The sequence below is a fragment of the Vanellus vanellus genome, assembly GCF_965231255.1.
Source record: "Vanellus vanellus genome assembly, chromosome: 4".
Taxonomy (NCBI): domain Eukaryota; kingdom Metazoa; phylum Chordata; class Aves; order Charadriiformes; family Charadriidae; genus Vanellus; species Vanellus vanellus.
Window position 1 is genome coordinate 70,727,739 of NC_138909.1, and position 72,089 is coordinate 70,799,827.

Sequence of the window (72,089 nt, forward strand, 5' to 3'; positions counted from 1 at the left end):
TAATAATATAGAAAATTGTTCTAACTTCCTAAGTTTTCTCACTGGCTTGTCTGAGCTGCCATAGGATTTTAGCAGGTGGCAACCTCTTTGATAACACTCTGTATTCAGATCTTGTTTTCTCTTTACTCTTCGGCTTTCAAACTCTTCAGCTCCTTTTTACTGTGCTGCCCAGTCTCCTACGACTCGTTTGCCGTGATTCCTCACATCTCTTATGCAGTTTCTGCCCCCACCATCACTCTATTGTTAGGCTGCAGTTGCTGGGTCTTCCTTTCCTGCCGGTCGCCTCTGTGAAGTCCTTCCTTTTCAACTATCACTTTCAGCGTTCTCTCCTTCACTAGGAGCTTTTTTTCCTCCCTCCAGTGTCTCTTTTGCTCTTAGTGAAGTCAGTTCTTTCATCTCTGTTATCTGATCAGCTCCCCACTCGGAAAAGCCATCTCAGTTCTCACTCCTGCAAAGCCTTTTGAAGGAACGAGCTCAAAAACCAATCTTCTGTGCTCTGCTATTATGCCCACATCTCCCCCTCCAAAACTGGCTGCTCTCCTTCTCCCTGTACACTGATTTTATCTAGAGAACGTTTGTCTCTCCTTCCACTGACTGACTTGACTGATGCCCACCTCTCATGGCCCTGACTGTCCCACCTACCAGCTTCAAGGGAACGAAACCATGGTTTCACTGGCATAAACTGCTTAGATGTTTATGAAAAGGTGCTGGTAACTATCAATGACCTCTGTAGATTGCTAAACAGCAGGAGACTATTTTTCTTTAATTTGTGTCAATTTTTTTCATGATACAGAGATAAAACGAGCAACAGGTAAAACCACATTGAGATCACACCAGAAAATGGATGCTTATTTCAAGACTTGCTTTTCAGGCACAGGTGGTGTTTGCTTCAAACTAACTCAGCGTGAAAAGGCATTTTATGTGTCTCTAGAGAATTCATGTAACATGTTCCCTTAAACTCTTATGAAACAACTTAAGTCTGGAATAAAATCTGTGAGGAGTCTTAATCAGAAATAGCTGAAGAAGTTTTGCAGCAGGAAAAGTAATGCTATATCTTAGTCTAATAATTGTTTGCATCTCTGCTTGTCAAGAAGACTACTTTGTGGGTTGATGTGCTTCTGTTTAGTGTTTCTGTGGAATACGTACTATATTTAATTTATTTCTCTAAAACATCAATATTTCTATCAGCCACAACTAAACGTCAACAGTTAATTTCTAATTTCTTAATTATATATTATTATATATAGTTTCAGTAATGAACAATGTCCTGCGAGTGCAAATGGAAAATCTGAGGTACTGATAGTCAAACTTCAAAGCTATCCAAAAGTTTCAAAGATCACCCAAATTATTTTGATCTGGAAACTGTTAGAAACCTCACTGCCAAAGATCTTTCCCCTATTCTTCCATGGAACAGGACTGAAAACGCGAGTCTCTTAAGCAGATCTCTACTGCTTTTCTTAACGAAGGAAAATGATGTGTGGACACCTGGGGTGTATTTATCTTCTTTTAAGTTCACAAACCCTTAAAAAGCCTTTGCGCTGGGATTACAGCTGTCAAGAATAAGAAAATTCTGTTGCATACGTGAATGAGAGATTTTGACTTTTGGGCTTTATTCTGAGTTGAATTGGAAATGAGAAATTTGAAACCCTTCAGTAAGAAAGGATTTTTTAAGTTGATGGACAGAACTATTTCATTTCAACAACACTGTTTTCTTATTCTTTCACCTTTTTATTTTATATACAAAATGGTACAGAAGTATTTCAACTTGTAAGAGAAATTTTTTCAAAATTATATTATATGGTGAAAACATAACATTACTATCCTGCTAATGCCAGAAATTTATTCTCTATATATACTTTTAAAGTATATTTTAGCAAAATATAAATGTTTGCGAAGTATTTTGCTTCCACAGAAAACACCTTCTATAGGGGAATTTGTTAGTATTATGATTTTCTTTTTTCAACCTCAAAATTTCTCCAGATTTGAAAAGGTACTTAAATATACCTTTAGACTAGGCACAAAAGGGAGTTTAACATTAACAACAGCAGGGGCAGTCTCACTTCATTTTATTCCTTGCTAAGATAAAACTAACGTAATTCAGGAGTCTGTATATAATAAAGCGTATGACACAGCCAAATCTTAACAGCTAACCCACAGTAGGTGTTCTTCTAGGACAAAACCAGCAGTGTTGTTCAAGATGTGCTTACAAGCAAAGGGGTTTATATTCAGAGGTATGTATCTGCAGAATTATAACAGTGTCATGAGCACAGTGCCTATAAGCATTATATTTAAAAAAAAAAGCACATTAATAAATAAAATCTGAAAGATTTGAAAAATACAAGTGAGATTGCACTATTTTCCTCTCTCCAGAAATAAGATTTTGTTTTCATTTACTCAGACAAAAGCCATTAACGCTAAACTTCTTTTATTGTGTTAATTGTATCCACATTCAGAACATACTCCTTTGTAGGGAACTTGTTCTGCTAAATATGAAACAATTTTTCATTTGGTCATAAACCAAGTTGAAAGCTCAGAACACCCCTTTTCAAATTAAAACCAACTTACATTCCCAAAGTATGTCATGATGCAGTTAAATATTTGATAGAAAATGAAGCAACTGGGTGTCATAGTGTATTGTGTGGGAGATACCTACTGTTTTTTTCCATTAAAACTGAATATGTGTTTAGGTCAGGGGTCAAACATTCATTAGTTAAAACTATGAATGAATGATGAAGCATTTTTGAGTACAAAACTTAACTAGATTATTCAAGTCAAACAACATTGATTCAAAAATTTTGGAGACATTCTTTTGTTTTTAATGAGCTTGTTTAAAACAATTAAGAAGGTATCCTACTTTTTAATAAAGAAAACACTAATTTTAGGACATACACTGGCACTTTTGAATCATTTTCTCTCTGAAACACTACTTCTACAGTTTTATAGAACTGAAAAGTTACATTATTGGCTTTTTGTATTCCTGTTAGCAGCTTTTTTTTTTCTCTAAAGTACTTATGTATTTTTATATTGACTTATTAAAAAATTATTTCATTTCCTAAACTTTGACGAGTTCCAAGTTTTCAGACAGTACTGATGTCTGAATCAGGCAGAAGTGATTAGGTCATGCTGTTTTCCTTTCTACAAGCAGCTGCCATTAATTGTATTCATACCATTTCCTAATGCAATATTCAAGCAAATACTTGGCTGATGGCAAAAAGGAGAGGGAATGGTTAAACCGTGCATCCTATCCATACATAATTATAAGAAATCTTGCTGAGAAGTTGAGGAAGTCTTTAATGGAGACGACGGAAAGAGTTGCTCGGAACATAACATTTATCCAATGACACTATCGAAGCGAGATTTTACCTGCTGTGTGATAAATTTACTTTACGGAGCTGCCTGGAGTCTGAAACCTGTCTGGGTGTGAGAGCCTGGGCAGGGAGGGCCGGGGGTGGCTGGGCAGGGGCTCTGGGGACACTGTCCTCAGAGGAGGGCTGGGGCTGTGGGGAAGGACGGGGGAAGGTGCAAGGGGGAAAGGAGAAGGAAAGGTAGAAGAGGTGGGGCAAAGGCTATATCGTCTACTTCAGCCATCAGGGACAAGTCCTGGCACCTCACTTAGATGAGCTTTGCCAAGGAGCCGTGGGAACTGCAAAGGGGGAGAGCAAGGAGATCTCTTCCCTTGACTACAGCCCCCTAGGTCCCACCAGTTCTTTCTTCAGCACTCACTTTCACTCACACTTCACTTTTCTTTAGTTCAATTTCCCACCACATCAGAGGTGCTCTCCAGGATCTGAACAAGCCCATCAGGCAATTACTGACAGTGAAGAAGCCATGCCACAGGAGCCCACCCATGGCATTAACCCTGTCCCTCCCTTGTAGCACTCACTGCTTAAAAAACGCCTCAGTCAATCAGCTTTATTTCACTATATGGGTGGACAATGCGAGACAGACATAGAGGCAAACTGTTGCTTTTGCTGCTCAGAACCTACAATGACCGCAAGAAACAGCACCAGTTTATTTGTGAATGGTATTGTTTGATGTCCTTGCCCTTTGGCTAAGTTATAGCTTTGCAAAATAGCTTCATAACTTCATAAACCCACAAATTTAGCACAACAGTATATAAGCGATTTCTATAAGCATTATAGAAACTGCAGTATGAACTGCAAATACCTTACAGTGAAGACTATCAGGTCATGATAATTGGGCCGGGTTTTCTTTTCTTTCCATTTGCTTCATAGGCGCTCAGCAGTGTCTGAATGCTGTATGTGTCACAGGGACAGCAGGCAGCAGCAGGAAAACCAGGGAAGGTGTCAACTGAGGATTGATTCCCAGGTCATGAAGATCAACCCCTCTTATTCCAAGCATCTGAAAGAAATGGCCTGTGGAGCTGGACAGAGACCAAATACCATTTTTTTTTTCAGGCTGGGATCAATGCCTAACTTCGCTGGATGCTTTCAGGAACAGCAGAAAATGATGAGTAGAGTGCTTGCAAGCATCCTGAGAAATGGTACCACTTATTGACCAACTGTATTAGAAATGATGAGAAAATCGTTGGAGCTCTGTTACAATTTACGCATTCCCATGGTGGAGGGAAGGAGTGTAAGTCCTCTGTCTTCTGTAACAAAGATTTCCGAGGTAGACATGGCCTTACCTCAATAAATAAATTGTGTTATTAGAGACAACAGTATGGGGAGGTATAAGTCGTATAAACATTCCAAACCTTTGATCACAGCCACATATTGGGATGTGCTAGTTATCTGTACGGTATAGCATGGCTTTCTTGACTATCTTGGAGTAGAAGCTGCCCCAAAAGTCACAATTTTGATCTCAGCCACAAATGGTGGTTTTAGTCTCACATAAATTTGCAGTTTGCAGCCGTCTATAAAAATGCCCTCCTTGGAGCGGCGTGCTTGCGCTAGCAGGTGCGAGTCTAACTTTGCGCCTCTTTGAAAAAACTTAAACCACAACAAAAGCTTGCTCAAATGAGGAAACACAGCAGTGAGGTATCCTCACAAAAGAGTGCTATGAGAAATATAAGAAAGAACATTATTAATAAAAAAACAGGTGTCGTTCGTGTTTTTTTCCAGTCTGACACAATACCTTACCCAGAGGGAAAACCTTCTGTCACCAATAAAACTAAACACCCGTAATTTCTGTGACATGGAAATACCTCTACATACTTGTGCATCTGAGACAGTCTTTGGCATCTTTGGGTTTATTTGCAATTGTTTCTTCCTCTCTCATGCCAGTCTCTTGAACACAAAAATAAGTGTGTTTAGCACAACATTTGTAACAACTTTTAGCTCAGTTATTTTATGATTGCAGCCATTCAGTATTCCTTTTTCCCCTTTGCCTCAACTTTTCTGTTTATAATGAGTAGCTTTTCTGTGTAGCACCATGTAAATAGGTGGTAAAAAGCCTCTGAATTTACACAAGTCTTATATTATCTATATTGCGTGGTTTTATTCATCCATACTTCAATATCTGGAATATCACAGTGAGTGTTATATTCTGAAGCATCCAGTTACTCACCAAAGTAGATGGTTTTAGATGTAGTAGTAGTTTTTAGATGGGTTTTGCAATAACTGTTCTGTACTTTCAATACCATCATTGATTGTAAAGATGACCCAAACCACACCACTGTTGCAGGTTTCCCTATCAAAATACTTTCCAAATTCAGTAATTTTAAGCTACATAGTGGCATCCTGTTGCTCTCAGAAGAATAAGCTTCAAAAGGCATGTCTCATCTCTCCCAAGAACAGGGTACAGGGAAAAAGATAATTCCCGCACAGCACATGACTCAAAATAATGTGATACAGCCTACAAGGAAAGAACGAACCCAGACGCCAAGTAAAGAAAGAGCTGAAAATGGGCCTGAGTTTAACGAACAGAGCAAAAATGAAGGTAGTCTTTTCACACAGATGGAGTGGGAAAAAAAATCCACTGTCTTTTCACAGGACAGGAAAATAAACTCTGAGGAAGTAAAGTTATTTGACGGGTTAGGGGTCCTGGAAAAGCCTGAGAAGAGATAGTATCTTTCTGTAGATGAAAGGAGACTATGTTACACAGAGTTATTGCCAACATTTCTGGGAAAGAGATTTTATAGGAGGAGGGGTCCAACATGTCCTGCTGAACGAAGAATGCAAAATGGACTTGGCTGCACCACAGGCAATGGCTCAAACACATGAGGGAAGGAACTTCTGTATTTCAGTCTGAATGGGGACACCTTGGGGGCAGACAACAGGAAGGGCTACAGCAGAAATGAGCAGAAAAAATTGTTTTATCATAGCACTGAGTGGAGACAGCCTTTGCTTACGTGACCTCCTTTACCAGGGACTGTGGATTTGGCCCTCCTGGTGTTCCTCACACCTTGCTTGAGTCTATGGCCATTCATTTCGCCAGGGGACTGACACCTTCAGCAGCCTCTCCCTGGCTGATGATCAAGGGCTGCTCCTGAGGCTGAGCAGAGGGGGGAGGCCTTAGTCCCACTTCTTCTTCATCCTCTTGGCTATCAGCATTGGTGCTGTGTGCTCTCGGTGGCAATAAATCAGCCTATCCACAAGGAAAATCTTGAGGTGATGTCCTGTTCCAAAACAGAGCTCGAGGGACTTGAGATGTGGCAGTATTGGTGTAGTAATGGGAAAAGCGGTATCCACTGTCAAAAGAAGTGCTGCCTCATTAGCTTAACTGATACCAAATTAAGAATGGTTGTTCTAATTTTTGTGGGAAAAGGCAGCACCTAGTCAGAAAAAAAGGATGCAGATGTCAGAAGATAGATTTTGACAAAAGAGAATTGTAATCCAACTTTTTCCTTTCAGGTATTAACATCAAAACTGAATGTCTCAACTGTGAGATAGGATTTGAGAACGCACTCATACATTCTTAGTCTCCTACTATTTGCCTCTACGTGCATCTCACAGATACAGCTCATGAAGATGTGACTTCAGAAGCAGGATCCGTGTAAATCCCTTGAAAACATTAAAAACGTTTCAATAAACAAAATTTCACTTACAGTGCTAATAGCACATTTTCCATGTATTTGTGCTTGTGCACTCGGGAGATATCACCAGGAAGTTTAAACAGGTCTTTGCACAGCAAAATAGGTAAGTCAGCTCTGCTGGTAGCTTGTAAATTGTGAACGTATGTCGCTAGGTACTGTGTTCCATAGCCTAGTCAAGATGTTCATTTGCATAAGTGCTTTCTATTTAAGTCTTCAGTCTTTAGTTAAGTCGTTAGCTTTTCTGTATGTTACAATAACCAGAACTTTGAAAACTTGGTCACAACTGCAGTTGAATTAAAAGTAGGTGGCCCCGGCTGTCCCTTTTCTCTTCCCAAAGATTGTTGCTTCCCAGGCTGAGCTGCTGTAAAGCTGCAGGAAACACGGTGCCCGCCCCAGCCTGGCTGCTTGCACGTGGTTTCAAAATTTAGCAAAGTAGCTTCCACCTTCTAGTGTTATAGCAATACGAGCAACCTGATGTTAACGGCTCTGAAAAAAATGGAGTTTTGAGGATTCCCTCTATTTCTTACGGTATCACCTGGCCTCCAGCCTTCACATCATTGATGTAAATTTGCACCAACTATAAAAAGTGTTTGAATAAGATGCGCAGGAATTATAGACTGAATCAGAAAATCAAGGAGTAGACAATCTTTGACATACAGAGTGCTATCTAGTGCACAAAGAAAATTAAAGAATAATGTATTCCTTCCTTAATATTTTTAATTGGAATTCTCTCATGTTTTACTGGTCAGAAGAGGTACATCTCCAGAGGTGTGTAACTTTTCCATTGCCTGTGTCCTTTGCACCAACTGTAAAATAGAGTCAATATTTCACAATGTATTTAAGGGATTACTTAGTTTTGCTGACAAACAGGGTCAGTTTTGGAAGGCCCTGGTCCCTAAGTCCCACGATCTCTTTTGATGGTCTGATTGTACATTCATAGAGTATATGACTTTAAAGTCATCTCTCTGTCCTTGACTATCTCACAGCCTCAGCTTCCTTTTAAGGTGCAGCACACTTTGTATATTTGATCGTAACCCTTGCCTCTTCAATGAAAATAAACAGACTTCACTTACTGCCACCTGCCTTGAGCAGAACTTCCTATCTGCTCTCAGCTATACTGAGATCACCTTTGATTTGGGAGCTAGCAAATCTGTCACCTCTCTCCACATCCAAACTGATGGCAGAAACATGCTCCAAAAGAAAATACTTTTTTGTCTCTGTGTGTGCGTGTGTCCCTGTGGCCGTGCCCTTTCCTTGGTGAAGAAAGATAAAGTTTTACTTGTTTTTCTGACAATATATTACCACTCCCAATACAGAGATTTATGTCTTTCTGCTTGGCACAAGAGCTTGAAGGGACACAAGGCCCCTGAAGGAAACATCTGGATTTGCACTAGACAGAACAATGTATATTTTTCTACCAGGTCAGTTGCTTGACAGACCATGGCAAAAAGTATCCTTCTGCTATCGCTTTTCTGTGGCCGTAGAGAGAGTAGGAATATTGTTGGCTGGTCTCTCACTTGCAATTCTGATGTGTCTCATGCACCTTAAAAATATGTTGCTAATTTTAATACGCTGAATGATACTTTGACAATGATATTTCTATGTTACCTGAAGGGGAAACAAGGCTCCTAAAGGCTTTTGTTACTTCCTGCCAAATTCCCTCAGTGGAGTTTGAGAACGCACAGAGAGATAACATAATACAGTATTCATATTAACCTCTCCTTAAAGCTAGTTGTTTCCTGATAAAAACATTGCCTTACAAGAGACCTGCTGTTCAGAAAAGCTCACCCATACTATGCATTCAAATAAAGCAGGAGGTTTGAATATGAGACATTTTAAAATTATAATCATGCCCTAGTTGCTCGGTTTGTGTTTTGATGTATTTCTTGGAGCTCAGACCCAGGGAAGGGAATTTGCAATGTCTTGTCTAAATGGTTCCTGGGATACTCACCGGCATTTTTATTCTATGTTTTAGAAGCTGGTTGAAATTTGGAATTGCGAACAGTTTTGACAAAATCAGTTGTTCAGAAATTGTTGAGGATAAGTTTTCACACTTCTCTGCTTCTTTAAGCAGATCTATAGGGTTGGGGTTTTTTGTATATCAAGATACACTACTGTATCGGAGGGGGGGGGGGGGGAGGAGGGTGTCAGGCAAAACTCTCAACTGTGATTAACATTCAAAACCATGTAAGTCTCACAAACCAGTATCTCCAGCTTTATATATTCAGCAGGAATCTGCACAGCTCTACTGGGACAAATTTTAATAGTAGGCCATTTTTGGACAAAACCACAAAACAATATCACGTGTTTTATCTAATGAATATTTCATACTGAATGCATAAACAGTATTAGAAGTAGGGACCAGAAATTAATACCTTCTTTCCAGTGAGTCCTCTCACTGAGGGGTCACCGGATCTTGCTCTTGCAAGCACTTCTTGATCCCATAAATCCTGAACTATTTCCAACACAGTGTCAGAATTTCAGCAGGAACATGTAGGTCAGGGTATTGCCCCAGGCTGCTGGAAATATGGATCTGTCACTGAGAGGAAATTGAACATGGCTAAGTGCTATAAAAAGGGATGGGAAGAAGCATTGTCACATTCTCTTTCTTCTCATACGATTTAAAAGAAATAATAATTCATATATGCAGTGGTTTTGTCTTTCTGTCTGTCTTGAAGAGAGTAGTCAGGGCTGCAATGCTGAAGCAAATTTCCTAAACCCCAAAGGGTGCTGAAAATAATGCCTGGCACCAAACTCAGGGTTCGAGCTTACAGCTGTGAGATCTTTCGCCACTGGGATCAGTTGCAATTCTCATCTTCCCAGGGCAAGTGTCTTTTCGTTTTATCCAGCTCAAAGCCTTTTGCGACTAATCTAAATCTCTTCGCTGATTGCAGTGGACCTTTGATCTTTGTTCTGCAGGTTATACCGATAAGCATGACACTTAAGGATCTTGGTTAAGTATATAATTATCGCTCTCTCCAAATCACAATAGATTATATGATGTTGCCTCTGGACCACAGTATCTATTTGTTTTAAGACTGTGTTCTGTCTGTGTTACAACCACACCAGTATTTATTCACAAGAATAAGACCTCAATTGATTGACTGGTTGCTGTTATCAAGCCCAAGTTCTATGGGGGATGTTATTGTCTGCCAGAGTTTTACATAAGGACTTCCTATTACCATTGTTTGCTGCCTCAGGATCCTCATAATCTGATTTTTTTTTTTCCTATTTATTTCCCTGCTTCTGTGTTAAAAATCTCCAGCTGAAAAACGCACTCTCCTGAAAGCTGAATTGCGGTACTCCACCTGTAACTCTTAGGAAAAATTCTTAGAATTGAATCCATAAAACCTTTGACTTTCACTTTCATGGTTTCAAAACGGTAGCTTTAGCTGTATCAATTTTAGAAAGAAATTTGAGAAAGAAATGAGTGGCCAGAACATACTTTTTCCCCTCTTAGTCTGTCTCTGTTCTGTAGTAAAGGATTTGCCATGTAAAGATTTTCAGTTGGGAAAGAAATCGTTTTGTAATTTTGAATACAGGGTTTTAGTCTATGGAAAGTATATATACATCATACTTTTGTTTGGTGTATATTAGATCATTTCTCTTCATTTTCTTTGTGCTGGAAATCTTTTAACCTAATATTAAAGAAAAGACTGGCACCCTACAAAGTATGAGGGCTTTATGCCAACATTTCTTGCACTTCTTCGATCTTCAGGTATTTTAGTTACTCTTCTAGTTTAGTACCTCCTGATTTGCTTTGTGCAAATTCTCTACCTGAAACCCACCTTTTTTCTTTGCTTGTATCTCTTTGTTTGTATTCTGTTCTATTCTCTTGTACTATCTCTTTTTTTTTTTCAACTGTTTAAGAAAAAATCTGCCTGCAAGCTACTTTCCCCCATTCTTCCATGCCAAGAGATTAAACACGACATCTATTAATACAGACTTGATGTCTTCACTTGTTACAGTCTTGATTGCTTCGTTTTCTGCCATATTGCAGGAAAGAAAAATTGTTCTACAACTGTACTTGTGCTAAGGACTTTAATCCTTACTGTCTAGCCCTGGAGTGGTGCTCGTCTCTGAGAACAGTTTTGCAGCATTTTCTCATTAAACCATCGTTGTACTGTGCTGTCAGTACTACTCCTCAACAGTCCCCCACAATTTCTTCTGTAGGAAAAAATGGGATAAGATCTGCTAATTCTCTGGAAAATATTATACACTGCTAGATGTTGGTATCCCTTTCTAGACCTGGCCTCCAGATGAAGGTCAGGAAGAGAGTTTAGCTCTTGTTTTGAGCTTGCCACACTACAGCTGTGGTAATGCAAGTAACGATTACAGGAGAAGACATCCCAGATACCTGGTATCTGAAAAAATCTGTAGCAGTCTGGGAAGTGGCTGAGCGGAGACCTGTACGGAAGCCCACAGCTGCCAGAACCGTAGGTACAATAGTACTGCCGGAAAGAGGGTAGTTAATCTTGAATTTCTCTTGTTTTGTATAGATTAGTCTTGTAACACTGTAACAGCCTGGCAAATAATGTTTCTATGTGTATGGTGTCCCTTCTGCACACAAAAAGCACACTATACCATTCAGTGATTAATCAGTATAACCTGTGCAGAATCGAAGGTGCAGAACTGCAGGAGGAGAATACACCAGTCCTTGGTAGTAGCCTAGTACCACCCTGCAAAACCTCTGTCGGGTTTTTAATAACCACTCCTGTACAAATTATAAGGTGTAACATTTCCTTGACAGATTTTATCTTATCTTTCTCCGTGTTAATAGCAGTGAGTACATTAATATTAATACGGAACTGGACTGTTTCTACAGCAAGTGATATTAGAGATGCTAATCGTGGCTATTCGTCTAGAGGTTATGGTAGATAATCAGAAAAATGCTGATGAAGCATCTTCTGATATTACTCAAACTTTTGTTCAGTAGATTTTATTACTCCCATTCACAGAAGCTACCAAATAAATTATGTTCATGGTTTTAAGAGTGTAATGATGCTGGATGTTAATTGATGCTTATTGTAGGAACTTGTAAAATATCTTCTTGATAAAGTGACCAAAGAGAGGGAGTGAATACTGTTTTGTGAAGTGTTGATCAAACAAATCATTGATTCTTCTTGCAGCATTTTTTATGAACTACAAATTAACAGTGTGAAAAGTTCAGCAAATATGTCTTTGGGAATAATAAAGAGGCACTATTCTACATTGCCGTTAATGATTTGATGAGAAAAATATATCTTCTTAACAGTCATATTTGGGCACAGCAGTTCAAAAGAACAGAAGCTGGGGGAAGGGAAATGCATCATCAGCACCAGTCAACATTTTTAATAGGCCATCTTATCTTGTCTTCCAAAGTAAAAAGCTGAAGTCAATTTTGTCAACATCTCATTATTTGGAAAAATCCTGAGGTGTTCAGAAGAGCAGCTCTAATGTTGTTTTCTCTGCTGCTCCCAGGATCTGGGATGAAAACCTGGGTTAGTTTCTCTTCTATTCAGCATATATTATTATTCTTTTCTGGTTTTGGATTTTTTTTTTTTTTTTTTTTCCCCAAAGGAGTATCTCTGCTATTTGTGATGATTAGGTATCTCATTTAGATCATGATTTCCACAGAACACCCTCCTCTTCTTCTTTTTTTTTTTTTTTTTTTTTTAAGATATGATGGTGTCATCAGAAAAGCAAGATATCAGAGATTTAATTTCAGTGGGTTAATTGCCTGAGTGCCTGGATGATTTGAAAACAGGCCATTTCTTACTAGCATCCCAAAGAGAATCTATCTCATCATGGACACAATTAAAAATTTTTCAATTTATTTTTTTGGATAGAGATTATTAATTGCTTAACTTCCATAGTGCTTTGCTGGCCAAGAAAACAAGCAATGGAAAATACAAGAACATCCTGTGGTAAAGAGATAGCCTTGTCATATATATATATATGTATGTATTTGTGTATTGCTTGCTTTTTTTTTTTCTTTAGATACCCAAACAGGAGAGAGAATTAAAAGCAAAGGCATGGTGCTTTTGACTCTCCCCTGTTGTCTCACCTTAACCACAGCACAGCTGACAGAGTTTGAGAGCCATGCAGGCATCCTGACTCTGACTCAGATGGTGGCAAAAATGTGAATTTCCTTTTTCTTCAAGCTCATACGAGGATCAAACTCCATCTTCTATGATGTTCCCATTCTTTCTTCCAGGAAGGAAGACTCTCTGACTGACATTCCAAAGATAGAATCATAGAATTGTCTAGGTTGGAAGGTACCTCTAAGATCACCAAGTCCAACCATCAACCTAACGCTGCCAACACCACCACTAAACTGTATCCCTAAGCACCATGTGTACCTGTCTTTTAAATACCTCCAGGGATGGCGACTTCACCACTTCCCTGGGCAAAAAAGATAGCAGAGTAATATGGTTGTAACTGGAATTATTCTTTTTATAATATTTTGGATTCAGTATTCAAATCGATAAAGGAAGAAAACCGTCTTCCTTCTAACTCTTTCAAGGAAAAATTCAGTGACAGGATTTGTGTTGCCATGGAAGGCTACAGGCTCTTCAGGAGAGACAGGCAAAGGAAGCGAGGAGGCGGTGTTGCCTTACATGTTAACGAGCAGCTGGAATGCATGGAGCTCAGCCTAGGGATAAAGAGCCAACTGAGAGCCTATGGGTCAGGATTAAAGGGAAATCAGGAGCAGGGGACATTACAGTGGAGGTCTGCTACAGGCCACCCGACCAAGAAGACCGAATGGATAAAGCCCTCTATAGACAGATAGGGGCAGCATCACGTTCACAGACCCTGGTTCTCAAGGGTAACACAGCCAGGCATAGGCAATCCAAGAGTTTCTTGGATTGCACTGAGGACAACTTTCTTCTCCAAGTGGTTGAGGAGGCAACAAAGAGAGGAGCTATGCTGGACCTTGTTCTTAACAGCAAGGAGGCGCTGGTAGACTGTCAAACTCAAGGGTAGCCTGGGCTGTAGCGACCAAGAAATGGTCGAGTTCGAGATCCTTGAGGCAGCGAGGAATGTGTGCAGCAGGCTGACCACCCTTGACTTTGGGAGAGCTAACTTTGGCCTCTTGAAGAATCTGCTTGGTATGGTGCCATAGGATGAAGTGTTGGAGGGAAGAGGGGCCCAAGAAAGTTGGTTAGTATTCAAGGACCACCTCCTCCGAGCTCAGGAGCAATGCATCCCTACAAAGAGGAAGGTAGGCAGAAAAGCCAGGAGGCCTGCATGGATGAATAAGGAGCTCGTGGACATGACCAAAAGGAAAAAGGAGGACTATAGGGAGTGGAAACAGGGGCGGGTAGCCTGGGAGGAATACAGAAGAATCGTTCGAGCAGCCAGGGATCGGGTTAGACAAGCTAAAGCCCAGACAGAACTGAATCTGTCCAGGGACATCAAGACAAACAAAAAATCCTTCTTTAAGTGTGTCAGCAAGAAAAGAAAGACTAGATAAAAAGTGGGCCTTCTCCAGATGTAAGCACAAGAACTGGTTACCCGGGACAGAGACAGAGCTGAGGTATTCAACGACTTTTTTGTCTCAGTCTTCACTGGCAAGGACTGCAGCCGCACTTCCCATGACGCAGAATGCAAAGGCGAGGATTGGGAAAATGGAAAACTGCCCACTGTAGGTGAAGATCAAGTGCGAGACCACCTGAGGAATCTGAAGGTGCACAAGTCCATGGGACCTGATGAGATACATCTGTGGGTCCTGAGGGAGCTAGCAGATGAGGTCGCTAAGCCACTAGCCATCATATTTGAGAAGTCGTGGCGGTCTGGCGAGGTTTCTGCCAACTGGAAAAGGGGAAACATAACCCCTATTTTCAAAAAAAGAAACAAGGAAGACCCAGGGGACTACAGGCCAGTCAGTCTCACCTCTGTGCCTGGCAAGATCATGGAGCAGATCCTCCTGGAAACTCTGCTAAGGCACATAGAAAACAAGGAGGTGATTGGTGACAGCCAGCGTGGCTTCACCAAGGGCAAGTCATGCCTGACAAATTTGGTTGCCTTCTACGAAGGGGTTACAGTAGCAGTGGACAAGGGAAGACCAACTGATGTCATCTACCTGGACTTGTGCAAAGCGTTTGACACTGTCCCACACGATATCCTGGTCTCTAAATTGAAGAGACATGGATTCGACAAATGGACCACTCAGTAGATAAAGAAGTGGCTGGACGGTCGCACTCAAAGAGTAGCGGTCAACGGCTCAATGTCCAAGTGGAGATCAGTGACGAGTGGTGTTCCTCAGGGGTCGGTACTGGGGCCTGTACTTTTCAACATCTTTGTCGGTGACATGGACAGTGGGTTCAAGTGCACCCTCAGCAAGTTTGCCGATAACATCAAGCTGTTTGGCGAGATAGACACGCTGGAGGGGAGGGATGCCATCCAGAGGGACCTGGACAGGCTGCAGAGATGGGCCCAAGCCAACCTCATGCAGTTCAACAAGGCCAAGTGCAAGGTGTTACATCTGGGTCAGGGCAATCCCAAGCACAAATACAGGCTCGGTGAGGAACAGCTGGAGAGTGGCCCTGAGGAGAAGGACCTGGGTGGGCTGATTGACGAGAAGCTCAACATGAGCCATCAGTGTGCGATCGCAGCCCGGAAGGCCAACCATATCCTGGGCTGCATCAGAAGAAGTGTGGCCAGCAGGTCAAGGGAGGTGATTCTGCCCCTCTACTCCACTCTCGTGAGACCCCACCTGGAATACTGCATCCAGCTCTGGAGTCCCCAACATAAGAAGGACGTGGACCTGCTGGAGCGTGTCCAGAGGAGAGCCACGAGGATGATCCGAGAGCTGGAGCACCTCTCCTATGAGGAGAGGCTGAAAGAGTTGGGGCTGTTCAGCCTGGAGAAGAGAAGGCTCCACGGAGATCTTCTTGTGGCCTTCCAGTACCTAAAGGGGGCCTACAGGAGAGCTGGGGAAGGACTTTTTACTAGGGCATGTAGTGATAGGACGAGGGGGAATGGCTTTAAGCTGGAAGAGGGCAGGTTCAGATTGAACATTAGGAAGAAGTTTTTCACTTTGAGGGTGGTGAGGCACTGGAAGAGGTTGCCCAGAGAGGTTGTTGAGGCCCCATCCCTGGAGGTGTTGAAGGCCAGGCTGGACGTGGCCTTGGGCAACCTGGTGTAGTGGGAGGTGTCCTTGCCTATGGCAGGAGGGTTGGAACTCGATGGTCTTCAAGTTCCTTTCCAACCTAAACCATTCTATGATTGTATGATTTAGAAAAACTTTGCCTAGTGACTATAACTCACAAAGCTGTTATTCATGAAGAATAAGCAAAGCATACTCCCAAAGCATATTCTGCTGTTGGCTGACTCCTGTCTGCCTAGAGTTAAACCAGCTGTAAGCTGAAAATAAAGATGTGCCCTCTTGGTGGCAAAAAGGTATATTTACACTTGTGTGACTAGTCCTTGCTTCTTGACATGAACTCAGTGCTCCAGTCACTGCAAGCCTTGATGTGCTAATGGTAAGCTGATGATCGGAACTTGGGACTCCTGCTGCCTCCTGCTCCCTCCTGCTGCAGGCTCAGGGAAATATCATGTAAGCTAAAAATTGGAATGCTCCTTTTGTTTCTACTTTGAATTACTATATAATTAAAAGGTGGAATTTTTACAAATTCAGCATTAATCAAATCTCCTTCCAGTGAAGGTCGTGGTTAAGTTCTACAAGTTTCTCTGAAACAGAATTAAGCCATTAAGTACTTTGGAAAATTCCCTTATAAATCTGTTAAACACATCATTTTATTGACCCATGTTATACTCTAAAAGTATAGTAGTAGCTGTTCCACTCTAAATTTTTCCATAATAGTTAAGGCAATTAAGTTATTTTGAGGGTCTACCATGTATTATAATCTTAGTGCAATTTAACATACATTTACTACTGAAAAGCTTTCTCCAGCTATTTCTCACTGCTGTTTCCTGCCAAGGAACAACTGATATTTTTTTTTTCTGATTTGTTGGCTGTCAAAATAAATAGATGGACAGAACAATTGCAGGTAAAATGGTTTAATGGCATGCTTATAAATATTGCAGAAAACCTCCATATCATTTCCAAAAAAAAGAATCACGTCACAAAAAGTTAGAAAGTAAAAAGTGCTGTGGAGCAGCTCTAACAACTTCTGCACCTCTCATGGCCTTGAGCTCAGCAAACTGTGTTCAGAGCTGGGCGTTTTTCAGACTGTCTGGGTGGCTTTGACCTGTGATCTTAACATGATGGGCAAATAGTAAATATCTGCATTCCTGCTAGTTCTTCTTACTTCTGAAAACCAGGTTTGTATCTGGAGTCCCTTCAATGTATCCTTTCCCAGATGTTCTGGTTATTCCTGTGTGCTGAGGGTCTTTCCTTGCAGTCTGGGCTCTCTTGCCTATCACCTGAGATATAGATACGCGCCTCTCTTAAGAGCAAGTGTAGTGCTTGTGCTAAGACACTTGCTTTCCAGCATCAGTGGAGAACTCGCACTCTCAGCTTCCAGTTAACCAAGACAAGATCCTTCTCTTCGTGAGATATCATTACTGATCGCAGGACCAGAGCTTAAAAATACAGGAGGTGCATCACGTGAAGAGGCCTCGCCTTTGCCCTTGCCTTTCCCCGTCCCTCTCCTTCCTCCCGTCTGATTTCTGCTTTTACACAGTCTGTGCTGACGGCACAGTGACATGCACGCGCGCACGCACACGTCTCTTCTCTCAGGTTGTTAATGAAGACAAAGTTGGAAGAGCACAGTGCAGGGCACTGTAGATGGAATACATGGAATATTGTCTGTAGGGCTGGAAATTGTGGGAATAAGCCCAAAGTTTACACTTCTACAGTGTTGGCTTCCAATACTTGCAGAAGTGGTTTGAATTGTTGTAGGAACTAAAGGAATGCAAATAAATACACTATCTACATTCTGTAAAGTGTCAGATAATTATATACTTCGTATCACATACTGTTTTAAGATCTGCAGTCTAGCAATGCAATGCTGTAATTATAAACATATGTTTTTTTAATACAGGAAGCAAATGAGATGTTCATGGTGTGAATTGTATTCCCTATGATGGTTTTAACTCCTGAGCAAAGATTGTAAAATATTTACCTTCTGGTTGAATAAATGAATAATTCAAGGTAGCTCATGATACAATTTTTTTCTACAGCAGATATTTTTTAAAGATCCCAATAGCCATATACTTTGTAAACATGATTCAAAATTATTAAATTAGTTAAAAAAATGCTGCCGATTTCAAGCCAACATTTGCCAGATTTGAAGTATTATAAATGCATTCAGCAAACAGAAACCGGAAGAAAAATTTATGTTCTCCGTAAGAACTCATTTGAATCCTTCTATTCTCCTTCAGCTGCATTTTCTAATGTGGATTGAGTAACTTGAATTACCGATATAATTATGAATATCTTATCATGTATAATTATCCACACAAAGAGCCCATATAGTACAGCAACTCTGTCAAAGGGGTTCCAGCTTGTCTTTAATGTGACAATAATGTTTAGTACTTTACTTTTATGAAGCACTTTCCAAACACTAACTAATTAATCCTTACAACACCCTTGTGAAGTGGATGAGTGAGTCTGGAGCTTAATGGCAGTCGTGGGTTTCGTGACACCTACAGAGGTCAGGACAAGTCAGTTTCCCCAGACCGCGGTGGGAGGATGGGCAGCTTCGCGGGGCTGACCCTATAGAACAGTTTTGGTAGAGCTGGCGAATTTAAAATACCTGCTTGCAAGTATGCTTCTTGATCAAACAACCAGTGCAGCCTGAATAACTGGTGTTGCTTAAATAACCACTCCGGGTTCAAACTCAAGGAAGTTTAGTGTTAAGTAAGAGATGAAAAATCAGACTTGTACAAGAGAAATGAAGGGAATAGAGAGGAAGAAAAAATTCTTATGAAAACCTTGGCTAGTGGAAACTGTCATTGCAGTCACCTTGCAAAAATGATTGAAATACAGATTATTGCCACAGATTGGTCATTTTTTTCCATCAGGATGCAAGTAGGAAAAGCCAATACAAGCTTGGTTCCTTGGTTTGGACCAGTGGTAAAAAGGGTAGAGGGTCTTTTCATGGGACGTGGCAGAATGACAGGAGGCAAGCAGCTCCGCCATATGAAAAAGAAAAACATATCCTAATAACGTCCAAAAAATCTAAGCAGTATAATTTCCTCTCATTTCACTCTTATGAGCAGTATTATAGAGAAGAGAGGAACTGAGCATTCCTGCAGAGAAGTGGGAACCAACTAAAGAAACAATTGAAGACTGACAGAAAACCCTAAGTCAGGTGAGAATAATTAGGGAAGGATGACATCTGGCTGAATTATGGTTGGTAGTTTCTCAGGGAGTTATGCCAGTGAAGCTGTACTCTGATTAAACCATACACTCTGCATCTTCCTGCATATTCAGGACAGTGCATCTCCAACCAAACTGCTGTGAGGAGCAATACCATAAAAAGCCCTAAGGATGTTTTTAGTAAATAAAATTCTTTTGACCTATTGGCTCTGGTTTGAATCACCTCTATAGAAGACCCAGAGCAGAAGCCAATGATGAGCGTTTACTGTCCTTACAGGAGAGTCTTGGAAGAACTTCAGAGCAGAGGAGGAACAAGTCCATCCCATCCATAGCTAGAGTGGCACACACGCAGTAGATTAAAAATAGACATCGCATACACACAGAGAGATAAAGTTCGATCCAGAATATCTTCAGTTTCCAGTGAAAAATCCATTTAATGAGCAAACTTCACATCTTCATTTGTTCTTTTCCTCTGGAGGGTGTGTGTGTGTCTTATTTTCCCAGTGGAAAACAGAGAAAAGAGAATGAAAAAAATAAATGGAACACAACTCCGTACTCTATCAATGGGGCATTATTTTGAAAAAAAACATGTATATTTTAGAAATTGCTCTGAGCATAGTGCAAATAGAGAAAATTGACTATGCCAGACTGTAATGGTTGAATGTGTCTTAAGATATACATATATGCTGCATCCATTGGAAAAGCTCAAATTTTTTTCACAAAATGTTAAGTCTTGTAAAACTTCAGTACTTCTATATGAAGCATGTTCACCTGTCATTTGGTACCAGTCAAAAGAGAAAAGGATGTGAATGCCAAATTATTTAGAAGAAAAAATTAATAAAACAAACACTTGACTCTTCCTGTGGCCAGCAGGTCGAGGGAGGTCATCCTCCCCCTCTACTCTGCCCTGGTGAGGCCGCATCTGGAGTACTGTGTCCAGTTCTGGGCTCCCCAGTTCAAGAAAGACAGGGATCTGCTGGAGAGGGTCCAGCAAAGGGCTACAAAGATGATTAGGGGATTAGAACATCTCTCCTATGAGGAAAGACTGAGGGACTTGGGTCTTTTCAGTCTAGAGAAAAGAAGACTGAGGGGGGATCTTATTAATGCTTTCAAATACTTAAAGGGAGGGTGCCAGGGGGATGGGAACAGTCTTTTTTCAGTGGTGCCCAGTGATAGGACAAGAGGTAATGGGCACAAACTTGAACATAGGAAGTTCCATCTTAACATGAGGAGGAACTTCTTTGCTTTGAGGGTGGCAGAGCACTGGCACAGGCTGCCCAGAGAGGTGGGGGAGTCTCCCACTCTGGAGACATTCCAAACCCACATGGACGCCAACTGTTGTAGATGACCTTGCTCTATTGGGGGGGTTGGACTAGGTGATCTCCAGAGGTCCCTTCCAACCCTGACCGTTCTGTGATTCTCCTAAATGTTGAAAACCAAACATTTTTTTTAAAATGGAACATAATTAAGAACATCCTGTATTGATTTTGGTTTAGAAAAACAAATCTTGGCCTAGTTGATTTTCTGTTTCAGGAGGGAAAATAGACTGATTGACCCAACCTAGATTTAAAGATAAAGGTTGATAAAGAATAGTTTTCCACTGGTAGGAATGAAACATTCAAGATTTTAAAACATAAATATTTTCATATTTTAATATTAATTTTGATTTTTGTGATATTCTATGGGTATATTAAGTACATATATGACATCCATCTATAACTAGAGACAAAAATAAATCATTGAAATAATGATGCAATACTCAACTAGGTTATATCTTTGTATGTTTTTAACAGGTTGCCCCTTGAAATTATTCATTCTGCAACTACTTTATAGCTGCACTTGGGAATATAACCCAAGTCATTCTATCATAACGGAAGGAAGAATGTGAATACTCTTAAATGTAAAAGATAAGTGTAGACCAGATCACATGGCACAACGAGACAGCTGAAGGCTAATAATCCAAAACATTATTTTCAAAGGTATTTGCATTGCACATTTATAAAACTGTCCCTGTCTGTATTCTCTGTTTGGTATTCAAAATGAGCAGCTTTAGTTTAAAAAAATACTGCAGACAATTTTTCAGACAATGGAACATAAATCCAGGTAAATTAATATTCCTTCCGGGAGATGATAGATAATGACTTGTGGTATGAATTTTGTGAAATTTAAGTAATTTGGATTAGCTACAGACAGTTTGTTTCTGCGAACAGTGGGACCTCAAACTGTTTCCTTTCTAATTATTTTGTCTGCTTGTCTCATATTTGTTTCCTACTCTGTTTGTGATAAAATGTTACCATGGAAGAGAGAAAAAAAGAACATTGTTTTCTACTACCTTTTGTGTCTGCAAAGCTTTGGTGAAACAGAAAAAAGGAAATTCCTTTGTATCAAATGGTTTGAACCTATAGATATGACTTTAACTCATAAATATTTTATAATAAACATTGTTCTTGGATATTCATAATATTTATTTTGAAAAAAATCATACGGGTTGAAATCTTCCATTCTTTGTCTCTGGCCTCGCAAAGAAAATAACAGGCAAGCACTTTTGCTAACATAAAAGCAGCTGAAGAGAGTACGTGACGGTTTTGATATAGGTTGGAAGTGGGAATGAAAATACTCTGCTTTTTTGAGCTTCGGTGTGTACAAGGATCCACCATGACTCTTTCAAGCCCATGACTCACAGTGATGAGAAACAAATGACTTCAGTTTTGGGGAGTCAGAGCATGTCCCCTCTGGGGAGAACATGCACATTCTCACTTTCAGCATTTAACCTGGGTGGTTTAACTGTTCCCAACACCTCCAGGGACTGGGGCAATCTGAGCAGGGAGGCAGGGAAGAGGCGCTCTGCATCCCTGACCCTGTGACGGCACAGGAGCACATGAGGTGCACCAGCTCTCTGTGAGTTTTTTTTGCACTTCTCTTCTGAATTTCAGCCCCTGACTGAATCAGAATGGCTTGATTGACTTGTAAGCACACTGGTAAGCACACTTAGCAATACATAAAAACAGGTCAGATCCTTTGCGGAACTTGACTGAAATGCTAAAGACCCACAAGTTCATTGTAACATTTAACCGAAGCTAAAAAAGGTCGACTGATGGTATAAATTTAATTGAAGATTAAAAAAAATGGGAAACATCAAAACCCAGAACACTTATATAAAAACCCAGAACACTTATATCACTGCTGACATAAATCTGTCCCATGCATAACTACAGACAACACTCAATAAAACCTCTACGTCTTCCATGTATGTCTTAGAAGGGAAAAGATATTAATAAGGAAAGCGATTGATTCTGAAAATCTACAATATTCTAGATCACTCCATAATACACAAGAAGGGATGAAATCGCTCTTTTATTTCAGCAAATAATATCTGAAGACAGCAACATTCATAAAAAGTAGAAATATTTTTGAAGTGCATATTTCTGTAACCAGGGAAAAAACACATATAATTTGTGCTCTAGTGAGAAGGTGGAAAGGGAAGAAAGGGGGGAAGAGAATGCTCTAAGTACTGTGCACTTCTGTTATATATTGGTAATGTTTTCTCCCATTTCATTGGGTGTGTTCTTGAAGATTTTACTTTGGAAGGACTGTAACTCTTCAGAAAAAAAAATGGGTTTGACCATCTTTGAATAAAAAAAAAAGATTCTGGCAAAAATATAGTGAAAGAAAACCTACTGGCCTGATGTAGCCTCCTTTCACTTACCGTGTTGAAACACTGTACGAAGATCTTGACTGATCTTCAACAGAATACAAAATATACTCTCAAGTCAAAATATGAGGAGGATGGACAAAATGTTCTGGGTGAAGAACTAGGGCATAAAGTAGGATTTGCTAGCCTGAGGGGGAGAAATTGCACAGTCTTTTGATGGTTTCAGTTTTTAGCTTCACTAGCAGAAGAGTTTCAAGAGAAAGGGAGGAGAAGACAGTGTCCTACAACACTGGCTTGCTTTTCGTTAGAGGAGGAGAAGGGCATATTCTGATTACCCGAAGAAATAATTAAAGGAATTCCATATACTCAGAGGTCACAGGATCAGACTTTGATACGATCCCAAAGGCATTCACTGTGTCAGCCATTAGACATCTCTTCTAAAGGAAAATACACAAATACTATAGTTGGTGGTTCAATAGTATGGATGACACTCACTGTTCTCTTAATTATTTTCATTGTCGTACTTGAAACATTGTGTATGTTTTCTTTTAAAAAGGGTGAAAAAAGAGCTAAATATACTCAACAGCAAATTTAATGTTCCTTTTGAAGGCCTCAGCAATTTTTTCAAAGCCTTTAGGAGTCAGAGTGAAGGACAAAAGAACCCTGTAAAGGGTGGGTTTATTTTAATTTAATTTTCTGTTCCCTTGACCCTTTCACGTTCTAGATTTGAGTGCTTTCACCAGGAAATAAATTTCATTTAATCTAGGCATGAGGACTCTTAATTATATTGGAGGAGCTTTTAATTATGTCATATCCAGTAGTAGTGGAACTTCTTTTTGTTTGAGACTAATCAAAGGTAAAAGAACTCACGCAGAATGCACTTTGCAATCAGACTGGGATAGTTTTGTGCTCTGGTGATTTCATGTCAAGCAAATAGCACTTGAAAAATTGATGGTCTTGCTTGATAAATTTTTAAGGTCTGAAAGTTTCCTTTATATCAGGTGGACGTTTATTACAACTACTTGTTGATTTCTAATAGTACCCACCGTGTTCCTGTACAGATTCAGAAGGAAGGCAGAGCCACAAGTATTAACCAGAATAAACTACTCATATTGCCCAGTGCTTCCCCAAAAAAGCATCTGCAGAAAATAAATGTTCATTCGGATAATTTACATCTTAATTCAGCAGAAAATGTAAACCATATTATGGAAACATGCAAAAAAAAAGTTTCATTTTCTCTTTACTGGAATTTGGCTTTAGACATATTATCAAAAGTCAGACTGCACAGAAAATTCAGATGAAACACTCACCCCCTGTAAAGCTACTAGCAAAATGGTTCCTAATTTCCTCGGAGGCAACGATATATGGTGACTACCTTTCCTAGATAAACATAAGGGGCATTCGCACATAAAATAGAGAGATTTCAGTTATAAAAAATGTTTTAAGGAAATTTAATTTTCTCTAGAACATTCTGATTTTTTTCTTAGAGGTATGCTTATACTACCTTCAGATGTGTCATTTGATCTTCGTAAGTTTTAATGTATTTAAAAAAATAAATCAGTTCTAATACGTTTCAATAATTCTTGTTCTTAACTCAATTAATAAAAGAGTATATGCAAATTAAATGAATCTGAAGTTCAACCATAGCACATATTATATCTCACAGGTTTCTATGACCTGTCCGGCTTTTTTTACACAGAGAAAATATTATTTTCACAATTTCTTTTGAGATAGGGATAGACATAATAAATTCCCAGAGTTTAAAGCTCCCAAAGAGCCCAGGGTTTGAAGCAGGAGCTACAGGATTCATGAAGAATCCATAGTCTTACAAATCATTTTATTATGGTATTCCTCACAAACACAGTTCATATCAATTCTGTTCTCAAGCTACAATCCTTCAGTAATGATGTGGCTATCTGTAAGTTCAACATTTTTTCTTCTGGAGAAAGTGGATGAATTAGGTTAAAGTAATATTTTTTTTTTTTCCGAATGAAAATGTGGTGTTAATAATTTGAGAGCTCATGTACATTTCTAGATGTAGTTCCTTTCAATTTTCCATGCCTGTGCTTTTGTGTTTTTATGTCAAAGCTATATTTATGAACAAATGATTTACCAGTGTTTCAATTTACCTTTCAATTAATTCACTATATCAGAAAATAATAGGTTGCCCAAACCCAGGTTGTGTTCTAATTGTAAGACTGTATAATAAACCATCTTTGCAGCTTGTTAAAAAAACATAAGCAATACTCTGGCCTGGGCAGTTTCTTTCTCTCTGTCACCCTGGGAGGATCTGTACCTTGAAGAAAGAGAATTGGCCACTAAGGAGTCCTAAACTAATGGCAAAAAAATTGCTAACAGTTGGAAAAGAAGACCTGTCAAGCTGTGACATTTGGAGATAACCTGCAGGATATGGACATACACCACTCATTTAGGATACATGTCTCATTGTTTCCATGTATTTGGGATGAACACAATAAAATCTGTCCTGTGAAATGGAAACTCAGTGGTTCCCATGAGGAAATGGGATTGAAATATTTTTGTTACCCAATTTACAATAATATCCCTTAAACATGCTGGTTAATTAGCCAGGGGCGGGGGGGGAATAAATCTCATCTCTGTGGAATATATACTTAGAATCATAGAAACATAATATAGATAAATTGTCTCTAGCTGATTTTTTACATTTTTTATTTTTTTTTTACCTGAGTTGTAAGTGTAAGAAAAATGCCTCTGGTAATGTTTTTAACTTACAAAGCCTCAGACATGAAGTCACAGCCTTAATCTGGATGTGCAATGTAACAGAGTTTTAGAAAAGCAGAGAGATCTTTTCTTGAGACCTGCAGTTAGTTTTTACTAAAAGATGAAGGTCTTTAAATTATACCAGAGAAGTTTCATTTTTACATTATTTGGCGGTGCTGTGTTTGACTGATTGATACAGCTTTTCTGTAATTAATTCAATGCATTCATGAAATGCAGGGTGGTTTTCAAAGCTATGGATGAATGGCAATCCTGCTCAACACTGGTGGAGACTGGGATAAAGGGATAAGATAAAAAATGTGTAAAAGGGCTCCAAAGTGTTCTTAAAATCTAATATTAACAGTACCGCTGGTACAAAAGAAGGTGAAAATATCCTACAGGAAAACAGAATATCTTGTAGGCTAGAATTATACAAATGTACAAATTACACAATTAAAAGGTCATATATTCAACGACTGATACGAGTTTCTGCTGTAAAGTAGAGGTGAGCCAGCAGAAAATGTCAGAGGAACATTACAAGATGACTGTAACTGATTAGTCAGCGGGACTATGACTAATCAGCGGGTACGGAAAGGCTGTGAAAAAGGCAGACACGTCAGGAGGACAGGGCAGACAAGATAGTTCCTCTCACTCCAACTGAGGCTACGTGCAGCGTAGCATTTTCTGTGGCATATCATGCCGTGGTAAGCTATCTTATAAAGCCGTGACGAGATCTTATTGAGAAGACCATATGAAAAAGTGGTCACGTTGATTAAAGAAAGGTGGCGTTCATACGGAACCGGTGCTAAAAAAAAACCTAGAATGGTGCTCCATGACACGGACAGACAAAACTAAAATGACCCAGTTGGTTTACCATGGTAAAATAAAGGCTGAGAAAGTGCATAAGCGTCCTCTTTAATCAACATATCAGGAAACAACTTTAGGAAGAGTAAGTTAAAAGAGAACATTGGCAGAAGAATACATGAACAAAAAAGGACCGTGGGACACGGCAGCTGTAAGTTATAAGGTTTCCAGCTACCAGGGCGGTGAGATTCTGAAATGATTTCTTAATAAGGAATAGCGAGTTCCCCAAAGCAACCTGTTTTTAAAAAATACAGCATAAAATATGCCTGCTGGGGTCTAGTCTCACAGGCCTGAAAAGAGAAATGCTCAGAATGAGACCTCTGTATTATAAAAGCTCAGTTGTGGGGTAGTGTCAAGGAGCTCAGAGGTGTCTCTGGCAGGTCCCCACCGGCAGCGTTAATGCTTGTCTGCCGTGAGCACAAAGGTCCTTTTCAACTCTGTGCCCGTGGCTGCGTGGTCTTACAGGAGAGGAATATCAGGGCCTCAGGAGCAGGCCGGGAAAGTAGGCCTCGTGAAGAAAACAAAATGTGAGCTCCGGGTTTAACTGCACGAGTTTCAGGTGGTGAAAATTATGACAAGGCACACTCACTGGCGTACGGGATCAGAGATGAGCAATTTTATCCCGTTAGCTATTCACTGTATGTGTCAAATCAAAGGTAGCAGATGACCCAGCTAAATATGGAAATTTTAAATACTGAATAAACATCCTAATAAATTACCTGCCAGCAACCATTTAAAAAGTTATTGCACTTGGATACATTGAAATCATCTAAGTTGTCAAGTAAGCTAAATTTATTTATAAATGATTTGTCAAATCTTTTTCATCATATCTATTATGGATATTAGATAATTTTTCTGGTTGGTACATATTCATATATTCTACATACTTTTAGCTGATGGAATTCTATCATTTCAAAAAGATGGGGATTGCCAGAAATCCACGCTAGAGTAATACTAATCTAAAAAATAGGACTTTTTAAGACCAGCAGTGAATGCATTCCTAAAGGAACCAATAGGCAGAAATCCTAGTATTTCACACTCCTGTAGTAAACGCTGTAATGAGGTCCCAGTTCAGGACAAATATTTATAGAACTGCCTTACTTTAGAAACACGCTTGCTAATTCCTTCCTCAATAGCAGTCATAGCATAGCATAGCTGTTCATGTATAATGGATGGCTTTGCAAATGCGAATGAAATTCATGTGTCTGTGTGTGAGAGACGATAGCTTTCAGAAGACTGTTACATGATAAATGAGATCTGAAATCATCATAAATAAAACAAAAATTAGTAATGTATTCAGTAGGTTTCAATGTTTATTGTGATTCCCGTTTTTATCAGAAAAAAAATACTGCACTTCTCTTTCCCAAGAAATATCTTGAGTAGAGAATACACTACTGTGCCTTTCTTTATGTACAAAGTTCTCTGTGCAAAATAGGGTATTTCACAGAATAGAAAAAAAAATGGTATTGCCAAAAGCTTTTTAACTATTCTGGCTTGTACCTGAGTGGCTGCTTTTATTCCTTTGCTGTCAATGCATTTTTAATGTTTTTAAATTGCCTTGTTCCTACTGACTTAGGCTGAAATTCTGCTGGCACCATCTGTGGAGGGTTGCCAAATAGTGGTTAATTTACCACTGCTGATTTCCCAGTGGAAGAGGCAGTTTTTCCCAATCTAACTTACTGCACGTAAGAGCAAGAGGGCAGGAAAATTAGGAAACTGGGCGATTACAACAAAGAGAACTAAATAGAGTAAAGTAAAGAAATAGATATTTCTGATGTAAGATGCAACAATTTTCTGCAAAGACGATAGAGACTACATTTCCATCTCCTCGGTCTATCCTCATCCTTTTTCCAAAGGACAAGAGCAATAACAGTATGTCAGTAATGTCTCATATCTGTGACAATATCTGTTCATTAGCCATACACAGTCACAAAACAGCAGATCATAATTGATTCTAAATCTCTATAATATAATTTCAAAATACTGGATATAATTCTCCAGTCTTCCTCTGAGATTTGATGCCAGAAAATTATTTCTTACTGCTTAAGGCTGGACGGGGACAGAGCTCTAGTTAGATCTCATATGCCACAAGATACTAAATTTCATCCAGATAGCCAGTAAGATGCCTAAATATTTTAGTTAGAGTAAGTAATTTCATGAGAGTGAACTGTGAATCACAAGCAGGGGATGGGACCTGAAGATCTACTCACAGCGGGGAACTGATTAGGCAAGATACACAGAGCTGAACAGAAAATCACATCCCACTATAAACCGTATGCCACAGGATATTTCATTGTAACAAAAAAATATGGCAATTAATACAAGTGTACAAGGAATACAAGTGTGCAAGTAAGGTTAGTTGAGCAGCTAAGCAAAGGGTCCTTTCTCCTGCCTTACTTCATAAAGACTCATGTCCTATGACATCAGCATTTTCTCTGAAACTCCTGATGATGTATAGCTCTTTTCAGCCCTCATTGATTCCTATATGTTCTGTGTGCTTTTAGTAATTCAAATCAGGTGTGGTGGGTTGACCCAGCCACCAGCCAAACCAACACAGCCGCTCACAGAATCAGGGGCTGGTTGGGCTTGGAGGAGACCTCTGGAGGTCATCCGGTCCAAACCCCCTGTGCAATCAGGGCAACCTACAGCCAGTTGCCCAGGCCCATGTCCAGATGGCTTTTGAATATCACCAAGGAGGGAGACTCCACAACCTCTCAGGGCAAACCGTGCCAGCGCTCAGTCACCCTCACAGTTAAAAAGTATTTGCTGATGTTCAGAGGAAACCTCCTGTGTTTCAGTTTGCACCCATTGCTGTTTGTCCTGGCACAGGGCACCACTGAAATGAGCCTGGCTCCCTCTTCTTTATAGCTTTTCTTCAGGTATTTAGGTAACGCTGATAAGATCTCCCCTTAACCTTGTCTTCTGCAGGCTGAGCAGTCCCAGGTCTCTCTGCCTTTCCTTATATGAGAGATGCTCCAGTCCCTTAGCCATCTTAGCGGCCTTTTGCTGGACTCTCTACAGTAGCTCCATGTCTCTGGACAGTGGGGAGACCAGAACTGGCTGAGAGCTTACTCTGCTGTGGGATGGGGAGAAAATAGACGGAAGGCAAGAAGACTCATGGATCAAGAGAAGGTGAAGCAAAAAATTGTGCACTTGAGCAAAGCAAAACCAAAAAAATAAAAACCACCCAGACAACCCCCCTTCCCACTTTTCACCACTTCCCATGGGCAGGGAGTTGTCCAGCCATGCCCTGGAAAAGAAGAGCTCAGCACTCACAATGGTTACTTGGGAAGAAACCATAACCACAAATGTACCTCTTTCCTCTCCTTTCCTTGAGCTTTTATTGCTAAGGACAACATTGTATAAGATGGAATAGCCCTTTGGTCAATTCAGGTCCTGGCTGTGTCCCTTCCCAAACCCTTGCCCACCCCCAGCCTACCCGCTGGGGACGCAGACTGGGAGAAAGAAAAGACCTCGATGAATGCTGTGCGAGCACAGCTCAGTAGCAGCCACAGCACTGGTGTGTTATTAACACTGTTTTAGCCACAAATCCGAAACCCACTGCCATAGGGGCTGCTGTGAAGGCCGTTAACTCCACCCAGACAGACCTACTATGTCAGGTAACAGCAGTTATGAAAGGAAAGGCTTTTCATATGAACATTCTTCAAACAAAAGCATGAAATGTGTGAAGATAAACAAGAGAACGGGGAAATTTGGCATATTTGTGAAATAATTCATCCTGAATGTGCATTTTTTCTGCATACAAATTTGACTAGATCTCCGGGATAGAGAACGTTCTGGAACCAGACCTGATCACAACATGGAAAAAGAAACAAATATCCACAGAGCATTTGGTAGATCCCGGGAAAACTTACAAAAATAGATCCTTCCTCACAAGTCTTGCTTTTCATCCTGACCTTCACTTACCTATCGGACCTCAAGACCTAATAAACTTCCTATATTTCTTGCTTAGGAGAGACAGTATTCTCCTGGCATTTATGCCTGATTAGATATGACTGGGGAAACTCCTAAATAAAAAAGCCCTGTCCATGTTTACCTATAGTTGCTGGAAGCTTAAAAGTTTCTGACACAAACACAGCTTGCAGAATGAGCATGGTAGCAAGTGTAGGGAACTATTGTAAGCTGAGCAACCACCACCTTATTTCTTGACTTTTTTCCCATGACAGAATTTTGTCTTTTTCAAGTCTTATCAAGAAATGGAAGCATCAGCGTCCTTTTGATTTTTTTTTTCTCCTCCCTTTTTATTCTTCTTAAGTCCTTTCTGCTAAGCTCAGTAATATTTTTCTTTACAGAGTACTGTGGAATGTCGCTCCTAGCTAACGTACTTGTGAATTTCACCTAAAAAGTGCATTTCTGATTGCACTTTAAAATGGATTGCTGTTTTAATGGCATCATTTATGTAAGAACAATTCAGCCGCAGACATTGAGCCTGGTCTTTAAACTAAACTGAACCAATGCTTGGTTGAGAAATTCAGAACCAATTATAACCTCTTCGTGTGTCAAAATCTGGTGCTTGATAATTGAATGGAGTACTTTACAGAGCCTGACCGAATCGATGGAATAATCTGTTATGAATTGTGTATCATCTCACTTGTGACAGGCTTATTTTCCAGACCAGAAAAGCCTGGCTTGCAAACTATGGAATTCTTGATTCTTGATTTAGGAAACTTAAATGAAGAAGATTCAAATATGAATTTGCATGTTATGATTAATGAAGGAAAACTAGGTTTAATAAAATTCACTATCAGTTTTAATGACATAAAAAAGAAGACCGCTTCAAATAAAAAAGGTTGCATTTTGTGAAAAAGTTTTTCTCTCTTATAGGTGCAACTGAAAAAAAATAATGATCTTATAACTGAAGGCTGTACCACACGGCAGATGAATAGCCTAGATTGTATCGATTTTGATTCAGGAATTCCTATTTTTTAGTAATTGCATTTGCAAAACTGATTTATATGTATTTTTCACTTATTTATATTTATGTTTAATATATTTTATTTTCCCATACCTTTTCATTGTCTGTAACAGCACCCACTTTATATCTGCAATAATGATCACTCTGGGGACTGGTGTACATCCAAAACTACTAAATCAGGGAAGATACAGCAGTATTAATAAGATAAAACACATGTAGCTGAGATTTGGACTTTGCTTTTGTTTTCTCTAGTTCATATATTTCGGGGGTGTATGTTTAATTGAGGTGCCTTGGAGTCCATATACATTTAAGTCATTTTCCAAAGCTTGCTTTCCTTTTTATACCTGTGATATCTTAAAGCATGTGATTAAACATTTATCTCTAATGTTAGCTATGGACAAAAAGTAGTTCTTAGGACTAGTGGTAAATTGTGCGAGAACTTCATTAGAGGAAAAATACCAACACAGAATAGGCTGTATTTAGTAATTCGTAAGGTTGTTGTCAATTACATTATGTGAGGTAATGTAAGAATAACAGTGGAGAGAGACATTAGAAATGAGAGCAGAGTATTAGATGGTCAAGTTCATTCCTCCAGCAAAGAGAAAATCTTTCAGTGTCCACTCAGTGTAACGCTGTTCTTTAGCCAAAAACCTTTAAAGAAACTTTCTCATAATAAGTAATTTCCACTCGTAAAAGATCTCTCTGACGCTGGAGATTTGGGTGAAGTAAACGCTCATCTGACTTAGTGTAGTGACAAAAGACACATGAGTCAGACCTCTCCCTTTAATAATTCAGAGGTGTTCTCCTTTCTTTAGAAGCAGTTCCATTTGTTCTTTTTTTTGTATCCATCTCACAGGTGACCTTAAGGCAGTTTCTCTAAATACTGCAGCTTTCTATGGAAGGTTATTTAACTCTTTCGTGGCTGCTTCTGTGAAATACTCAGAAACAACCATTGCCACATGTAGCATGAAATAGTATGTTTTCCTTTGCAGGTTTGGAATTTTTGTTGTTGTGTTTTTGTTTTTGTTTTTGTTTTTGTTTTGTTTTGTTTTTTTAAGATGAATTCAGAGTGGTAGTTATTGAGATTATTAGGGATAGATTTAATTTATTCTGGTTTTTTGATTGTAGCCTGCATCAATCACTTCATGTAGATTCAATAACCACTGCTCTCAGGAAGCTCTGTTCCAGTGTAGGGCAAAATAATAAAAGTATATATGGGAGCATTAGATCGTTGTCCATAAAGTGGAATTTGTCTGGTTCTGGACTGAAAATAAAAAGCATGACACTAGGTATCTATCTTTTTGTTCAGATTTACCAGGCTCTCAAAAAATCAAAGAATATCATATTGAGTTGGGAAATAATATGGACAGATTGTTGACGATAATAATTAAGTAATGTCATAAACTCACAGTTGCAGTCCAGTAGAATATGACATGCCACCCATATTTTATGAATAGAATTTGCCATATCCATGACAAATGGAGGCCTGGTTCATGCCAAGGCCTGGTTCATGCCAAGGTTCATTCTAAGGCCTGGTTCATGCCAAACATTGGTCTTTACATGGTGACCACTATTTGTGGAGTTATGATGTGACCATAACACAACTCTGGAATTGATAAATCAGTCAAATCTTTTTGGTTTTCATTTGCTAGCTATTTTATAGTAATAATACTAGGAATAAAGAATTCCTTTTAGGCTTAAAGCAAGTTTGGTACAGTTCTAACAAATCAAAGTCATCCCAACTGTTTTTCTAACCATCCGGATTTGGCAATTATAAGACATTTAAAAATATGTGTCAATGTGAAATGCAGTTTCTGCTTGTTTGGTTTTTTTCTTACTCGCAGATTGGTAGTTCATGCTAAAAAGATTATTCAAAAAAATAAACCTGGAAATGTTCAGGAGTGTTGAAAACTCTTAAGTTCAAAGTCTGTAGAGATGTAGACATTGCCTTTAAAAACTTCTAAAAAGATGTATATACATGAGAAATAAACTCTCTGCATTCACTTATGGGATATGGAAATATGGGGATGAGAATCTGGAGTCAAGTGCATACATTAACTGCTCCTCACATGATTTTTTTTTCATGCTTGAGCTCCTGTTTTAATTTGGGGTTAGGGAAAGGTACCAAATTAATTAAGCAGCAGCATAATATATCCCTTATAGACAGAAGGTAGATTGAATACTTCCATAGTGGTGATTTCTAGTAGGACAATTACTGCTAAAAAACCTTGAGCAAAGTAAACTTGATAAACAACATGGCAGAGTAATTTCTTCCCACTAGGAAATTACTTATTCCTCCTGTGTGATGTGTGGGCACCATGGAGGTAAAAATGGAATCTGTAGATACTCTGAAATTTCTTTTCGTAGTATAACTTGTATTTTAATTTTTCTTACAAGTTGGTCTTCTGGAATAAAAGTAGTTATGCCAGGATATCACTTCATATAGCAGCTGATGGGAAAAAGTGAGACCCGTATTTATAATTCACTCTGAGATCCTTTCAAGATCCTTTGAAGTTTTAGAACTCAAATATTAGAGACTATCCTCTGCAAAAGGATAAAACTTCAAAATCTACTGCCAGATCATTAACAGCAGTAGACTAATTAAAGATACAAAGATTTAAGCCCCCTTTTTATTAGGCCACATTAACTGTTAGCACTGAAAAGCCGCCAACTGAAACAGGGTCTGACAAGAACTTTTCTCCTTCTCCGAAGCAATTCTGCGCTATTTTAAAAATTAATCGGAAGGAGCACAGGAAGAGTCAGGTTAGACTTGTAAATGAACAGACTTCTTTTCTTTGTAGTAAGGGTATCACTAGGTCTTTTACAAAATTATCAGAACTTTTTTGCCCTTAGAATATGCTCAGGTAGTCTATTCTCCAGACTGCAGCCGATTCCAGTTATCACATTCAGTGTCATGCTTTCCTACTAGTTTTCACCAAAGCAATTTTCACGTTACATATTTAATTTACTTTGAAGCCTGACTGGGCTAATACAATATTTGGTATTAATGGTTAGAGGCTCCATCTCCCATTGATCTTATGAATTAATAATTTCAAGTCTTCTGCTTGCACTTTAACTCACAGAGCAAGGTAAGAATGCTTTTTGAACCACAAAAAACTGTATCACTGCATGTGTTTTCGCCTAGATTCCATTCAGGGCTGATGTACCACTGCAGAATATCCCTAGGAACAATGGTAAGTTCTTTTCCCTCATTACCCAGAAAATACGTACGGGTTCATTTCTGACAGGTTGTATTATATAAAACATAGAGCGTCAAATCATCTGTCAGGCAATCTAACAACTGCCATAGCAGGACCATGTGCCAATTCTCAGGAATACCAATATTTACTGTCTCTTCAGAAACCACATTCGGTGTGTATAGAATGAAGAGCACCATAAAAGCTTTCAGTTACTGTCTGTCCTCCGATGATTTTTCCACTCCATTTTTCTTCCGGAGACACTGACCCAGTAATAACAAGTGGAGATAACACACATCACAGCAGGCTAAACTGACAACTTACAGCTTTAAGGAGTTTTCCTTTGGAAGTAAAAGTAAATAAAACATTTCTTATATTTTAATTTCCCCCTACGAATATTGTAAGAAACAGGACGAGTTCGCCCAAACAGCTGTGCCTGAACCAGCTCCCAGAAACTGTCAGGTCCAGCGCCCCATCTCCTCTGCAGGGAGTTCCCATGGCAACGCCTTAGCAGAAGTAAAAGGAATTACACATATTTAGGATTTTTTCTTTTTTTTTTTCCTTTTTTTTTCCCCCTACCCCTCCTCCTCCTCTCTGTGCCAGTTCAGAAAAGTGTTGCTCTCTAATCTTTGGGGCACTGAGAATTGCCACTGGGCTACCCGGCTCCATTCGCTCTGTTTGTTGCGTTTGAAAAGCCTGTCCTAGTTCCCCCGTGTCTCTTGGGTGTCTGATTTATGACATCAAACAAGAAAAAAAAGGCAAGAGAGACTTTCAAGAATGAAAGTTGTTGGGGGGGGGGAAAGATGCTAGCCCAGAGCTGTCTTCAGTTCAGGCACTTGAAAAACACAGCATGTTTAATTATTTTTTTTTTTAATTTCTCTGCAATTTCCTAAGGAGTTTGGCTATAGTTATTAAAGATAAGACATAGCACATGAAATGTAGCTAGAAACGTGTCTGCAGAATATTGGCAGGCACTCCGGTTTGCTGGCAGTGATGTGCGCTCTGATGAGGTTGATGGTTCCTCTGGCCATATTTGGCAATTGATAAAGGCGTATAACTTCAGCAATTATCCATGAGAAAATAACCTAGACCGAGGTGAATTTCTTGGACAATTTTGCAAAAATATCACCAAACTGTCGCTCGAGAACTAATTAGCTTTTTTTGCAGCATGCAGCTCTACTGGAAAGAGAAGCACAGTGACTGCTGTGTGACATGTAACTGTCACGCAGGCTGTAGTTTCCGTGAAAGGATAAATGCTTGGTGGTCTCACACAGCTGAGGAGCAGATTGCTCATGATGGGCCTAATCTCAGCTGTGGCGAAGTCAGCGAGCGTCCTTTCCCAGTAAGCATCCTTTCCAACCACGCTGGGCTTTGAGTCAGGCCCAGGAAGAATACGTTCACAGCCCAGATGTGATGGAGAGGACCAGGACAGTGGAGCTGGCTACGCTCATGCTATGAAAGGAACCAAAAACTCTCCCCTCTCTCTTTTTTTTTTGGCTCAAGGTGAGTTTAGCCTTGTAGTGGGCTTAAGATTCCTGCTCTGCTCCGGGGCCTGGGTTTTCTTCTAAGTGGTGTTTGAAGAAGTGAGAACAGATAGCCAAGACTTAGATGGGGGGATGCCTAAAATGTGATCTTTTCCCTGCAAGAGAGCTGGAGTGTGCTCTAAGTCTCCTGCAGCGCATCTGGGACAGCACCAGGGACCACGCTTTGCTGAGGGAATGTAAAATCTGTGCTAAGACCAAGGATGCTTCAGGTTTACATTTCTGAGAAGTTAATGACTTAGTTGGAAGCAGAGGCTATGCAAGAAGTAGTCTATAACTCTTATATCAGTGCGTCAGACTCATAATTTCATTTAGAAAATAATAGCAAAAGGTCAAAACAGAGGACCGGCAGTACTGTACCATCCTGCTCTGCTGTGCATCTCAATGGCAACATTTCAGGTAGCTCTTCTCGTCGTCCCACTGGATCCTCAGATGAAGCTCTCGCCTCCCACACAGCTCCTGTGTAATGTAGAGATGTCAGCAATCACCTTTTCTGACCTCAGCCTCAAACAGGCTGACAAACAGGAATCCAAGCACATATATTCAATTCTAACATGCTGACCCATAAACCAATCCATTTTAAGATTAAAACAATCCATTTTAAGATGAAGGGACCCTGAAAAGATAACTGAAGACTTTTGTAATATCCAAATTTTGGTAGAAATTACCAAAAAACTACGTAACCAGGATGACAGTATCTACAAGAGAGACTGTATTCATAGTTTTTCTAGGAAAATTAATACTTTCAACTTAAAAATCCACTTGAACTGGGGCTGAAGTTCTATATAGAAATATATGAAAGCAATTGATTTGATGGTTTTATTGTTTTAAAAATTCCTTATTAAACTTGAGTAAGTTTTGGGAATTATTTTTATCCCCGAAAGAACTTCTACCTTCATTTGTTTACTCAGTGGGTAGAGAGCAGCTCCTCTATACCACTGTCCTGTGAAGACAGCGAGAACCCGGCTTGGAAGCAAGTCCACATCAAATATCAGATTCCAGAGCCCTCAGCCAAATCTTAGAACTTTGTGAGCAGAATTTCTCTGCCACTATTACAAGGAATGAGGAAATCTCTTTAGTAAAATGAATGAAAGTTACCGCTGATTTAAATTTGTTTCAGAAAATTTTAAATAAATTGGAAAGTTAGAGGTTTTTCTTACAGCAGAGACTTTCAATAAAGCAAATACGTATATCCAGTGCATACCACAGCTTAGCCAGGTGTATTCTAGCTACATATTTATGGCTGCTAATCATCTTCGGAAATTCAGAATGCCCCTTTCCTCAAGGATGTGAAAAACAGCTCTGTCGCACAGTACAAGTTTTGGCCTTCGTTAAAAATAAACGCACCTGACTCCCTGCCCAAATCCGCCTTTCAGCATCTTAAAAATCTCCCTTTGTTTCTTTCATTTATTTCATTTAGTTGCTGCCCAAAGTAATTGTCTCCGTGCCTTCAAAATCTTCTACAGCTGGTTTTGCGTTGTTGTGCAGCCTTTGTCTTTTAACTCAATTATCAAGCCAAAAATTACTAAAGTCTGTCCTGGCAAACAATTGGCCTTTTAATTATGAAGAAGTCTGCCACTTTACAAACAGTTTCACACGTGAAGGGTCTCCTCTGGTCCTCCACTGACTCAGCCTGCTGCTGGTTCAGCTAAAGAGAGCGCTTGGAACAATGCAGCACATGGAGGTTTTCCCCTTCTCTTGACTAATGCTGCGGATCAAAGAACTGCTGTGGTAAGAAGATTAAAAAAGATGATGATGATGATGATGACAAAACAGATGCTAGCAGTGCAATAAAGATCCCATGTATTCTAGACCACCAATAATAATGATGTATATCCGTACGATAGGAACCTCTCGCCATCCTATGAAATGCCAAACGTTCTGTTTGTCTCATAGTGCATCTAAACAATTCTTTCACCCAGTATACTTCACCAGAAGTTCCTCTATTATTCATGTGTGAGAACTAACTGGAATGAATAAAATACACTCATGCAGTAATGAAGCTAATGAATCATGCAGTAAGGGTTAGGCACCCGGGCTGAGGCACACTAACAAGTTTCTGTGTGTCAGCTGATTCATGAGAAAGTGTGCACACACACACGTAACTTGCAGCATATACAAACTTAAACCTCTTTCACAGGCTCCCATAGAATGTATTAATTGAAAAATTTTCAATCAATCAAAGCTATTTGATTGACTTTTTTTTTTTTTTTTGCAAAAGGCATCTTTTGCAGTTCGTTTTTGAAGGGAAAAAAACGTATTTGTTTGTGGGGTTTTTTTAGATAACTTAAAATTTTTAATAGCAATTTATTTTCTTACTAGCGCTAGTAACTACAACATTTCCAGAACCACTATATTTCTCCTACTACATCTATCACCTGCTTCTGGGTGTAACACGCTGCTTACTTATTCGAATTTTTGTATTTTGAAAAATATCACATTAAACTTTTTCTGTTTTCAGTAAAACAGATCCTTTATTCTCACTATTATTGCTGTGTTGGGTTTTGTTTAAGATGCCTCTGTATAAGATCTGTAACGTATTTAGTGGCCTCAAGTACTGAGGATGAATTTTCTATACCATGTTAAAGAGTATTCAAATGATCTTTTGATTTCAAAGGCTTATGAATTGAGTTTACCTATGGCATTATTAAATAGAAACATACCTTTTAAATTTTAATTATCTTCACTTTAAATATGGCGCTTTTTTTTGTAAAAAGAAAGTAATTTCATCGACACAAGGCAGTTTAAATTACTGTACAACACATATACAGACATAAAAGGAGCATCTTTGAAACAGGTCAAGAAAAATGTTTGGTATTTGGTTTCTTGCTGGTGGTGCTTTTACATTTATGGGAAACAACAAAAGTTTCATATTTTCTCTGTTATAATTTGTAATATATAATTTTCTTTTCCAAAAGAAAAATTAAATTAACATTAATCTTTATTCTTAGATATGATTCCTGGAGAAGAGATTGTGAGGTATTCTTTTCCTTCTTTTCTTCCCTACACTTTATACTAGGGTATTTTCTACTCGTGGATTTAAAATGCTTCGGGGTTTTTTCAGCTTTACAGGAGTAACTAGATATTTTAAGCAGTTGAATCTTGTGCATTGTTATTTTTGTTCTTCCTCTTTGGAATTATTAAAGGTTTTATCTTTATTACATACCTCTGGGCTTGCTCCAGGGCCTATAGTCACCAATTGAAGGATTCTCTGTCACATATATCTTTTTTCATGCTGTAAATTGATGCTTCAGGCATGGAAAATCACGTGGCTGAAACAAGCTCAGCAGATTCTTGAGTACCTTTAAAAACAAAATAAAACCTTAATAATCTGTGCCTACTTTCTAGATAGTGCGGTGCGTACTAAGTCAGAAATTCATTTCACGGGGAAACCATTAAGAAACTGACATATTAAAATATATAACTGATATATTAAAAGGTCACTTCACTGTTGTGCCCAATTCCTTTATTCTACTCATGGTTGTTTTTTTTTTTTTTAGCTGGTTTAATCCCCTTCCTGGCACTGGGGTTTGGCTTTGGGGGACTGAGGAAGGGTTGTCTGTTTTCAGCTGGCATCCTGCCTTTCTTTTCCCAACGCGCCTAGAAGACACTGAGCGCTTTTTATTGGCCTCTAGTCAGAGGGTGTCAGGCTGCTGATAAAACACTCGTGCTTTACCATCTGACTATTCTTCCGTAGCTTGCAGAGTGAACGCTGCTCTTCAGCGTAGGAGCAGCTTAGTGGCTCCTAGGGGCCTGATTCAGAAAAGTGGTTTACCTCATGTACATAGCTTTCCCACAGGATGTACTCACGCAGTGTTGAAAGGATTTTTTTTTCCCCCAAGCTCTTGAAAAATGTTAAGGATTCATGTCTCTTTTTGTACAGGTACTAATAAGATATTACGTTAGTACTAGCATTCTCTTTCGCAGGGAAAAAGACTATAAAATTGCAAGTTAGTATGCCTAAACTGTAAACTCTTTAGAGCCAGGAATGGGCTACTATATTTCTTGTGTAATGTCTAATACAATAGTGTCTCATGTATTCCTGGAGATGGCAATAGATTTCACATCAGGAGGAACTAATTGTAAATGTAGACTTAAAAGTTTATTGCAAACCTACCATTTTACATCAAGGGATATAAAGAAAAAAAATGCAATCGAGGTTTTTTTATGCTCATGTCTATCATGAATTATGTGTATTCTATTTATTTTCTCATCATTTTATAGTACAAAAAAAAAAAAAGCACTAACAGGCATTTTTAAGACCTTCAAGTCTCATGAACAGAATGGTGAAAAGTGAAGTGGTATCATGAGCTATAATTATGCGTTCACTTGCTAGCTTGAAGTTTGAAAGTCATGGCTTTCAGAGCAAAAAGGAAGACATAACATACACAAAGTGACCCTCATTCTCATCATTGATAAGGAAAGTAAACTTCTAAACCTGGTGTCTGAGATGCTATTAGTTTCCTGAGGTAATCTCTATAGAAGGAGTGGTCCTCTGTTACAGATTTATGTCTCAGCACGTCTACCTTATTCTCTAGTAGCACAGCAGTTTGGAGCCCAGGACTAGTCAGAAAGGGATGTCTTAAAAAGTTGTTAAAAAGCCCTCCTGAACTTTTGTCTCTGGGGTTGGCATGAGTCTACCATGTGCAAAGCCAAAGAAGTAACATCAGTGCAGAAAAGAATATCCTGTACTACAAAAAACATTTAAAAGTCAACATCATTGAAGGTAGGTTCTAGGGTACCGACAGTACACGGGTAAACGAAGGACTAATATTTACCAGAAAGCTGTAGAGATAGTATCAATATTCGCTCCGAGATCTATTTAATAGAATGTTTTTTATTAAAGAGAGATGGGAAAAACCACTATAGAAATAGTATAGAAAATAGAAAACTTTTCAACAGTGTAATGAAAGAATATTTAAGTTACTGTGCTAAAATTTTAAGGATTATATTTATTTGTCTGTTGCATGCAGGTACAATTCCCTCAACACTGAAGATAATTAAGGATGTGAGTTAACAGCAGAACAGGTCCCTGAAAGAATCTTAAATTTTTGTCATGAAACGAAAATTACTTAACATTAGGCTCGCAAGGAACAGTGGATTATGTCAAATGATTTTGATTCATTGCCTCTAATACCAATTAATCACTTTTTTTATGGCAAACTTACAAAAGAAACTAAATGAATTACTTTCTTAATGTATTAATATCTTTCATTAACAATAAATAGCTGAGATTACTGGAGGATTTGTGCAGTAAAGGGAGAAATAATTTGTAACAAATGAAAGTAATCTACATTACTTCTGGATTTTAGCTGTAGAATTTAGCTTAGGTAAATTATTAATGCTATTAAATTGTTAGAAAAAGTTGTGTGAGAACCAGTTACAGATTTCAAATGTGGATTCATTCAGTCATGTAGTGCTGAAAAGAAGGACAATCCTGAACTATAAGAAAATAAGCTGTGCAGCACTGCACAAGCGATTATTTAATTTAGGTTATTTAACAATGCTTAATTTAAAAGGGGATTTGAAAACCTGTTGCTTTCTGATAACAAGTACTGGAGATGGTATGGAAGGAAGAACTCAGGGTAAGGATGTCCCGTTTCTAATTCTGTTACTGATTGTCCTCAATAAATCTCTTGTCCGAATTCCTTCCTTTCTGTGACACTCATATATCACTTGTATAACAATACAGTAGTATTAAAAACAGGCAAAACCAATAACACTCTCTATTGCTGCAAATATTTGAGTCCCAGTAAAGATGCATGATCTGGGTATACTGAGCAATCTCAGTTTGTGGAGAGGATGGGACTTAAGTCCAGTTGAACCATGAAGGGTGTTTGGATCTATTAAAACTTCAGCTGTAACTTTACGTCCCACCTATGATAACACTTTTCATTTGGGGGCTTGTTTCAGGAATCAGAGACCTATAACTGATGTTGCTTAGTGTAGTGAACATGTATGTATACATACATACAAACACGCGCAGACACCCCACCACGTATATATACATGTGTATATCTGTGTATAGTGAAGTGGTAGTGAACTCCATTGAAATAAATGCTACTGCATGGATCTGTAGACCAGTAGCCTTTAGCAAGTCACCCTTGCAGTTTATCCTCACTACTTTTGACCATGTTTTATTTTACTGCTTGAGGCGATGATTAACCCTTGCGTTTACCGATCATTATTCTCCTTCGCTGGCTACTTATTTCAGCTTTAGAAAGACAATTTCCTAAGAGATGTTAGTTGATCTAACCATCCTCAAAGTGGTGATATTGGCAGTAGTTGATATTTCTAAGGGCTCCTCTGGTTCTGTATGAGAGGCTGTCCTCCATATAGGTATGTAATTTTCTTCTAATGGCCCAGAATTCACTTTAATACTCTATTATGAAAGATCTTTAGCTGCCTCTCTTTCTACCTACTCAAGGCATATATCTCACACTCATAGGAAAAAAAAAAAAAAGGTCTCTGTGGCATTGCAAAGCTGCTCTTAACGGTAGTTTACAATTAAAAATTGTCTACCACACGGGTGTAACAGGTCTCAGTTTTCTCTTTCAGTGAGTTTGTTGTATTCCACCAGTCAGCCAGTTTATGCTAATTCAGTTATTTTGTTTGCAGAAACACTTTAAATTGCACAAAGCCTAAAATATTTAAAATTTTGTAGACTGAATCAGCAGTTCAAAGGAAATATTTTCCTTCACGTTTTGATATAAGCGCATATTGTCCAAAAGAGCTCTACAACAGATAAATTCTATGTTAGTTGAAATGTTCATGTTCTCTCCAGGTGTCATTTCAAGGCAGATTATGTTGAAATAATCCAGGTTGGAGTGACACAGTCTGGACTAAATTCATTGGAGCACACAGGTAGGGAAAAAAGTATCCAGAGATTCTTGGCCAAATATAGATGGAGCTAATTCCCCTGATGTAGCCATCTATATGTTTGGGGCATGTAAGATTCAAAACACGTGGAAATAAGGGTTCTTCTCATTTGGAAAAGCGTCGCTCCAAAAATAAAGTGATTGCCAGCTTTAATACCAGACTTGCAAAAGTCTGCGACCGCTGATGCCTTCAAATCCTTCTAAAGAGGGACGAAGCTGAACAAAGTTAGTGGAGCTTTGGTCATTAATGTATAGGAATATTTCAGGTGCTTTTATAGTTTGTAAGTCCCAATCATTATGCAAAAAATCTATGCCCAAGTTTGGGTGCTCGTATCTCCTGTTCAATTGCTCGGTTTGTTGGAAAACTATCAGTGAACCAAAAAAAAATGCACACAAGCCTCTCTGTGTAGCTCAAGAAATCTGGATGCTCATGCAAATTAAGATAGATAAAACAGACAGGATAGATAAAATAAGAATTAGAAAAATGAGCTGATTTCCTAATTTGAATTTAAGAACCGCTCTAGTCAGAAGGTGATGAGAAAAACAGGTTTCCCAAAAGACAATTACCGTTTCGTGAAAAGCCAGCCAGCCCAATCCTGTGAAATTCTACATATTCCAGCTCAGTCTGGCATGGTTTGTTCAGCTCCTGCTTTGTTTCTGAAAGGGAGCAGATAGTTTTGCAGATTAAAACCATAGCCCCAAGTCTACCGGGACCAATCAGCTAATTTATGTTTAAAGTCTTGCGAGAGACTGAATTAAATACCCACTATCCTAGCGAGCACAGTAGATACTGTCAACGAGGCATTTTTAACCCTCGAGGCATGTAATTACTAGTGCTAGTCCATAAGGGAATTTCATCCTGAGAGATTTTTATTCCCTTTCATAAGAAACCTCGCTGCTATTGATAGCTCATTCCTCCTAAAAAATGCTCAGTTTCTTGCAGATGGGATACAGAGGATTCCAGAGGATGGAAACTCGTGCAGTTGACATGGGACAACACATTTCCACCAAAATGCTGTAATATACTCTTGCAGCTAATTGTAACTTCTGCTTTCCTAACAGTAAGAAAAGTAAGTAACTCTACTATGAATAAGACAACATAGCAATGAGAGACTCCAGCCAGCTTTATCAGCCATTTTGCTCTTGAACGGGAATCTTCCAAGTCAAGCGCAATTGGAGCGAAACACTGTGCTATGCGGATATGTTCCTTCTGAGCATCGCTGGAACCTCCATCTGCTTTCTTCTCTAAAAGCTCACTTTCTGAAAATAATCTTGTGCACGCACGGAAACCAAAGTATTCTTAGAGTTTCTTACTCCCGCTTATGAGGTGATTATGGAATGGAGCACTGATTTTACATTTCTTTTCTCCTGCAACGTCCTTGAGAGAAAACCAACCTTAATTTTGGTAGGCCATGGAAGGACATTAAAAGCTCATCTGGAGGCTTAAACTAAAGTCAGTGAAGTTTGTAGAATTTAAGAAAGGGAGATAAAATACAGTGACTTAGAGTGGGTAGATATCATCAGAAAAAATCAGGCGCAGTGTGGATGCCACGAAATGCAACAGTATTCAAAAGCGCAATGTGAAACACTTTGCATTTACATTATGGAATGTTTTGTCTCGATTCTTATTATTTTCAAACAGGTGGACTTCTTTTTTCAATTAACCTCAGTCTCCTGGCATCTTTACCACTACCACAATGGGCCGTGGAAAAAAAACAGAATGAACAAGGTCAAAAGCATTCAGAAGTGTTTTGAACTTTCCTCTGATTGTTGGAAAAAATATTGTTTAAGCCCAGTTATCAGTTTACAATTGCAAGGTGAGACTTGATGGGTTCATCTTCTCACAGGGATGCCTTCCAGTCCCTCCTGTGGCTCCAGTCAATGAATGGTTGATGCTTTGGGAGCAGTATAGAAGACTTGTGAAACAGATTGTTCAATATACACAATCCCCCATCAGCCATCCTCGATGCACTCTGCAGACAGGTTGGCTCAGGCACCTCTTGCACAGCTATTTTCTTTCTATGCACTCAGGAAAGAAGCAAGAGTAGAACTCTAGTCTCAGAAATCCGTCAACTCTAGAATACCTATGAAAATACTTCAACTAGAAGGGAGATTTCTCACAAATTCGTCAATTCCTGTTGTATTTAAATTTGGGAAAAAAACTGTTTCAAAGAGACTTTTTTTCCTGTCCGCTGCCATGAAGATGAATGGAGTGATACAATACAGTGTAATTTTGGCATCAGCTCCAAGAAATCATGGGGATTCTGTTCTAAGTCTGGGGTAAAGGTAAACCAGGTTACCCTGCCAAGTCTTTTTTGGTTCTAGCTTCATCCTGACACCAGATATTATTCTGTTAGTAATCACCTGGGACTGTAAAGATTGCAATTTCCATTAAATTGCATTGTCTGTATTTCTTTAAGCTCCCTTCATTTTGCACACATATGCTTATGCATATGTGCCAATGAAGATTATTCAATTACATAAATGACTTATTCTGTGTAAGTATTGTTTTTCCCACTTCATATATAAAAGGACAAACTTGATAATAAGTGATTTGGAGCTTGTAATTGATTCATATTTATTAGCTTGCTGGGTTTGTATAAGATTTTATTAACTGAATCGTTTATTATGTGGCAATTTCTGTAATATTGTGTCAAATTTTCAATGCCATCTTTTCTTTGCTAGAACAAGTGGGATTTTTTTTTCCATCTGTCCATCAACCTGCTTGAAACATTGCTACAGAATAATTAAAATTCAAAGTCATCTTTCTTTATGTAGTTTTTATATCTCTCACTCATTTTTCAAACAGCTCTCCTTTCCCTGCACATTATCATCTAACAAAGTCCTCAAAACACTAAAGCAACATCTCAGGTGGAGCTGGGGAAGCATTGCAGAACATGTTCTGCAAACATCTTCGTTTTTTAAATTATTCCTTTTGGCTCTGCTCAGGCCTTCCCTTTTCCATGGATTTTCTAAAAGATAAACCTAAATGAAATAATGTTCATCAAAAGAACAAGTTGTCGGTGAGCACTTCAAAACCAGAAATTCAATTTCAAAATCATAATTTTAAGGGTTGAAATCAGAAACTTTACATTAACAGTTAGCATGTGCAGTGAAGGAATCGAAGTTGTCATGTCAAAGCAACTCCCATTTCATATACAAAGACTGTATGTGGAAAAACTACAGGTCATAAGTTATCTTTTAAAAGTACTTGATTAATAACATTAGATATGAGAGAAATGTACTGAATAAAGCATGTAATGGAAATTTCCATTTAGTACTTATTCAAAAAAATGTCCTGCGCTCTTGAGGTGACTTCCTACCGTTTACTTTGTGAAATTTGTTGTTGAGGCTCCATTACAGTCAAGAGGAGGCAGGTGACTTATGCCAATAAGTTAGAGGTGCTAGTATCACTGCCTGCTTTTGGTCATGCGTGTAGGGGGTACAAAATTAACACATGGAATTCCAATTAACAAATTCGATTCGATTCGATTCGATTCCATTCCATTCCATTCCATTCCATTCCATTCCATTCCATTCCATTCCATTCCATGGAATAGAATAGAATAGAATAGAATAGAATAGAATAGAATAGAATAGAATAGAATAGAATAGAATAGAATAGAATAGAATAGAATAGAATAGAATAGAATATTTCAGTTGGAAGGGACCTACAATGATCATCTAGTCCAACTGCCTGATCACCTAAGAGCTGACCAAAATTTAAATCATGTTATTAAGGGCATTGTCCAGATGCCTCTTAAAGACTGAGAGGCTTGGGGCATTGACCACCTCTCTAAGAAGCCAGTTCCAGTGTTGGACCGCCCTCTCAGTAAAGAAATGCTTCCTGATATCCAGTCTAAACCTCCCCTGGCACAGCTGTGAACCATTCCCACACATCCTATCACTGGATACCAGGGGGAAGAGATCAGCAAGAAGAGAAGATGCAGACAGACAGAGAAAGGAAAAATTGTGGATCTGAGGCCACAGAGGAAGAGAAGAGGGGATAACCTTCACCTTGTTTTGCAGCAGAAGTGGCAAAACTATATGACAAGTTGCAGAAGATCATGGCTGCCTACATGGCCATTTCGGAGCCCACAGACAGACAATTGTGCCAGTGCTGCGCAGGGACAGCATTCCCCATTCCCCACTCCCCACTCCGCCCCACTCCCCGAGCTCGGGGGGTGCTCGGTCAAGCTGTTACATCAGACCAAAATGAAATTTATGTCTTAGCACTGTAATGTGTCTTGGAACACAAAAGATAGTTTGACATCAGTATGTTTTTACTGATTTCCAGATAAACTCTACTTGAGTACGTGGAGTTGCCTTCCAGGGTATCAGTGCGTCTGCTTATTAGCAAAATGGATTCTTATTTGAGAACTGCTGCTTCCTGCCCCGTAATACTACGAAAATACTTTAAAAGCAGCACTATATACTCTTTTTTTTGCAGGCAACTATTGCTGTTATTTATTTCTTCAACATCAAGGTATGATGAGAGAGGTTTTTACACTGCTATTGTGAAGTATTTTCCATATTTTACAAAGGTGCTTGAATTTAAACATACAATAAATAATTTTTTCTGTAGTTTTTTTTTTTTTTTAATTGAGCTATTCAATGGATAGCACATCTCTCAGGGTTAAAAATTCACAACTGACTTCTGCTTTAATTTTCCTCCTGCTTCTCCAATCAAAAATATCATGACAAAAGGAACTTGATGAAAAGACTTATAAGTGGTTTTAAATACAAAATTTCACTGTTAAATGAAAGTTATTTAATATTTTTTACTTAATTTGCTGGCTGTGCAGCAGTCAAGCTAATATTCTGAGCACAGTTTGTTAGTGATGATTTGTGTAATTAAGAAGAAATATAGAAATAATATTTGTTCTTCCACCAATAATGAATTTTGTCCTCTCATTTAAAATCGATTTATTTTCTCCCACTAGTCCCAACAATGTATTTTGCCTTCTAATGCCTACACACTTAAATTGTTTGCCTCATTGATCTCTAAAAGGACAGGAAAGCTCGGGTTAGAAAGAGGAAATACAAGCCTCAAAGTCCAGTATGACACAGTTGAACACTTAAGATCAAATGATTTTAAGTAATGTGCACCCAGCCTGGTGCCAATATACAGGAGAGTATAACAGAAAGCGTAATAAACCCTGCATATCTATAGATTTGTGAATGAGCGTTCTTATCATGCTGTTGATTCTAGTAGCATTTTTGCATTGGAGGAATTGTTCTCCACTATTTCTTCAGAGAATATTTGCACTCAGCCACACGCACACACAGAGTTTTGCAGAGCCGTTCAGGACAGCCATCCTGCTGAGCATCCTCAGTGATCAGAAGGGCAAGATGGTCTGGTTTCAAGATAAGACACCGTGATAATATTCTTTCACCTGTTTAGTAACAAAGCGTGAAGAATCAACCTGAATAGTTTTTGAAGTCTAATTCATTAAATGCCACTGAAGTTCATGCTGAGAAAATATTTTAAAAGGGGTGTATTGGAAGGACAGAGCAAAAGGTGACAAAATGCCATCCTAATGACCTCCCACACAAGGTAACTGGCAGGTTAATCTCCAACAGTTACTGTATGACATCTCTCACTGGAATTTAAGACATATCGTCACTAGCTGGCAAAATGCATCAGATACAAGCAGAGGACTCACAGGTGATGTTAACGAGGAAAGATGAAGTATACTTCCATTCCAAAATATAAAATGAAGGATACTTGTCAGTTATCGGGGACTGGGAACTATTAGTTTATTTTGATATGTGATATGTCAGCATCAGCCTCACTCGGAAGAAACTCCATCATCATATGCAAATAAGCGTGATTAGCTTTTTTTCCAGTTGTGTTTGCCATTATTCCTTTTTAACTCTGTTCCTTCTAATTTAGTGTTGCCTTGAGTGTATGCTATTTCCTTGTCTGGAAAAAAAAAAATAAAAATCACAGTGTATCTAAATGGCAATATGCCATTTCCTTGCTTGAGAATGATGAATACATTGTTGCTAGGAAACAACTTCCAAAGACAAAATTTTCAAAGGACAACCTTTATATAGATAACAAAATGTCCCAAATGTGATCACAAAGCAACGTGGAAACCTAAACAAAAGTCCCCTTACGGGGTTTGAAGGGGAAGTAGGGAGAGAGTCCGTAGGCAGAGACAGCTAGTTAGTAGCCTACTTTACTAGATAAACATTTTATGGCATATCCTTATTTTAACCTATTCCTATACGGTGTGTAACATACTTTTCCCAGACTATAATTCAAAAGCGGTATTGAAGCATTATTGTAGCTCTCACTTTTCAGACACGGAATCTGACCTTCAAAAATGTCGACACAAATAAAAACATGTCAGCCCAGAACAGAGCATAGTATGGCCCCTGCTGGAAAGTAACATTTTGCGTCTTTAGCTATATTTGAATGGATGTATTGAAAAAAATAAGGCACTAATTTAGATACCAGATAAGTCTTTTGTGGAAGTCTCAGTAACGTGCCACTGTGGCAGCCTCAGTAAAGCTGAGTGAGGTGAAAACGGTACTGAAATTGTTCAGACACCACAGATGTTTCTGCATGGCCCAGCTGTTAAACGTGAAGATTCTTCTCTCCTAATGTGTCCTTTGGATGACGCTGACTTGAGAAGATCAAAGGCCACTATGCAGGAACTTGCATCCCTGCAGAATATTTTACATAATCTTGCTTTTGGGGGTAAATTTCTTCAACATTAGGGAAGTCAGTGTTAGGACCCTGATCCTAGAGGTCCTCTTGTCCAATCTGGGATGTCCTCAAACCGTGGGCTCTTTAATTCTTTTATTCCCAAGGGAGACACTTGGTCCCGCACTAAGCTGACTGGCAGCTCACATCCTCTGCGTTGAGCAATACAGAACGGCTCCGTTTTCCCTTCTGTTCTTTTGCAGCAGTCCCTTGTACAGTCCCCGCTAGGCAGTCCTGTGCTCTGAGACACTTTCCGTAATACCACCTAGGTGACATTTCAAAAACATCATTAGGAAAAACCCAAACCCACTCCATCTGCTGCACTTGTTCTGCTTCAGGGATAGCATTTTTCAGCAGCTCTTTTCTCATTAGTGGTTCAAGCACAGCCATGGGAGGCAAAAAAGCTCTCTAACACCTCCAGTGGCCCTGGCCTGTGGAGGATATATCCTTCATTGCATCAGTGGAAACTTGAACAATTAAAGGTAATTTTGTTGCAGAAAAAGAGGCTGCCTGTGAGCTTAGAAGCTAAAATTGCATATGCGTATAGATACTGGTGGTAACACCCTAATTATTGACTGAGTTTCTCAAGTAACCTAAATAAATACTTGCTACCAGCCTGGCCAGTGTTCTGGTTCCTCTGATCGCTTCATTCGCTAACATCCAGATGAGATATACTGGTCTCTAAAATTCCCTTTCTGCTTTATAGGAGGTGGTTGTTTCCACAAGATAACTAAGTCACAAAGGTAGCGAGAGTCTATTGGGAAGCAAATGGAATGAGATAAAGGCTCTGAAGTCAGGGTTGAAAGGATGCTTGGTGGAACAAGAAAAAGACTGCTGAGAGATTCCAGCCGTGCAGGTGCATGAGACAAGTTATCTAGGTAATGACCATTGCTTTGCTGCAGAAGACTAACTCAAACGTGCCTTTGGGCATTTCAGTAGAAATGAGTTTGATTTTTCCAAAATGTGAAGCTGAGATTATTTCCCTGTTTTACACTAACAAAATTTCCATTATTAGAAGAAGAATGTAATATTTCCATTGAACACTATAAAATATGAAAAGCAAATTATATGTAGACAGAGAAAACATATATACTGTAAGAACTAATAAATACAATTTTGCAGGTATGTAACTGAATTCAGGATTTCCTTTGCATGAGTTCAGAGGTTTTGAACTAAGGAAAACATCTGTTTCTAAAGAAACAGTAATACCACAAGCCTGTCCTGACAACAACTATGGAATTTTTCATTGCATAAATTAAAGTCCAAGTTTTTTTGCAATCTTTTTATTAGTCACCCATGTAAGACTAGTTTAAGTACTATCACAAAGTATCCTGGGTACACAGAAGTAAGACTTCTCTAATAAACAAGTTGAGCAGTGTATTTTACTGATTTTAAAGTCTTGTATTCTTACAATGTAGAATAGGAAATGATCACCCATACTGGAACTGTGTTGATGTCTGTAATACGCACTGCCATTAAAGTAAGATGGGCAGGGCAACGAAAATACAATGTGTTTAAATATCTTAGAATGCAATTTCCAAGTTATAAGTCTGAGCCTGTAAACTAATGGCTAAATAGGAAAAAATCTCAGGTATCCAAGTTTACAAGTCCAGTCCCCAAAGACTCGCTGTTTAGCTAGGGTTTCACTTTTAAATCTCTGCAGTTTTGTAGCCCCAGAAATGGCTGACCCTGAGCTGTCAGGTATCTCATAAGCCTCACTGGGTCTCTGAGTCTACACAGACTTCTGGGGTTTCCAGGTTGGTGGGCATAGTATGTTGATGTTCACATACCCTTTGCAGGCAAATCCAAAAGCGCATCACCAACACTCTGCACCAACCAAAAGACATGTGACAGCATTAGCGTCGCGTGTGTCAAAACAAAAATATCCCAGCAGCCCTAAGTGATATTATTGATCAACGCTGACCCTTAAAAATACAACTTCAAAAATGCTCAGCAAGACTTAGAGCTTTCCTACAGTTTTCATGGCCAGTCAAAATTTGTGGGTGCTTATAACCACAATGCAGTTCATTTGGAAGGGAACTGCGGAGATGATCAAACACGTACTGCTGGTAAAGGGCTTGACAATTTTTTCCCCTTACACATAAATTTTGAATATGTAAAACAAAAAACTTACAGTAAATCTGATGAGTAGGATTCGTCTCTGAGATTATCTTGTTTAAATGTTTCTCTAACAGACTTCCACTGATTTAAGTAGCTTCGCTAGAAAAGAACATTATCTAGTCGGTGTCAATAGATATATAAGCTATGCAACAGTTGAAGGCAAAACTGAAGTTGTTGGAGAAATCATTCCTTAACAAGATTTCTGAACCAGGGCTAGAGAATTTAAATAAAAGTTGATCCCAAGATGGCAGTACTTGGAAATAGTCGCTGGATGGTAAACAACCTCTTTCAATACAAAACCGGTTTCTGTATGTTATCAATTGACGGTTGGAATCATGATTTGCAAGAGAAAAATGACGATATTTGTAGAAATCTAAGAACCACGTGCAAAATGTTATGTATAATTCCTAGACTAGCCCTGCCTCAGTGAAGAGGAATGGTTTTACCAGCGTGAACCATTCACAGAAGCAAACAAACTAAACAGAATTTGTAAAACATTAGTTACTGATAAAGGATTTCAGTCTCCTTGCAACATTTAAACATTCTTGTGGGTATTCTGGCTGAAATAGATTCCTATATCTTAGCAAATCAAGTTGCCAATATTCAGTAGTAGTTTCTGAACACGCCGTGAAGTTCTCCAAAACATTTCTGATAAAAGTTACAGCAATTAGAACATTTGCCAGTAAATTCTTTCTCTACAACTTGTGTCTGAGGAGAGACCCCTCAAACTAACCTTGAATTTCAAGGCAGAAGCTGTCAATAAGTTTGCCGTGAGGTGGTGCACCTAGGCTTTTATGGGAGAATATGGGCTTAAAAGTAATGTCAGGTCTATGCTTAAAATGCACTGTAGAAATACCGATTTTCTTCCATGGTAAGTCACAGAAAATGTATCTCATACAATATGAAGACAAACTGTCATTTATTTCTGAAATTCAAAGCCCGATCTAAATATTTTTTATTGAAAAGCTGTGCTTTTTTGACATGTTTGGAGGTATCTCACATTCAAAATATTTTCTGTTCTTCATCAAGATGCAAAAAGAGAATTTCTTGACACCTGCTGTGGGATTGCCTTATGCCATTTCTCTAGATAAATTTATTAATTAACTTTCTTTCCTCCTCTCTCCTGTGTGTGTGGGTGTGTATGTGTGTGTAAATGTATATATATTAATAATGGCTTTTATATATGAATAACATTTTCGGTTTTGGTGTGACCAAGTGTCATTGGAGGAACCAGGATGAAAGTTTCAGAAACTTCCACCATCACATCTTGCAATGAAGATGTATAACATCGGACACGTTCTTCTAAATTGGGAGGGGCAGTGAGAGAAAACCCTTTTCTTTTACAGTGAGCTGGTATTATCTCCCGGTTGCTTTCACATTCTGTTGCGCAGTAATATAATACACAGAAATTACTATCCTCTGATTATTTTCTACTCTGTAATCAATGACATGGTCTTCCTTTTAATTCTCTAATGTTCCTCATTGATTCAGTCAAACAGAAACAACCCCATTGTGAAGCTTTATAAGGATGAAATTATTAAAGTTTGACAAGATTTGGGCGGAAAGAGGAAAGACTTTCTGAAGCTGTTGTGCAATTAGGCTACATAATGGCAGCTGAAATTCAACATGGAGAAATGAAAAGCACTGTATATCAGAGGGACCAATTTAAAACTTCTCACAGATACAAAAAGTCCTAAGAAGGGCAATAAAAATTATTAAAGTCAAGAAGATGAAGAACTTCCCTACGAGGAAAGAATAAAAGCAGCAGGACTAATTAGTTTGAAGGGGGTGAGGGGGATAGGTTTTTTGTAAGAGAGTGAAAGCTCCTATGGTAAAGATATATATTAAATTAGAAATTCTAAAAAGAAGGTTAATCCAGTCCCCTTCCCATAATACAAATATGGGAAAGCATTCACAGTCAGTAAGTGTGATATATTTGAAATCGTTCAGGGGAATACTTTTTTTGTGCAAAGTGCAACTAACCTGCAAAACTCCCCGTGGAAGTTATCGTTCTTCCTTGTATTTTAGCATATTAACTCCTCACTTCCCCTGACAGGTAAAAATAATTGTTCCCAAGATATCTGGTATTATGGATTATACTTTCCTCTGAAGCACCAGCTATAGTGTATTCTATTCTATGAGACTATGATTCTATTCTCAGAGACACAATGTTGAAAGAGCTATGTGGCGTTCAGCTGTTCCAGCAAGGCGAACCCTCTGCTTTTGCAGCTCGCTGAGGACCCCAGAGTGAGAGCAGGGTAAATTCATAGAATCATGGAACCATAGATTGGTTAGAGTTGGAATGGACCTTTAAAGATCATCCAGCTCCAACCCCCCCGCCATGGGCAGGGACACCTCCCACTAGACCAGGTTGCCCAAAGCCCCATCCAGCCTGGCCTTGAACACCTCCAGGGATGGGGCAGCCACAGCTTTTCTGGGCAGCCTGTGCCAGTGTCTCACCACCCTCAGAGCGAAAAATTTCTTCCGAATATCTATTCTAAATCTACCCTCTGAATTCCTCTAAATTCCCAGTTGTCATGCAGGTGCAGTGAGAAATGAGGCTCAGATGGCCAAGTATTTCCCTGCAGTGGTGCCTTTCCTCCAAAAATAGTCTTTTTAAAATCTTCCCTCCTTGATGTAGTATGGGATTTATATAAACTTACTTGACTGTTATACAGCTATTTACAGCTTTGTATCTCAAAACACTTTTACAAAAATCATGCAATTGGTTTTATAGATTTTTAAAATCTCCTGTGTCACACCCCAGAAATAAAGCAGTAAAAAGTACTTCTTATCACAGCAGAGTCCAGTACAAGCCCAGACATTTTAAATATATGATGAGTTTCATACACATAAAATAATTTAGTAAAGTAACCAGGAAATTATAAAAGGGTTTTAAAATAACATCTGATAAGTCTTTTTTTCTAGTAGTTTAAAAAATGTTTGAAAGTCTCAGAAGCATCCTTTTCTGAAAGGAAACACATAAATTTTTAAGATTTTTTTGTCCTTTAGGGATAAAGATTGAAAATTTGACATATAATAGAAGGTTAGCTTCAGTCTTAATTCTGGTGTAAGAAATTACTCCCTTTCATGAGTATTCAAATCACTAACAAAAAGAGAAGGGACAAAGAGTATGTAAATAAAAGCAGCAGGGATTTTGGATAAGCGGTGATTTTACAAGCCTAGTTAAGCATGGTAGGACAGTTATACAGCCCAGTCAAGTATGGCTGATTGATTTTTATCTGCAAATTGTTATCGACTGTGAATGTTGGCTGCAGGTTGCTGTTAAAATCAAGAGCGCTGTGCATTCTATTTAGAGAACAGTGGTTGCATAATAAATCTGTTTTCCCATGAAAAGCATGCAATTAGTATTAATGACTTCATCACAAAGAGGAAGAGCATACTAAAAAGTTGCCAGAGATGCTGCCCTGAAAAACACCGTTAAAACAAAGATTGTGATATTACACAGGAAGAGCCGGATGCTCTCAAAGCCTGGAGAAAAGGAGTGAGAGCTCAAGAGAAATGGTACAGATAGCAGCGCATTACGCAAAGTACACGTAGGACTTTTTGATGAATTGGGAACTCTCGAGATGCTAAAATTCAAATATGCAAAGAGAAGGACCTGGTCTTGCTGGTTGTGCAGTATGAATACAGCCCACTAATACAAAGTGGCCGTGTGTTGCGCAAATTAAGTCTTAAGAAGAGTTATTCCCAATATAAAATGGTAATTACAGTAAAGCGTTCATGTTAAGGTATAACAGGCTGGGCATAGCGAGTGTTACAAGTTGACCCTCCTATGTTGAGGAAATACAGAACCACGCAGGTGAAGAGAAAGACTGCTGGGGTGGTAAAGGCCAGAGAGCTTGCTGTGTGACAGGTGGCTTAAAAAGCTTGATTTTTTAGCCTAGCAAAAGAAAAACTCATAGGGATAATAATTCCTGTCTATAAATGCAGCAGAGGAGTATACAGATGGAAAGGAAAGAGCAAACATGAGAGCGTATCCAAAAAATTTTTATCTGAATTATTAAAGGTATACACTTGGAACACGTTTACATTTTATTAGATAGGCTTGTCATGAGGCTTCAGCTTCGCTGGAGGCAAAGAAGGAAGTTGAGTACAAGTTGATAATAAAAGGTAAGTGATTGATAGTTTGTCTGGTTTGAGGAACTTTGCATGGCAGGAAGGAGTTTTGCAGAGAATGGGGGAAAATAGGGTTAGATGTAGGCCACTAAGTTTACGTGAAATGTCTCATTTCTGTAGCAGAATCAAACACGTAATAGGAATATTTAAGCACGAGTTATAACAAATTAACAAGTAGGATGTCTTGTGGTTCATTAAAAGACATGAGAACCTGCAGAAAGGTCTATGATATGGCACTACATGAAATAGGATCTAGAGATCTCCCGATAATGCTCGTCTAAATACTTGGCATATGAATAATTAATTAGCTAAAAAAGTGCCTAATAGACACATACTAGAAGGTAACAACCAGTAAGAGAATGTTACAATGTATGAGGAGCTAATTAAAAGTGTAAAGGGGATGCTCTAGTTCAGGTTTTCTGTATTTCAGCCTTGGGCAGATGGGCCCGCACGTTGCTTGGTCACCGGCAGTGCGTGTTGAAGGGTTACCACACTGCTCTGAATAAACTCTAATGTGCAACTCAACAAAATCTGATGAAAGCTCAAAAGAAGATTGAGCCTAATTTCTGGGAAATGTGGGAGCAGGAAGAAATTCTGGAGAAGAAGTCTCCAGGCAGTGAATATCTCTGCTCCGGGGCACCGAGAGTACCTTATGGGACAGATGTTGGGAAAAGCAGCTGGCTCTAGGGCTGCAGGCTTTGGGCTCCTGGAAGAGGGGCTTTGTACAGTAGGAGTGAGTTCCTTAGGACACAGGTGCAATTCTCTACTTTCTTCTGTAGCCAAGGTCACCCAGGCAAGCAAGAAAAGTTATTTTTGGTACCTTTTTCTGAAAACTTCTTGCTGACATTCTGCAAATAATTCTACTGCCAATGGTGAGTGGAGACTTAGCCAAAGGTGGGAGAGAAATGAGGAGTTTGACTTACGAAAAAACCACCATGAAAGTCAGCCACAACTGGTCAGAGACATCTCACAGTCATCATATGGCTGTCGTGGACTACACTGTTACCATCAATTTCCCTGACTGAAATGATCGCTTTCCCTGACAAATACCGTGCAAAGTTCTCACTACCTGTGGAAGAAGATGTGACTGCAAAAGTCCTTGGGTAAAATAAATGAAAACGGACCACGGTATCTACAATGTGAACATGTAGAAAGCATAATCCTGGTGTGAATTCTCTGACATAATTAGACAATTTTTGTATTCTAATGAGGCAATTTCTTGCTTAAATACCAGGGGTGTAACTGAGATGCATTTTAAGCTAGGTCATGCCTTCTCTTTTCTGCCAAATATAATTAAAAGTGTATTGAAATCGTGCAAGCTGCACTATTCATTAAGCATTTGCAGATGTAATACCATGAGAGGCACTGCTGCTCTTCGGCTTTTGGCAGTTGACATTGCCATGGCAAAAAACATGCTGAGCAAATAGACTGTCTGCACATTGGAAAGTAAAAACATGACTAGGTTTGAGAAAAGCAATTCTCTAAATTAAACTGCACCTGTAATGCAATTTCTTGAAATTCTCCTTGAATTAAACACGTTCTTGGTGAACATGTAACAAATAAACACTAGGACTGGCTAGAAACATAAAAAGAAAATGTTTTTTTTTCCCCTTCCATACTAATTGTGCAAGTTTTGATTTCTGTTCTTATTTAGAACTAATCCATGGTTCTCAAGTCGAAAGTCCTTTACGAAACTTTCCTTTCCTTTATGAAATATGTCCAAGCGTTCAAGCATGATCTTAAATTATAAAATTTGTTTTTAAATGGAAAGGATCATCAGGAGCAACACAAATTCAAGACCAGGCAGAATTCTTACTGAAAGTTGCAGGGTTTTGATAGGGTAAGAGCAAGAAGGTACTTAAACACATACTTTACATCAGCCAAAGATGAATCACACGTATTACACTCAAACATTTTTTTTCCTGCTCTTCTGGCTCAGCAAAATTTCCTATTTTGAAACTTGCCCTCTAGATTTGTTCTCTGTCTCTGGTCAACGATACAGTTGTTTATTAAGCCAAACCATAAGCCAAACCATTCTTGTTGGTAGGTTGTCATGTCTCAGTTTGAATATCCCTTTGAGCCTCTCAGAAAATCCATTTAACGGACTTGCCATTCATGATAGTCTATCTGTGAAATATGACTCTTGATTAACTTTTTTTTACTTCTTTTCCTTCAAGGACAAGAATCCCTAGTCATTAGTTTAATGACTAGAGAATCACTTCCCATGTATTCTTTTTTCAGTTCAAGTAATACAATACATATCAGACATTTCTCTTGGCAGACAGCGATTCCTGTTTACTCCCTCACTATAGGTGATTTTTACAAAGTCTATAATCATTTTTATGTGTCACAACCCACCAAAGTTGCTTGTGGTTTTAAATAGTAGCTTATCTCTATGCAATGTGAAACTTGGCTGGTGGCCTGGCAGAACTATCTAGATTTGGAAAGGTCAAAGACAAATTCAGTGCCAAAGCGATGATAAGCTGCAGGTGGGACTGCAAGCTTTCCAAATGGCATCAAATGGCAGGAGAACTTTCCTAAAAGATTTCTTAAATTTATAAAATAATTGACATGAAAAATATGAATATGTCTGTGGCGTGTAAGTAGCAGAAGAAAAACTATAATTTATGCTGTATCTGTAAATTATTATATTCATCAGAGTTTTTAAAAACATAATGCTAGAGTCAGTGAAATATTACCAGATCATGTTCTGTATTACAGGTGCTGTTCAGTGAATGTGGTGGCCCCTTGTTTTGTGTTGTGTATGCGTACGTCTTATGTGAACAACGGCAATGATGATACGATAATATATATTAGATTAGAAATTTACATATCAACTCTTCACATTTGGCAATCTTTTTTGTAATCGGAACAGCGAAAAATAAATGTTCCTACGGTGTACGGACTGCCCACTCCTTAGAGTCCACAGTTAATTCATCACTTTGCAGTTTCATAGGAAGAAAAATACCTGGCAAAGGTGAAAAGAATCATAGATGCAGGAAAGGCCAAAGATCAAAGAACAGCCATACTAGTGGGAACAAGAGGCACATAGGCAGTGATCTTCACATGGCCAGTTTGCCTTGGAAAATGGCGGTGGAAAAATAAAGAGGGCAGCCCAGCAAAGCGCGTGCCTCTGCAGGCTGGTTGGAAGGATTTGGGTACGGGAGCCCTGTTCCCAGCTGAGCACTGAGGGCCAGGTGAAGCTCTGCCCTCATGTAGCGACTGCACCGCCAGTGCCCTAGACACTATATTCAGGGCAACCTTTTGCATCTGTGCGTAATGCAAGGCACATAAAGAAACGTGTCCGTATCAGACCATAGAAGAAACCCAAAGTTATTGAAGGTCGGTTAAGTCGAATGACCCAATATCATCATTTTTTTCCCAGGTCAAAGGAACAATTTAGACTCTTTCAACATTATTCTTGCTCATTTCTTTTTTTTCAAATGGGTGAAAATATTTAGTTTAATTCAGAGCCTACAACTCTGACATATCGAGCAGTCAGGAGCTGCGACGGTCACCGCAAAGCCCATAGCTATGGCCAGAATTGTAACAGCCAGCTTATCCAGTTGCCTTTCACCCCTTCCCTTTCCAAATACTCTGCCCGTATTATTGTCCTATCAAATGAAGCATTTTTTTTTCCTCAGAGGTTTAATTATCAACTTGAAAGGCCTACAGTTCCATTCAAACTTGGGAAAGGTTCTGGAACGGTTCTTTTTATTGATGATGGTGAAGATAAGAACCCCAGCGTGCTTCAAGGTGTTTCTCCAGCAGCTGATGAAAAAGATTTCGTGATATAGTTGTTCTTATATTCCTGGGCAAGCAGACATTTTTATATTTTTTTTAATGGATTTTTTTGTGGCGGCAAGTATGACTAGGCAGTCTTTAGAAAAAACTATAGCAATACTCACTCTTATACCTACAAGTTCTATTTTTCATATACTGATGGCTTAGATTTCTCCATCTTACTGCTTTCCTGGTATTAGAAAGAAGACAAACAGCAAGGATTACAGTGACACTTTTTATCACTGTTTACAAGCTTTAAGTGATGGTAACTAAACAAATTATTATTTGGGGGTTTTAGTGTTAAGGGGCAACAAGTCTCAGTGCCAACGGCTTGGAAACGTCATCTCTGAAGATGCTGTGAAAAATGGGGGATAACATACATGCAGCAACACTGTTTGGTAATACCTTGAGAGTGCTGCATCTGTATGGATCATGAAACTGCTGTGTGGCTATTCAATACCTGCGTACCTCAGATAAATGTACAGTCATAGCTATTTCCCACGGCATTTAGAAGAAATTTATTTAAGAGTGAAACAGAGTACAGATTATCAACAGATGTGGGTTTTGTATGTGCACGTTTACTACCTGCAAATTTTTGCCATAGGTTAAACAGAGCATGTCAACCTCTTATCATCCATCTTTTATCTGTGTTCTGCAGGCTCAAAAACTCTGTACTTTCTCATTATTTTTCTCTTAGATTGGATCTGGAAACCGATGCAAACATAGAAAAATACTAAATGGATCTCTAATTTGATACTCATTAAAATCCAATTTGGTAAAAATGATAAGTAACCTCAAGGCTGTACTGAAAGCCCCGTCTCAGCTGTCCAAGAGGTTAAATTCAGAGTAAGCACACATAATTAATGAGGTTCATATTAAAGCCTTCATTTTGAGAAGTCTGTTTTAAATATACATGCTTTCCTAGTGAATAAATTTTACAAATAAAATAAATTTTCATGCAAATATTTATTAATATATATTTTATGTTAATTGCTTCTGCCAGTGTTTGGAGTTTAGGAGTCTGTGTTGAAAGCTGAACTCGTTAGTGCTATTAAAAATCTTTTGTCTTTACATAATGTTTGAAGTCTGTAAACAACTTCAAAGTCATTTGATATCTATTGTTTTTTGTAGTTTTTCTAGCCCTAACTTTCCCTTCCATGACACACAGAACGTCGGTTTCATAAAAACAAAAGTGGAAGCCGAAAGATGCTAAATTTCTTTTTCTTTTGCACTGTCTCAAGAATTGTACTTTTGTCTCCATTTTTCATGGAAACTTCTAGCAAGGTTAATTAAAACCTGAACAGAAAATGAGTAAGCTAGACACTTAAAAAATGGTGGTATGAAAATGCTGTGAGTGTTTTCAAAGCACACCTTTGTCCGTGAGCACTTCCTTTTCACCCAGCCTTTGGGATACACATGATCTCTGACAGCTACTGAGATGAAGACCTGCTTCAGCAAGTCCCCATCTTTTGCCAGACCCTCGTCTGCTCATCCACCTTTCCCCGCGTCGCCTGGGTTATGAGTTGTCGTTCTGGACTACACCGCAGGAAACATTCAGGCCTCATGTTTTCAGGTGCTAAGATGCTGCTGAATTATTTTGAGTGAAATGGATTTGTTTTAGATGGTGTGATTGGGTCTCACGAGGTTCTGCCGCACCTGTATACGATGAGCATTTGCTCCTACATTCTCCTTTGCCATGGCAAGGACTCATGTGTGGCTAGCATCCCTGGCAGGGCAATTTGCCACCTCTATCTGACCTCCCCTTACATACCAGCAGAACAGGTAGGATTTGGGGGTAAACAATAACCATACTTAAGAGATTTTCCTTTCCATAATTTATTTTTCTACATTCTTGTCCTAAGTACATAAACACTGCTAACAAGGTACAATTATTTCCTTTTTTTTTTTTTTCTGACGTATGAAAGAATAAATAGGAAAGTTCCCATTCAAATGTCAACATATTGAGGTAAACAGATAATAATAGACTTTCATTCAGACATTATGATTACTCAAACACATTGTCATGAAAAGACAAACAATCAGCAGAGTTCTTTCAAAGGTTCAGTGCAAATTAGTTTCTGGCAAGGACTGTCTGTTTTTCAAGGCTTCATTAAAGCTCTTCATTTACGAATTACATCAGGAAGAAGAAAGGGATGCTATTTATCCTACAAAATGCCTCATTTTGTGGGATGCAGAAGCCTCAGAAGCCCTCTCAGGGCATTGAGCAGCTCAATCTGGGTTGGTGGTTTGGGACACCATCTACCACTGCCTCCGTCTCACGAGCAGCAGCAGCACTTGGGAAGTGAATGCATTAACCAGAAATGCACATTTATGTGTGCTTCTTAAGAGTTTAATTCTAATTCGGAAGAGTATTTTATGCAAACATTTATTTTCCCCATTTTTTAAAGGAAAAGTGTTATTTCAGGACCTGTAGAACTATGCTAACTCACGTTTGTCCTCTCTGCCAATAGGTGGCACTAGGAATTTTCACATATGAGTCGCTTCAACTCAACCTTCGGTTTTCAGCCATCTAAATAATCCTGTATAAAAATTTCCCTGCATAAAATGTTTTAGAGCTGTATCCTTCAGGTATTTGCAATAGTGTAATTCCACTGTTTTGAGAGAATTTGCTAAAGAAACATAATAATTATTTATGTTACTGTTCACGTTATAAATGCTGGGAGACTTTTCTGGGCTTTCTGTTTTCTAAGTTGTTTGTTTTCCATCATTCTTGTATGATCTGATTTGTCAGAGCCGCTTTATGATCTCTCTAGGATGTTTACCGGAACACAACAAACGCTACAATTTAGCTTTTTATGCACACTTTCCACAATTTTTGCCAGTCTTGGTCAATGGAAGACAGCAACGAGAGACATTTGCACCCTGTCAGATGAGGTTTCTCCTCAGGGCAGCACTACAGTAGCAGGACGCTCTTGCTAGATTCCCTTCATGACGAATAGGGTCTGATGGTTAAATGTGCTTCACAAGGAGAATATATCTGTGAACAAGCCCTTTGGCTCCTTTCCAAAACAGCTGCGGTATGCTGACCTCCGGAGCATGACGCAAACAAGCTTCCGCTGGTTCCAGTGGGAGGTGGGCATCACTGAGAGCATCTGAGAGGGTTGCAGCCCTTGCAGGGGATGGAGCATGGGAGCTTTTTTTCTTTTTAATTGACTCTGCCATTAAAAGGTCAATAGTTTTCTGCAACCGAAATGTGAATAAAATGTAACCACCCTTCTAATGACTCCTCTTCTGACCTTGCTGACAGTCAACACATTTTTACTGAACTGAGGTTACAACCGTTCTTTTGGCACCCGAGCAGCATCTTGTTATATGCGGTATTTGAAAAGGTGCACTTTAGTGAAATCTGAGTGTGTGGGAGCCAAGCTGAAATTTGAAACTGGATATGAAAGAGACGACAACGAAAATAAAAAATAAAAAAAAAAAAAAGAAGATGGGAAAGCTTCATAAAGATGGAAAAGCAAGAGCGTAGGGAGAAGGGCAGTGAATGCAGGATGAAAAGAAAACGCAAAGAGGTACTGGAGTGAAAATGGAAGAAAACAATGCAGTAACGTCAATTTTTCAAACAGCATATTCAGCGAATAAATGTTATTGCTAGAAGGACACATTTTTCAGCATCCAGGTGGCATCTGCTGAACAGCATGTTAACAGATATTCTTATGTAGTAGCAGTTCCCTCTGTACTTTGTAAACTGCATCCCTTCTGTGAGTAAAGACACAAAGGGTAACGTTGGCAGAGCGCTTGCCAGGGTGAGCTCTGCCTGTGCTGCCTGCCCCCAGCACTCTCTGACATGGAGCTGGAGCCGTGCTCACCTCTGCTACCAACCCCCACTGTTCAGAAGGTCAGCATCAGTAGGCTTCACCTCCGTATGGGCAAACAGCAGAGGGAAGGTGCAGGAACAAGACACCATTGACTGCGGAGGCATCACTGGTAACATTCCCGCTCACAGTGATGCTCTACCAACACTGGGAATTTTTTTACTGAAACACCGAAATCAGACTTTAGGCATAATGTGAAAAAGCTCACGCTACATTTTTGCTGGTGGAAAACAGCCTTTTCGGGTCCTGAAACTGGCAATGAGCGCAGAACTGGGAATCGCTGGAGGCAGAATAAAAAGACTGGGGCTACGTGGAGGAGAAAGGGGAGATTGCTGGGCAGAGCAGAGCCTGCAGCAACCATCCTCCGAGCATGCAGCGGCTGCACCAAACGCCACCATGCTTCTCCATGAAGAAACGGGGGCCCATCTTCCTAATCCTTCTGCAGTCATGTAGTTTGTAACCCGAAGCCAGTCTCGCACCCTGGAGCACCTCACGTCTGAGGAACAGGAGCAGAGAAAGGGGAAAAAGGCAGTGGGGTCTTTCCAGGACCTTGTCTGAGGTCTCTTTCTCTGCATCCAAGGTGTTTCTCAAGTCATCTATGTTTCTGTTCCTTAGCAAAGAGAGTCTGGACAGCAGTTTTCTGGACAATTTACTTTTTCTTAAGGACTTTCATCGTTAGGCTCACGGCAAACAGAACTATTTCAGGAGGGGCCCATACTAGTGTCCCTATTTACAAGCAAAGAAAAACCTTCTGTAGGAAAAGAGTGGCATTATGAATTTCTGTCTGAGAAAAAACTTTTGCTCAGCTTTAGCTAGCTAACGGAGTCAAAAACACTTGTATGTATGTAAAATCACACACAACTACAGTGGAACAGCATAAGAAAACAAATACCATGTGGCCAGAATCACACGTATTTAACACACTAAGAAAATATGCTCATATACTTCAGTGTTAAGCACAATATAGGAAATCACATAAACAAAATCAGAACAGAGCTCAGCATATAAACTCAGTATTTCTCAGTGGGGTTTGATGGCACAAGTTGTTTTCACACTTCCATGTGGGATTTTAATGCAATTTACATTGACATCTGATGAATGATTGCTGAAAATGTTTATATGACATTCAATATATGTTGCAAAGTTTTATAACAGACTTTGCAATAGCTGTGATATTAAATTTGCATTGCCAGTCTTTTTTCAAATCAAATAACAACATTTTGAAAGCACTAAAATGATTACGGGGAAGAAGCATTAAAAAAATTCCAATTCATTTTGTATTTTCAAAGACCTCTGCTATTTTTCGAAGTTCCCATTTATCTCAGAATTTTGAGCTTGTTATGTTGTCAAAGCTTTCTCTTTTGATTAACATATGTCTTCCTGAATATTAATTCGTGGTTTGGAAAGCATGTTTTCTTAAAATTGCTTTGCACGGTTGTATGAAACGTCCTTTTAAGATGCTTTGATACTGAAAACTTTTTACATTATTGACGTTGCTGTTTGCTTTCGTACTTAATGTTTTCGGTCCCTACTTTTCAGGTAAACCAGAAAAGCTCTGGCTGTTGTTAGAGGTTAGTACTGATAATATACATTGACTTAATTCTTATTATTGCTGCTCCTTACTCGTTACTCAAACGGGTCCATTAGTAAAACCCCTTTCTGTCATTGCAGGCACAACAAGGGACTTTGGGGTTTCTTATCGTGCCTTTCAGTACTGCCTTTCAGCAGCCTGATTATATAGAGCAGGGCCCGGGTCCCTACTGCCTTTGCGCGTTTTCTGAGCAAGATTTTCCACGCCAACAAGGTACAACGTACTTGTGTGAACAAAAGTTGTGGAGCAGGCAGCTTTCGCTGACCCAGTCCATCTGTTCTCTTCTCTTCTGCGCGGCTGGAACTCTGTTTCTTTTTCATCCAGGGCTTTGACCCGGATTTTATCTTCAAACCGTGCTTTAAAACCGTTCTTATTGTGACCGTTGGCGTAATTAATTCGGATTTTTATTTATCATAATGGATTGATTAAGAAGGATGGCTTACTGCATCATATTAGTGAGTGGAATTATTAGTTTTTAGTTTAAAACTCATAAACTCCACGATCGAGGATTATTCACTGCCATGATGGTTTTGACCTTGGATTTTATGACATAAAATGCTGAAATTACTGCTTTTGCATGAAATTACATCCTGCTTTTCTTCTAAGCCCTGAAGTTCTTGACAGAAAATGTATTCAGAGGCTTTTTTCCAGTAGCTTTGAACGCGTAGCACCCGTCTGCTGGCTAAGTTAGCAATCGTTAGGAGTTGCAGGCTAAGCCCGGGGAATCACATACCATGTACGCTTTGTCAGAACACTGTCTTTTCCTTAACCTACAGAATACGAGGTTAGCAAAAATAAAATCTTCCTAAAGGAGAATTAGAAAGATGGAAATGATTGATCATTGTACGTAGTTTTCTTCTCAGGTTTCTCTTTTTTTCTCATCTATGCAGTGACGGCAGTGTTGAATGTTAATTTTACAGACAGACAGGTTTTTACGGAGAAAAATCGAGCAACTTATTTAAGGTCACCAGGTCCAGATTTTGTGAATTACTGAGAGCCTCATGAGGATGTTGAAGCCTGTTCCTACTGGACTGAAGGAACAAAAAATCCTTAGATCTCCTCAGAAACATATGCATTATGGATTTGTGATTCATCTGTAATAAAGTCAATATTCAAAGCACACTGCTAGCTAATGTACCAAAATTACACAGGGAGAGGATAGTTTTGTGGCTATGCAGAGAATTGCTCTCAGAAGCAGCCAATTCTTTTTCTGAACCATCTTAATCTTCCTTTACGCTCAGGGATAAACTTCTTGGAGTCAAAGTTACCCCATCTGAGAATTGTTAAGAGATTTTTTTTTTAGATTTAGGGCATAATTATTTATGCTTATTTCTTTATCATTTCACAAGACAAGGTACACAGAACAGCAAGATTTTTTGAAAGAAAATGGAAATATAAAGTACTTCCGTGACGATCAAAAGACCTGTCCTAACTTATTTTTGCCACTGCCGTGAATTCTGCCATAGCTGTAGGGTTGTGTCCTGAGGCATATCACACGGGTTCCACCAGAGCAAGGAGGCAATGACCCACTTTGGGAATCCTGCCTGGTGTTTTTTCACTTTCAAACCCAGCAACTGCTATTGAAAAATCTGAGCTGACATCATCTTTACCATTAAAAAATAAAACTGAGGAGATGTTTCCATGATAATGTCCTTACACCCCAAACTTCATTGAACTTGGAATGCACAGCTAATCGTTCTTTGTGTGAAAAGCCACTGAATAGGGAAACAGATTTCATTTTGCTCCAGTGGAATTGACAAGTAATTTTCCCATGGTCTTTTATGCTATTTAGATTGAGCTTCTTGTTACAACACTTTATTATATGTCATTAAATTCATGAAACATTGATTCATCTCATGATGCTGAGTGACTAGGTGATAAAGTAGCAGATGAAATTCAGCATTGATAAGTACAAAGTAATTCTCTCACAGAAAAACAAACCAAACTATACATACCTAATGAGGGGCTTTAAGTTAACCATTACGACTCCAAAAGAAGATATTCAAGACATCTTGGACAGGATGCCCAAAACATTATCTCCATCCTTAGAAGCTGTAGAAAGAGACCAGTAGAATGTTTTAAGAAAATGCTTCAGAGAAAGCCAGAAGTGGTTATACCACTGAATAGCTCTTTGGGATGCCCACATCTTTATACCACACACCTTTCTGAACTCGGGTAAAAAAGGTACAGCAGAACTGTAAGAGATACAGAGACAAGCAGATGGTGGGACTTATAGAACAGCTTCCTCTCAAGAAGCCTGAAATGGATGAGGCTTCTTAGCCTAGAAAAGGGAATGATCCAGGTATGACAGAACTCTCTCAAATCGTGAGTGAAACAGAGGACATAGGAAATACTTAATCAGCATGTTGAGCAATATAACTCGAGGCATCGATGTCAATATTGATACAGAAAGTTTAAAAACAAACTATATACTTTTCCATACAGGATCTAGTTACTGAACCACTGCCAGAAAATGCTAAAAGTTTACATGGTTTCAAAAGGCCATTAGGCATACTCTTGGAATAAAAAAAACCCAAAACACATCCATCAAGGGCAATATAAATCCAAAGATACAATCTCGGGCTTAGGAAGTCCTTAACTTCTGAGCTGCTGAATTCTAGAGGTTGTAGAAGTGTGCTTGTATGCTTGCTCTGTTCCTATACGCTTGCCTATGTATTTCACCACTGTCAGACATGATATAGGTCCACATTGCGAAGTTCAGTGCAATGAGAGGATTTCTCACGTTAGTTCTCCTGTAATACTAATAGGATAGCAAATGAAAAAGCATCAACAAAGAAACAAAGTGATCTTTGAACAGGTTTATTATACTTTGTTCCTAGACTGCAGTGCAGTGCAAAGACGAGTCACAAATGGAGAAAATGACTGGAGATTTCTTGGGTCAGCTCATTCACTTGGACAGGTAAGTCTGTTTAGAGCAGAAGATCAATGACAATTTGTTCTGTCTGAGAAGCTGCCCGATGTGGCACGTCAGCCACAACTTACACCATCACGGTTCTGTACCTCAACGGCTAGCACAGCAGCTGCTGGTTTATGTGTGACCAGTAGCTTGGTCTGAGACGTCGAATGGAAGGCATTAGGGTTTTACCTGCAACCTTGGGGCACAACTTCGGCCATTAGGCTGTCTGCTCTCTGCAAAGTGGAGCTACCTGGGTTTATATATTTCATACGAACAAAACATCTGAATGCTTCCAGGTATTTCTGAGAACTGTGCAGATTTCTTATTGATCGAAAAGGCAGTGTCTCAGGACTGTGTTTCCAAATTGACAGAGCGTCTGATTTAAGCACAGAGACATCAAATACTGCCCAGGGCTAGTGTTAAGTGCATATTAAACCCAGGCTGATATATCTACTGAGGGCCCCAGGACTGCTTGACAGCTCCCAGATCTGGTGGCACTTGCCAGCTGTAGACTTATTCCATGCCACGCACTGAAGGACATTGCATGTATGGAAGACATTCAGCTCTTTCACCCATGTTTTCATAGGAGGGAGGACTTTGTGTCAGAACTCAATGACATTTATTCTAACAGGTCCTTGAATCACCCTGAAATGTGGGATGTGTTGTTCGTGTACCTGCTTTCCCATTAAGGTGTAGATGAGATGAGATAAATGTTTCCAGACATGTAGTAGGAACAAAAAAAAAAAAAAAAAAAAAAAAAAAGTAAATTTGATCTCCTTAGTCCTTCCATCAAAAATTTTGATCACAGTTCAGACATTTGTATTCAACATGTACGTAAGTAGGTCGTACTCCTCGGCTGTAAGCATTTCATATTATTATTCTGTGAAATAAAATCCACTATTTTCTTCACCAGATTTGACCTGGGGCATAGCTCTGCATTTTCTCTCTGTTTGTAGTCTATAGGTTTTATGTGTAAACATAACCACGAAAAAAAAGTCATCTTTTCTAATTAATAATGTATTGTTATTTCTTCTGTTTCAAAGCCAACTGTTTCCAATTTTCTGCTTTCTGCAGGGTGTCCTGACCCATTACCAGTTGGGTAAAAGGACTTGTTGACATCAGGTCTATTTTCAGGCAGGTCAAATCGATGCTATATCATCTTACATATGATATGCTATATCAACCTTACACATTAAAAGAACTGTTTTTAAGATACGTCTTTTTATATTGCAGAATTTTCAGAATCCCATGGAAGTCCAACCATGACAAAGATTGTTTTTTCACTTGATTTTATGAAATACTTCTAATTGATAATCAATTGCTGTTAAAAAAAAAGGTGTTGTTGTATACATATCCCATCAAGCGGTCATTTGGACTTCTGGATTCAGGACTCATTAGTTGAGATACACAACACGATCCATAAGAGGTGAAGCTCCTGTCAATTAAAAGACCCCTGGTAGGTGTAATCATACACATTTCTTGAGCTTCTCAGGGAGGTTTTAATAATTCTTTAAACAACTTTTAGGTAATTAGCACCGTTGAATGTAATTTCCTTGTATCTATACAACATCCTTAATTAACAGAGAGATCCAGAGAAATTTTTTGAAAGAACAATACATAAGAAAGGCTGAAAATATTAGATAAAGTAGTTACATTGAAGTCTTACATTGACAATTTAAATTGATCTCATTATTACAAAAGAGTTCAAACATTTAATAGAACGTGACAAAAAAGGTGAGATTTTGCCCGTCTGAATAATGTGATGACGTGTACTTTTTGAAAACAGAAGACGGTCCTCTGTCTTCATTTGAAAGGTTCTAAAATAATATTCTGATTGGTATTAAGAGGTGGCAGTGCTTTGGTCTATGAGGACATTGTAAGAGAACTGACCTGAGCCAAGCCGTTAAATTTTGGCTGCTTTGTATAATATGATCAAGTGAAGAAATTAAAGTTATTTAATATGCATTTACTATACATCAATCTGACTTTATGCTCCTAAAGTGAATCTTATAATCATGAATTGGGAGATTCGCTTTTCCAATGTTAATGAAAATAGTTCTGCATTTTGCAAATGTTAATGTTGACGAAGCTGCACATTATGGATAAAATGCAATATGGGTATGTGGAAAAATGTAATACTGTGATTTTTTGCAACTTGACGAACACTGAAAGGTACGGGGGTTTTTGATGCTGTAAACAAAGGAGATAAACAGTAAAGAAAGAACAATATTTTGCTTTTGTAATAATTAAAGTGAAAACTGAATTTTAGGTTTTCATTTTTTAGATATAAGGTAAAACAGTCTGGGAGACATTAGCCATAGAAATGCAGTCATCAGTAGTAAGCTGATAGGTGAAAAGGTGTGAAAGAGTAAGGGATCCTCAGGAACAAGAACAGGTGCTCCTGCATAGTATTTGCGAGCACACTAAGGGTGTTATAGTAAGGGATACTTCAGGCCCTTGACCCTCCTGCGTCCCTCCTAGTCATGTGGCCTCCTTTTCCCTCCAGTGTGTCATCTTCTATGCTGACATTCAAACGTTTTGAAAATAAGAAAAATGCAATGTTCCTAATCAAAAAGCAGCTGAAGATGAAATCACTTATTTGACCTCATGCTAATGCTCGATGGATGGCATTTATTACTTTGTGTCTAAATCGACACTGCACAATGATTTAACACATTCATCGATTCTCCAGTTCCTCAGTAGTACTCAGAGCTTCTACATAATTTACTCTGAAAGGGATAGGAAGGCTAAGAGCTGGTGGAAGTAGGCTACGGAAAATGGTGTAATGACTCTTATTTTATGATCACAAGGAATGGAAATACCTGTCCTTGTTTTGAAACTTTCTTTCCTTTTTAGCCTTTTATTAACAGAGATAAAGCCAGTAAGAAGTGGAAGCTGCAGTCTTGCCAAGGAATTGAATAATCTTGCCAAGAAATTGAATAATCTTGCCAAAAACAGTACATAGCAGATACTATTTACTATTTGCAACAGCCTAAATTTGCTCCGTTTTCCTGTTCAATTACAGCATGGTTTTCTCCTGACATCTGTAAGTGGGAGGTTGTGTTGTTAAAATAAGAGGAAGGGGGAAAAAAGAGCAAAATCTTCCAGAAGGAGAAGAACAATGAACAAATACAAAAAATTAAACCACGTAAAAACAGCCTGAGTGATTTTTTATGTAGGTTTCAGGAAGGCGCCCAGCTGCCACTGTGAAAATCATTCATTTGCTATGTTTAAAGGACACTTAACCATCAAAAAATCTTTTTCTTCCAGATTGTAGCAGGCAGACGCATCAGCAAGGTATGCTGGGGATGGGTCTAGCTCACCAGTTCTCAGTTCTGCAACTGGAACCACCACATCTTCCCATTGCAGTGAGATGAAAAAGAAAACTTACTCAGAAGTACCACAGCGGCGTACTCAGGATAGCCAGCAAGACACAAATAGGCAGTTATTTACACCTTGTTGGACAGCCCAGAGGGACACTGCAAATCTTTTTATTAATATTAAATTCAATAGTGGACTGCTTTAGATGCGTAATCCTAAATATTTCTTTAGTGGCTTGCTAACAACGGTCATTGCTGTTTAGCGATGTCAAAAAACACGCGCAAAAAGTAGCAAATCTTTAAACTCGGTACTCTCAGAAAAGAATACCTGCCTCAGAGGTGAGGTAAAAGAAGCATTGGCAAAGCAGAAGCAGGCAGATCCTTTCTTTCCTTGTCAGAAAATAGTCTTAGAAGAAAGTAGGATGAGGACACGAATGTTATTTACTTTGGAATGAGCTTTCCTTATGTACCTTGGAATAATACACTTGGTCTGTGAATAGTCATTCTGCAGAAGTCTGCATTGTTTAAATTGCTGTATCTCAAAATTTTGTCAGATAATAATCCATATTAGTATACTGAAAGTTCTAGATA